The 72,089-nt window shown below is 42.2% G+C and overlaps 3 protein-coding genes across 4 annotated transcripts; 1 reads left to right on the forward strand and 2 right to left on the reverse strand.

The window, feature by feature from the left end:
- Positions 1–5,874: 5,874 nt before the first annotated feature.
- LOC123508835 lies at positions 5,875–12,571 on the reverse strand. Its single transcript, XM_045262771.1, has 3 exons — positions 12,415–12,571; positions 9,998–10,178; positions 5,875–8,968 (listed from the first exon to the last, which is right to left on the reverse strand). Exon 3 carries the CDS (start codon positions 8,955–8,957, stop codon positions 6,978–6,980), a length of 1,980 nt encoding a protein of 659 aa, XP_045118706.1. The 5' UTR covers positions 8,958–8,968; positions 9,998–10,178; positions 12,415–12,571; the 3' UTR covers positions 5,875–6,977.
- Positions 11,238–19,750, forward strand: LOC123508836. Of its 2 annotated transcripts, none has more exons than XM_045262773.1 (6): positions 11,238–11,375; positions 12,456–12,552; positions 15,112–15,407; positions 16,335–16,710; positions 17,294–17,519; positions 17,819–17,950. In XM_045262773.1, the coding sequence occupies exons 3-5, from the start codon at positions 15,196–15,198 to the stop codon at positions 17,504–17,506; spliced, it is 801 nt and encodes a 266-aa protein (XP_045118708.1). In that variant the 5' UTR covers positions 11,238–11,375; positions 12,456–12,552; positions 15,112–15,195; the 3' UTR covers positions 17,507–17,519; positions 17,819–17,950. The 2 variants fall into 2 exon arrangements, with proteins under 2 accessions (XP_045118708.1, XP_045118707.1); XM_045262772.1 differs by having other exon boundaries at positions 11,239–11,375; positions 17,294–17,481; positions 17,819–19,750.
- Positions 19,751–22,994: 3,244 nt separating this feature from the next.
- On the reverse strand, positions 22,995–55,756 carry LOC123508663. The gene is given in 16 exon segments (XM_045262509.1): positions 22,995–28,027; positions 30,641–30,846; positions 32,881–32,981; positions 34,564–34,683; positions 38,309–38,554; positions 38,776–38,972; positions 39,702–39,820; positions 43,169–43,360; positions 44,625–44,760; positions 44,763–44,796; positions 49,383–49,544; positions 51,429–51,535; positions 54,445–54,590; positions 54,810–55,233; positions 55,461–55,561; positions 55,704–55,756. Coding segments are annotated over 16 exon segments (3,579 nt in total). The 3' UTR covers positions 22,995–26,792.
- Between the last annotated feature and the right edge of the window lie 16,333 nt (positions 55,757–72,089).

Genomic DNA, 72,089 nt, shown 5'->3' on the forward strand with positions numbered 1-72,089 from the left:
CACAAAATAAGATAAATGTAATTAAACAAATAAAAAGTGAACTAAACAAGAGAAAGAGAATGTTACATTAATATAACAGCAAAGAAACTTCATTCATAAGACATGAGAGGAAACAGAAATATCAAAATAAAACTTAATAGGAGAACTTAAAAAAAACATTCACTTTTTATTACATATATTTTTCAATAAATTCATACAAGATCATGTTGAGTAACTTGGAGTGATTGTAAAGAGTAGGATCTTGCACAGGTGTGGGCTACACACACATGCCTCACTACCACCACTCAGAATGAACCTCTAGGATCATTCCATTCATTAATTTATTATAAACAAAACTATATAAATATAGATTTATCTAATTTAGAACATCTCAAACACAGCACAAATAAATATATGCAATTTTTAATAGGACTGTTTAACATGTGTTCCAATGATTGGCACTGGCAACAAAAGGCCACCATGAAGTGATTGCAACTTTTGGAAGGCACCACAAGCCTTATGGAAGAAAAGAAGGGCTCCCTTAAAAAAAATAATGACACATGGGTTCATCCTCACCAACAGGATGCAGAACAGTACTTGCCCAGCACACCATTTTTTGTGTTTATGCCTTACATTTAACGATAAAATAAGTTATAACAAGTAATGAGATTATCTTTACAGATAAAGTATGGTTAAAGGTTCACTGCTTAAACCCATGCAACATTATTTTTCTGAACTGGGGAAGAAAGTCTAGGAAGATGGGCCTTTGGAAGAACTGAATATTATGTTGTAGCATGTAATATAAAATTCATTGAAATCCTGTCCTTTTAACAGTGATATTTTGATAAGCATTTGTATTAGCATATTCACCTTGCTATCTAGCTTGAATGTACTCTTTCAAAACACAGTCACACAGACTACACTATATAAGTTTTAAGCTCTCACCAGGAGGGCATAACTGGATATCAAAGTCTAGCAGATGATCCTCAAGATTGGTGAATTATACACAATAACAAGTGGAGTTCCTCAATGACCAGTGCTGGCAACAGTGATATCCTCAGTTTACATGACTGTTGTAAAGAAGGAATGCATAAATATATAATTTTATATGTGGATGATGTTAAGTCAAAAGAGATAAAACAAAGAAGACTAAGGATCTGGCTAAGGTATGAGTATTATGATATCTTAATTTTAATACCAAGAGATGTGAACTGACAAAAATGGTTGAGAGCAGTCAGAGATCGTCGAATGTGAAATAAGTGGATTGATATAATTAAGAAATCAAAGAATGAGGTCATGATTGTGACTGACTCAAAAGTGGGATGTGAACAGGATCACTGGAGAAACATGGTCTTATCAACACTTAGAAATATTCATTGATCTGGATGAGACAATAAAAGCCAATTGTTTTGATATTAAGATAAAAGTTAGAATGTAGTACAATTGTTACACAGAAAAATTAACACAAAATAAGTTCTAAGTTCGAACTGGGAAAGTATAGCTGGTGAATTGAGTGAATATCACACACACACACACACACACACACACAGAGATGTGTGGAGGTGTGGAATAGTTTGAGTGAGGAGGTGGTGTCAGCGAGGAGTGTGCATAGTTTTAAAGGAAAGTTGGGTGTGTAGATATGGAGACGGGGCCACACGAGTATGATACCCAGGCCCTGTAAAATTACAACTAGGTGAATACACACACACACACACACGATTAACAGAATGGATCAAGTGGATAATGAGAAACTAATCCTGAGAGAAGAATATGACACAAGAAGCACATGATCGCATAGTAAGAAACTGAGGAAGGGAAGATGTCTGAGAGATGTTAAAAAATATAGTTTCCCGCAAAGATGTGTTGAGACTTGGAACAGTTTCAGTGAGGAAGTGGTGTCAGCAACGAGTGTGCATAATTTTAAAGAAAAATTGTATAAGTGTAGATATGGAGACAGGGCCACACGAGCATAAAGCCCAGGCCCTGTAAAACTACAACTAGGTAAATATACACACACATGAAACATAAAAAGGAAACAAAGTGAAGACCTGTTGGACATGAAACCCAACATTAAAAGAATACAAGAAACTTATAAAAAAAGTAAGAAAAGGATGTGTAGAAATATAACAAAAGAGAGCCACTGATCAGTAGAATGTATTGCCAAAAAATATGGTGTAAGTTATGGAAATAATGTTCACAAATTTGAAGATAATTATGAAAATTTGGCAGAAATTTTTTTTTTTTTTTATAAATTTGGCTCAATTCTAAAAAACACAAACACATATGACACCCACTATAATGCCCAAACTTGAGCAGAGACTGGTTGTTCAAGAAAGAGTAGTGCCAGCTAAAGCAAATTCAACCTGCACCATTCAACAAGCCAGACAACCATTCCCACTTACTCAGAACAATGAAATAAACTGAACAGTATCTCTTCATACTTGTGCTCCTTCACCAAATAAGTTATCAATAATATCAAGTAACTTATATACAGTATAAATACAAAGACACAATGTGACTACTTATATTCTTTCCTTTGGTTCAAAACAAATAATGAACAAAAAAAATAATGTAATTTTGAATACATGCAAGGAAATCATGTAGAAGAATAATCACTCACACCTTACATCACCAGACAATACACATGATGGCAGGCACAGCTTGTTTACATCATCACATTCTGGGGTCTAAGATCACTCCCTTATTTTCTGACAGCAAAACAATGTCATTCGGACCACCACAAAAAACTTGCTTCCTCTTGCATTACAAAGATCAATGTACAAATAACAAAAAATTCAAACAGGAAGTTGTATTTCTACTAGTTTGTCCCTCAATCTCAAGTTCATTGCCCAGTTGACTCTCTCCTATGTACAAATCCTGTGTAATGATAATGTGGTCTTTACAATAATCTACATGACCTTAACTAAATTTGTTATCAGTCATTTTAGTGATTTATCTTCCCTTGACTTGCTTCTTTTTTTTTTTCATGAGTTTCTAGGTCTTTACCTGCCTTTTGGTGGGATTTTGTAAGGAGATTGTCAACGGATATGAGAACTTACAACTGAGGAAAATACAATATACAGTGGAAGTCAATGTGGCATGTTAATTGCTTTGTGGCCATGGCTACACCTTCACCTACATACAATACATGCTGCTGCCTAGATTACTTGGCCAAAGGTCATAAAGTAATCCTACTAGTAACTGGTACTGACATCAAGTAGTGCCAAGAGTTTGGAATATGTATATCATGCTGCAGAATAAAATACAAACAAAATGTATAAAAAAAATCAAACTACCATAGTAAAAATCCTGAGAATCATATAAAACTTTTATATGTATCTAAATGTCTTTAATAAGAAATTAATAAACAGCAGGTAGTATAAAATAAAGGAAAACAAGGAGACATGAGGGAGATGGGAGAACAAAAGGAAAATAGTCAGTTGAGTTAACATTGCAGTCTTATCCATTGAAGGGTGTTACCGAGATAAATCTTGTGATAATTATCACAATAACAATATTGGGTTATTGGTTATGCTTAACTATTTTTCCCATACTATCAGTTTATCAGTATTGCCAAACTTCTGGTTTCAAACTAATAATAATCAATAATTTTTGTGTTTGGAACATGAGCTTGTTGAAGTTTAAAATTTTCGAAATCAAATGTATTTATTTCATTTAAAATAGTACTTTACTAGTAAAGAGACAGGATTTATAATGAATTTAAAGTTTTTTTTTTTAATTTCAAAAATTTCTAGGATCAAATCAAATATAAAGATTTGAAATAAGCAATTTTTAAAAATTCAAAACATTAACATCATTATCAAGTAATAACATTTTGGATTTAGCAATTTAGTGATCAGTTATTGGGCAATAAACTTATTGCCAGTTTTCAATTATCAGGCAGCAACAAACATGAACGAATACTCCAGCCAGTCACATACCATTTGCATCCTCATTGTGCAAATGAACAACACCGATACACAAGAGACCAGTGAGCTGTACCTAGTTGACCTGGCTGACTTTGAGAGCATCAGCTGGTCTGGTGTGGTGAAGAAGAGAGTGAGGGAAGCTGGAAATAATAACAAGTCCCTCTTGACTCTCGGCCTTGTCATACGCGGTCTGTTGAAAAAGGCCTCTCATATTTCCTACAGAGACTCCAAGCTCACATGCCTCCTTTGAGATACTCTAGGAGGCCACTCATACACTTCTATCATAGGAACAGTTTCACCAGTTACAGGTTACTGGTGGTGGTGGTAATAATAATAATAATAATAATAATAATAATAATAATAATAATAATAATAATAATAATAATAATAATAATAATAATAATAATAATAATAATAATAATAATAATAATAATTGTACATAGTGATTAAATGTACTGAGGGTTTAAGTATTTTTAGAGAGTAGATGCACTGTCAGTAAAAGAGAAGATTGAAGTGCTGTATGTTATGTTTAGTTATGAAACACTTGTGTATCTTCAATGTAAATTGGAGAATGAAACTACTGTACATGTACTGGAATAGCAAACCTGAGGTGTTTTCTTTAAGCAAGTGAGACAAGGGTTAAAACTCAGTTACCACTTGCCTCAAATGAGAATGAAAGCATAGCTTATATGAATGCTGACACAAGCCTATAAAGGCAACTTCCTCATTAATTTATAATTTTTTTGTCTGGGTTATTTGTACTAAAGAATCTATTTAAAAGTGAGGCAATATTCCAAAAAGGCAGCATAGAAACAGTAAAAGCCTGAGCTGCCATCTCCCTCCTCTCCAGCCATATTAGTAGTTTGGGAGTGACAACGGGAGAGCAGCTTATATTCTGCAGATCTTTTAACTTTTTCTCACTTGCCTAGTTTCTATAAAGAGCACCTCAACAATGTGGTAAATGGGGTGGCAGAATGGAAATGTGGCTAATAACAGAGACCAAAGCATCATGCAAGGAGGCATACACTTTGCTGGAAAAGGATGAGATAAAATAAATTCTAGGAATAGACTAGGCACTAGGAAAGTGTGTGTGTGTGTGTGTGTGTGTGTAATTCACCTCGGTCGCCTGCTGGTCACCCAGCCAGTCTTCCCCATTACGGAGCGAGCTCAGAGCTCATAGACCGATCTTTGGGAAGGACTGAGACCACAACACACTCCACACACCGGGAAAGTGAGGCCACAACCCCTCAAGTTACATCCCGTACCTATTTACTGCTAGGTGAACAGGGGCTACACATTAAGAGGCTTGCCCATTTGCCTCGCCGCACCGGGACTCGAACCCGGCCATCTCGATTGTGAGTCAAGCATGCTAACCACTACACTACGCGGTGTGTGTGTGTGTGTGTGTGTGTCACTGTTTGATCTGCTGCAGTCTCTGACGAGACAGCCAGACTTTACCCTACGGAACGAGCTCAGAGCTCATTATTTCCAATCTTCGGATAGGCCCGAGACCAGGCACTCACAACACACCGGGACAACAAGGTCACAACTTCTTGATTAACATCCCGCACCTACTCACTGCTAGGTGAACAAGGGCTACACGTGAAAGGAGACACACCCAAATATCTCCACCCAGCCGGGGAATCGAACCCTGGTCCTCTGGCTTGTGAAGCCAGCGCTCTAACCACTGAGCTACCAGGCACGTGTGTGTGTGTGTGTGTGTGTGTGTGTGTGTGTGTGTGTGTGTGTGTGTGTGTGTGCATGTGTGTGCATGCGTGCGTGCGTGCTTGCTGTAAAGTTGACATGCGATTGATTTTTTTTATCTTATATAAGACAACTAATCATGAACTTCCTCAGACTTCATTGAACTGCTTTTACTTTACTATCTGCATTGAACAATTACCCTTACAAGTTTCAGAGTAATTTTCAAGGACATGGTCATTCAAGGGAATACATAGTTCATTACTCTGGGGTTGTTTGTTCATTTTATTCAAACTGATAAAATTTTAAGTGTTGTAAATGGTTGTTTTAGCCTTAAAAACAAAATAATTTAACCTTAAAAAAGAGGTAGCAGGAAGATATATTATTTAGCTTATTGGACAAATTTTCATTCATGTAGTTTAGTAACTATGAGCCATATAACATGTTATGCCACATTTTCAGCATTTTGGAAGCAATGAGGAATTGGTCTGCTGGTGAAACGAATAAGCCAGAAGTTGCTGACAGTAACTGAAACCCTGGAAGGACATCCAAGGTAATGTAAGTTTGACATGTTACCATCAATGCCATAAATGATTGCCAAGGCCATAGGGTCAGTCAGTCTTGACTGAATATTAACTAAGTGCTACAAACAACATGTTACGTGATTAAATGTTATAAATATCAATAAGAATTAAAAGCATAGAAGTTTATATATCTTGGTTAAATTCTGTGCTAATATGGAAGCATAGAACAAGGCAAAGCAAAACCAACTTTCATATGATGAAAAGCAGAAGTAAAAATAAAACCAGAATACCATACAATAGCATGAGTAACACCACTGACCTGGGAATAAATATGAGCATGGAATGAAAGTTGAAGTTTATGATTATAGCAGAGGAATGATCTGTGAGTGGTGAACAAAATGAATAGTAATGAATGAAGGTGATGAGAATATACGTGAACCATTTAGCATGTCCAGGTGGTGAAGGGATGGAGAATGGCAAGAGAGGTGTAGTTTGTTTCACCTGGAGGCAATGGAAGACAATGACATGACTGACGAGTTAACCGAAGAACACAAATACTGATTTTTGTGGGGACGGCTTTCTATTTTGATACACAAAACCAGGAAAGAAGAGTGTGTGAGGTGTCCAGGGCTAATGTATTAAAGAAAAAAGTAAGTGGAGAGTCTTCATCCATACCTAACCCCCTTGTGAAATTCTAAAAGAAAAAGGTGCCATAATAAATATATAGAACGACACGATGTAAATAGATGTAGCTATAGATGGACAGATAGGCAGATATACAGAAACCCTAATGGATCAATGGTTAGATAGACAAATGTTCAAGAGATTTGTTTTGTCTATAATACTAACAAAGAGAATCAGAGATAGAGTCACTTGCAGTCAGATTTTCTCGAGATTCTGTAGTGGTTGTGGATTCGTCATCAAGTCTTTGATATTTATCACAGCAAACATTTGGGTGATCTTGTGCCACACCCTCAGCCAAGTCCTCACAGAAAGTTTCCACCACCACCCTCATGTTTTCAGACTCAGACTCGGAATCAGAACTAGAATCGTCTTGTTTATACTTTATTTTCTTAAGCTTAGAAGTGTCCTCCTTGCTCTTCTCTGTTTCTTTTGACTCATCCTCTACATCTACATCCTCCTCACTGCCTGAGAGATCTTCATCTGACAAGTCATCAACCTCCTCAGAGGATTCTTCACTGATGTCAGAAGAGAAGAAAAGGAGAGAGTCTGAATCAGCGTACACTGAAGAAAATTCATAACTGGAAGATTCATCATCATCATCATCATCATCAAACAAGGACTCCTCGTAACATGCCTGGTCACACTCCATGCTGCGATAACTCATTATTAGACCACAACACAAATATTTGACTGCCTCAATGTCAAAAAAAATTTGAAATGGCTGAGGAAGACCCAAAATTTTCACTAGTTCCTCCATCTTGGCTTTAGTTACTGCTCCCTCACAGTAATGGTTACAGAAAACACTGGGTGCTTCTTCTGGCCACAGTTTACTAGTTACCTGAGACACCATGAGGGAATGATCAAGAATAGTCCTCACACACAACTGACGCAAACCACATGACACTTGGCCAAACATCAAGGTTAACAGATCTGTGGGATTAACCTGCTTTGTCATTACATAGTTTGTATTTTCCAGCAGAGATGTTACTTCTGAAGCAACGATCTGATTACTGAAGCAACCATGATCTATTAAAGGAGAAACAGAGGCTGAAATAATTTTGTCTAGGAGATGTTTATGAGGATGGAATATGTCAGAATTGGAATCTTGTGTAGAAACATGGGAGTATCTGAGCTGGACTAGTGAGTCTGCCAGCAGAGGTGCCAGGAAGGGGGTGGTCATGGGAGACACTCTCTCCAACAGAAGGCCAGAATATATCAAGCTAGTACTATCTGGTGGTTTTTTGCAGGTTGACATGGGGACTTGAGACAGACACACAACAGTCTTCAGTTTGGCTCCATCCTGACACAGCCTGACTGCCATTTCAGTAGCACCAGCAAACACTGCCCTAAAAAGGGCTGTCTCCCCACAGCAGTCACAGGCATTTATATCTACAGTGTCAGCTGTGTCACACATTGCTTCATAAATGGCAAATGAATTTTCTGGAGTGTTTCTCAGAATGGTATCCATCAAGGGAGTACTACCATGCACATCACAAAGGTTGAGATTCACTCTGCAAGTGTCCAAGAAGCGTTTGGCGAGATCAATATCCTCATGTTCGATCACCCAGTGAAAGAGGGACTTGTGGGAAAATGTTGTAAGAACACTAGGATCACTTCCATAGCGAAGGAATATGTCAATCAACTCACTAGTCTGTTCAATCAGTTTCTTACAACTCTCAAGGTTGGGAAGACACTTCTCATTATCAAGATCAAGAGTGTTGGTTAAAAATTCCAACTTTAGCTCTTCAGTTTCAAAGTACATCTCCATCTCCTCAAACAGCACATCAGAAACACCAGCAACATATGACTTGAGCACTTCGTGATACACCACCAGTTCCTCAAACGGGCTTGGGCATGCCAAGTCTAAGTCCCTAAGGGGTATCCTGAGGTTGGGACTGGCACCCTTCTCGACCAACAGTCGAGCCAGCTTCAGGTTCCGGCAGTTCTTGGCATAGCAGTTGTTGGAAAGGACCATGTAGAGGGGAATGTTCTCACCGCGGCCATCATTGAGGTAGGTTGGGTCACTGGTAGACTCAATGATCTGCTCTGCAGCCTTGAATTCTCCACAGCTGATGACTGTGGTGAGTGGTGTCTCATTCATACCAATCTGTCCCTGGAAGGGTTGTCTCCGAAAGGCCATGGTGCTGAGATCTGCAGTGAATGTACATGCCATCAGTCCCTCATACTTTCTCACACCAACACTAAGCTTCAGCCACTAAAAAACCAGCAACATTAAGTGTCAATTTAATCCACCCATCCATAGTACAGTACACTCAACTTTTTAGAGAGAAATTCTTATTTCAAGTCTACTATACAGTAACTCAGCAACACCAAGTACAAGTATCAATTAATACTATACAGAGAAGCCTCAGGAAAACTATATACCTCCTAGGCTGTCAGCTTAGATCCGTCACAAAACAGGGAAATGTGAAAATAAGACGACTTCTGTGATATGCACTAAGTAGCAGGCAAGTTTTGATTTGTGAACTTAATTTTTTTTACTATAAGTACATGAATTTCTATTAAGAAAATCATAAATTGACAAAAAATATTATAAAATAAAACATTATATTTTTTTTTAAATGCAGAAAATACAAAAAAAAAGTTGCTTGAAATTTGTAAATACAAATTCAACATTCATGAATGAGGGTAATGTTAATAAACCTTTAAGATCTGCAAAATGAGCATACACACTATCAAGCTTCATCCATACAGCCATCCTAATTCTATATCATTCCATATATGCACAAACCACTAGTATCATGCTCTAGAAATTCCCTACTGCATGCACTGCACCAAGACAATCAAACGAAAGTAAGTAGTTATAATGAGACAATGGTACAAGGCAGTAGAAACACTGCTACTTGGAAGTGATCCTTCAAATGTTAGACACTTAGCCTTGACATCCAGGATTTTGCATTACATTACCATCAGTCAATCAATGACTGAGATGCCATACATCACAAACAGGATGTAACAGGGAAGTGGTTTACTGCCTCATAAGAGAAAAGCTGGGAAACAAATAGGAATGGTGGTATAAAGCAGACATAAGCAATTGTATTCTGAGAAGTAAACCAACTGCTTCATTTTTCCTTAATAAAATGGAAAAGGGTCTTAATCAGATAGGGACAGAAGTTTATACAGGCACACTGCAAAATTCACACAATACAACATTCTCACCTGTGACAGTTTCAACATATATGGAAGAGGATCATGCAGGCTGTTTTCTGTGCAGCAATGGTTTTCTTCATGTTGTTTTGAGGTTAAGAATTTACTCCTCTTCATTAGCTGTCAATCATCTGGTGACCATAATTTGATTTTGTGTTTCTGCTCACAATGCTCTGAATCCATCCATGCTAATCTGGAAGGAGGAAACTAATGTTAACAAATATCTTTACTTAATTTGACAAAGAATAAATGTAATTATAATTACTATCTGGTGTTTATTTGATGCACAACAAGGTGCAATATTGGCCACAGCAGAATTAGACTGCAGTGATTAAATGAGTTCACATTATTCAAACTGTACTTTTGATATAAGAACAGTACATAATTATTGTAGAGGCAGATATTAAAGATTAGATCTTTGGAAGCCAATGAATTGCCATACCATATAATATTTACACATGCCATCATCATAATCATCATCTTGTTTGATGTCCTTATATTTCCTTACTTATCAAACAAACATTCAAGCAAGCAAACCAGTTCACACAATAACACAACATACTCCATTTCATTATTTTATACGGAAAACCATATTCAAAGCCAATTCATCTTTTCGACACTTCTATTTTGATCATGTCATCACCAGGAGAAAGAACAGAAACTAATATGTAAATTTTGAAATGTTTATAAGACTGCAATGAATGAGTGAATGTGATCAATGCATTCACATCCTTGGAACTCTGTACATTGGGGAATTATGAACCAGTCATAAGAATAGAACAATATTCTGCTAACCAAAGATGAGGAAGAAAGGAAGAGTGAAATTACCTGGAGTTAACATATGACAATAATAAAATTCTTGTCATCTGCTAAGTCAACGTTAGAACATCCTACCTAACAGGAATAATAAGAATATATTATAAAATGCAACAAAGATCATAAATTTTTGGTTACCCTAAACTTCTAATTTTTTTTTTTTTTTTTCTTTTTAGATTATGATGTTTTGAACAAATTCATTATTTTCTAGGAATAAATCATGTCAATCAAAGGTCAATAGGATAACTTAAGTGACTACTCCTGTCACCTTATGAATGAAATAATAAAAATACACAACATGGCACAACTTATGCCAAGTTTTACATAACAAGCTACAAACATGGACACATTTTAAAAATGATCTGCCTTGCCTCCTGCCAAATTGTATACTGTGGCCAAAATAACACCATTGCCAGATTGCATTAAGGGTTGTTTGCCAAGTGAGGCTGGCAGTGGTACCAGAGGGTGTTGATGTTCTGGTGTTGTCCACTTCTGTGACCACTATGGAGGTAATTATGACCTTGAAAGTGGATGACAGGCACTTCATTCAAGGGCTATGGTGTAATCTCCTCAGGTATGTTGAATGCTCAATAATTCATTAAAAAATGCAATAAATAATTTAAAAAAAAGAGAAAGTGCTGCACCAGTGTTATAAAGTAATGGTGTCATGTCTGGCATGGCACACCAGTTAACGTGAAGACAGTTGTTAAGAATCATCGCTCAAAACCAAAATCATTTCATTTTCTATCTGGAAAGATCTTCATCTGAAATAGTTTTTGGAATAATTTATATATATATATATATATATATATATATATATATATATATATATATATATATATATATATATATATATAAAACACACAAAGGGATCCATGTTAGACAGCCCCTCCCAACTGACAGGTCATGCTAGAAGACTAACTTTCCAGAACAGCCATCTAACAGCTCTGAGGTCACGCTAAGAGGGTAATGGTTGGTGGTTGTGGGCTCACTTGGGATCAGGCGTTGGTGAAATTACTTGTATTTGGCAAGTTTGTGTGTACCCAGGATTACTGCAGTGACCAAGAGTAAAAGGGTGCCAAAATGATGTCAGAGCTTAATGATCTTTACAGTCCAAACATATGGTATAAAGCAATATCCTTGTGCTCTGGTAAGAGGTTCTATATCCCATCCCTCCCATAACCTCTCATGGCTAATGATTTACGTGGCCTTCAGAACAATCTCACAATTTCTAAGGAGTATCCAAAGGAGAACATGACATCATTACTGTATCCTACGAACATAATAATTGCATCACCTAAATGGCTGCAGCAATAACGGGAAAGCTTCTTAAGTCCAAGTATAACAATAATCCCTACTAATGACTGAAAGAAAAATATATCATAAACATTGATAAGGAACCAAAATTCATTCATCTTCTCAAATGAACCCAGGATCAGGTGACAATAACACAGGCAGTGTTGTTTGTGAGACACATCAATGCCACACGATGTTACTTTGCCTGATGCAATTCCGCAATACTTCGCTGGCCTTCATCTGGCAGCCTCTGACACGAGCAAAGTTACACACAAGCAAAAGCTGCCAAGCCTCAGTAAATAGGGACTGATATTTACCTAAGGTGGTCTCGCTATTATCTCATCCACATCCCATACAGGTGTGCCATGCTGTGGTGCTAACTGGTGCGAAGCAAGCAAATCAACACGTTACTCAAGAAATCTGGCATAGTTTACATCCGTCTTGGTCTACGTAAGGTATGGGTCCTCTGTGGGAGAGGGGTTGGGTCGGGGACGGGTTGCCTTTTATATCACAGGTCCCTTTATATAGCATGTCGTTCATATTATATTTCATCCAGAATAAATTACAAACAAACACAAACTTGACCAAAACAATAAAAGTGTCGTATTTCGTCTCTTTTTTTTATCTTAATTTGAGAGAGAGAGAGAGAGAGAGAGAGAGAGAGAGAGAGAGAGAGAGAGAAATTGAATTCATTTACTTTATAATATTTTTATGATTTACCTACTTAAGCATTTCATACGCAACTGCCATTGGGGGCTGAAATAATGGGATGGTAGTAGTAGTAGTAGTAGTAGTAGTAGTAGTAGTAGTAGTAGTAGTAGGGCAGTAGAAGTAAGTAAGTGTGAGTGAGTGAGTGGTAGTAGTAATAACAATGATAATAGTAGTGGTGATGGTAGTGACAGATTATAGTAATTTTACACGCACACACACCGTGTAGTGTATAGTGGTGGTTAGCACGCTCGGCTCACAATCGAGAGGGTCGGGGTTCGAGTCCCGTGAAGCGGCGAGGCAAATGGGCAAGCCTCTTAATGTGTAGCCCCTGTTCACCTAGCACTAATTAGGTACAGGATGTAACTCGAGGGATTGTGGCCTCTCGTTCCCGGTGTGTGGAGTGTGTTGTGGTCTCAGTCCTACCCGAAGATCGGTCTATGAGCTCTGGGCTCGCTCCGTGATGGAGAAGGCTGGCTGGGTGATCAGTAGACGACCGAGGTGAATTACACACGTCGTGCTACAAACACAGGTAATTAGAGAATTACTAGAATAGGTGGATGAAAGAAAGGCAATGGGTTCAGATGAAGTGTCAAGATTTTATTTTGTTTTTAAGCAGGAGGGAAACTAGCCACGAGCAACCAAAAAAAAAAAAAATAATAATAAATAAATAAATAAATAAATAAAAACTGAAATGCTGGTTCTCTTAAAGAATAGTAAAGAATTAGCCAAAATTCAGGACAAATGTCTTGAAACCTCCCTCTTAAAAGAAGTCAAGTCATAGGAAGACGGAAATACATTACCGGTAACGGTAACATACACATTAGGTATACTCTCTCTCTCTCTCTCTCTCTCTCTCTCTCTCTCTCTCTGTTACTATATATATATATATATATATATATATATATATATATATATATATATATATATATATATATAATATATGTATATACTATTCATTCAAACCTTATATCATTATTTATATATCTATATACTATTCATATTTATATCAAAGGGAGAAAGGTAAAATTGAACACGCTATCAAATACAATGCATACATTTATTTTAGCGATAAACACTTCGTATATCTTCTAGGAATGACACGAATAAATCATTGGAATTTTTTTCCCATCATCTTCCAACAAAAATTATCAAGATGTGACTGGAACAGCTGACTACTAACACCTCGCATTTTCTTGAGCATCATCGTTTTAGTATCCAACCACGATCGCTCAATTGCCTGAGTGTGTGCTAACTCCTGTCGCTGTGACTCACTCTTGAATGTTGATAACCCATAGCATTTATATTACTATAAGCAGGCCACTCATCTGAATGTATCACCGAACCATTTGCACATTCTCTTTCAAATAGTAGGGATTAGTGTTTCGATTACGCTGTTCCACCAAAAGGTACCAACAGTCTGAGCCTTGTTTGAGACCAAAAACTTGATTCATGTTAGACCTCACCTGACCTGATAACCACGTGTGAGGAGGGGCACGGTAGGCCACCGCGCTGCACTTGGGTAGAAGACATATTGAGGTAGAGCCGAGACTTCACGCTATAGTAGCAATCTCTCTCTCTCTCTCTCTCTCTCTCATGCAAAATAAAAACTATTACGTCACTTCTCTCAGAGTGTGAGTGTTAAAGTGTCCCTTGTCCCGCCTTAATTTTCCCTCCCATCCCCACTAAAAAAAGAGTAAAAAAAAAAAAAAAGATAGGCAGCCGCTATAGAGAGAGAGAGAGAGAGAGAGAGAGAGAGAGAGAGAGAGAGAGAGAGAGAGAGAAAACATTGGTAAGATGCTAAAGAAAAAAAAAATCCCCTATTGACTACCTGAGCAGGAACAGACCTGTGCTATACATTCAAAAGAAAGAATAATGGCAATTTAAGGCTATCCAGACATTTAAATACGGAAAAAAAAAATAAAATAAAAATCCCAAGTGATCTTCAAAGTTATTTATAACGAATTTGTTAACAAGGTTTAAATATGAAAATACAAATGTAGCAGTCTGTAAATCATTCGCAAATGCCTATATTCTTTGTATATAAACAGACCTTATAGAGCGTTACGTTTGCTAGCATTTAAAACCCCTTCCCTTGCACTTTATTGTGACCGACCGTTAAATGCCTCACATCTCAGGAATCCTGGAGATGCCAGTGTGCCTTTTACGCAAGCCCTTACTATGAATCTTGCATTACCCTATACTCTATAAAAATAAGATATGCATGGTAAAATTAAGTACAAAGATAACGAACGAGTATATTTATATACCAGAATGAGGTAGTAAGGCTATGGTATCAAAAATAGGTTAGCGCAGCAACAGGCATCCATTCAGCCCTCTCTCCCACGCCGAGCCCCGCGGTCACTTTAAATCCACCTCCACCTCACGCCATGGCTGCCGCACTCTCCCGAAGCTGGTCCTTCTTCAGCGGCAACCAAAAGGTCCCAAGTAAGGACTACCTCGGCCAGGACTACCAGCCGGGGACACCAAGCAGCCGCGTCAACCTGCAAGAGAGGTTCAGAGGCGGCAGCGGCGAGGGTAAAGGGTGGCGCACGGGCCCCCTCCCGCCTATCCCAGCGCCCACGCCTCCACACACCCACGGGTACGTCATGATGTCCTTATCCAAAACTTGTTACTGGTATCTGACGTCATTTAACGCTTACGGTGATGATGATGAGCTGTGGCGATGGGCGCAGCGAGTAGTAGTAGTAGTAGTAGTAGTAGTAGTGGTGGTGGTGGTGGTGGTGTGGCGGTATGTCACCCTTGTAATGGAAGGGAGGGTATCTAGGTTAAGGACAAATACCAAGTTCATATCTGGTATGTCTTACGTTATCAGTGAAGACGAGTGTGGGCTGAGTGGCGCCGACTAGTGATAGCACGGGGCAGGTAGCCGTGGGCTGCTTCGCCTTGGGGCCATGGGTGTCATAATTCAAATCTCAATTCGTCGCAAGAACGTTAAAAGTTAGTTTTCTGGATAAATGTTACTAACTGGTGCTTATCTAGCTCTGTAGCCATATCATATTTGCATCAACACCTCTGGCAGTTAATGAGATGCATCTTTCCAATTAGGTGGAGATTCAGTCATCCCCATGGGGGCTAGGCAGTGGGCATCTAGGAACAATAATAAACATATATGTAGATGTACTTCATTTCTCTGAAGATATGAGCATGGTACTTGATTTAGAAAAGGTGATCGAGTTTTAGATTGATGGGCAAATAGTTGTTCAGCAAGCCTTAGGAAGGTGTAGCTTAGCTATACTTAACTGTTTGCTGAGGAATTATTTGTCAAAGGATTAGATAACATTAACAAACAATAGTCACATAGAAATATGTTGGGTTAGTAATGAAATTCCTTTCCAAAATATCTGTTGCAAAACATCATAGATAGGTCTTCTTTCAACACTGTTATGAACTTGTAGTATTTGAGAGCTCAAGCTATACCATATCATGGCATCAGCTTTTTCATAGTTATTGTACCCTTAAACCAGTGTACCTGATCCACAAGACTAAAGACCTGTGTGCCTTGCAGGAGTGAGTCGGCACAGCACACAGAACCAACACATCCCACTGAGAACCACCAACCACCACAGCCTCCTCATGACCAAGATAGCTGTCCTGACCAGAAGGAGAACCAGGAGAATGCACAGCCTTCATACCCTCAATGCCAGTGGGATCATGTGGCCTCCTGTGGTGCCAAGCCAGGCGACCAACCTAACCCCTCAGGTGCACGCTATCCTACCAGGTCCCTCCGGAAGCTGCCCTCAGGTGTGGCACCACTGTGGAACAACCTGCAGGGCAATGTAAAGCAACTCAAGCCCCAGACCAGTAAGATTTTACATGAGGGTGGCAAGAAAATGAACAAGGCGCTACAGGGAGTCAGGACCTCACTCTCCTCTCTGTCACAGGTAAAGATTGTTAAAACAGTGATCCTTCTTGTGTTGTTGGGTAGAAAAGTTTGTGCATCATGATTTGCAGATGATCTACAGTTCCTAAATAACATGTATATCTGAATTGGTACCTATGCAAGATTTAAAATTATTTAATTAATGTTTCATATTCCAAGATAAATTTTTGTGGTTATTTATTTGTAAATGCAAATTGTAAACTAACTGTGAACAAAAGGAAAATTGGTTTCATTCATAACTTGAAAACAAACATTTATAATTTGTAGAAGTACACCTATACATAAAAAGGACTAATGGAAGAACAAGTGGAACCATGTGCACTTTGAGGGCCATGTGGTCTTCGAACACATGGGTTCAAATCCTGGTCATGGTCAGAGTGAAGGGCTTCCTCTCATAGTAATGGTTCCCAAACGGGCGGGCTTTCAGATAGGTCTCCTTTAGCCAATAAATTCCTGTAAATAGCTACTCTATTATGAAAAAACTGATTAAACTTCAATAGGATTATGGACTGGATTAAATTAATTTGGCAAAGCTCTTCAAAAACAACATTCAAAATTATGACTATGGTTACTTTGTATTGCAGATGTTCCGGAGTTCCACCCGCCGCAGATACAAGCTGGACGGAGGCACCCCAACACGCACCCCACGCAGGACTCCGCGCCGCACCCCTGGCAAGCTGTACTCACCCTTCAACATGAGCACCCCACCAACCCCCTTCAGCTACAAGACAGCCAAGAGACTCCAGAATGGACAAAATGTAGTTCCAAAAAGGTCTGACCTTCACCAGCACTGCTAGTCACTTGTACAGCGTAGGTTTTAAGGAATTTTTGTTATGAAAACACCCATTTGTAACTTGCTTTTGGTTGCTCTGACAAAAACATCAAATTGCTGTCATTTCTATCTGACCATCAATATATCCAGTGTCTTGCATCTTAAAAAGAAATGGCCACGGCAAAAATATCTCTTTAAAAAAAATCTTGTGACCTTATTGTTTGGCATATAGGTATTAATCAATTATTCACTTTGTCTCCCATATTAAAATATCTCCATCTCTGTTCTGGCATCCTTCATTGTATGGTCAAAGTCATGTCCATTTCATCTTTTCCAGAAACTTGCATGGGACTGAGAACCCTGGGCTGCTGCGCACACCCCAGCAACGCACACAGTGGGCTCAGTTCAGTTCCCCCTCCCGGTCCTTGCAGCGAGACACAGCGGCCATGAGCCACGGCCTGAGGGAGCTGGAGCAAATCACTAGTGGCATTCTTCAAAGTGGGAGGGGAAGGTGGACACAGTTCCGCTGAGTGTGTCTGCTCATGATGATTTAAGCCGTCTTGCTTTCCTGTCGTTGAGGTATCTTCATTTTCTGTCATTTTCATTATGTTTTTTAGTATTTAAGTTTGATGTTGAGCTCTTATTTGGATATTATGTTGCAGTATACATTCTCTAAGATAACAATCCAGCAGCATACTAGATGGAGGGATGAATCTGAATGCCTTTTTGCTTGTTGCTGTAAGCAAGTATGAAGGGAAAAATCTCAAATTGAGGATCTGTATAATGAAATTTTTATCTACCTAAGCATATGTCTTATTATTACTGAGGATACAGTTGGGATTTGAACACTGAAAAAATCTTAGCCCACCCAAGCATTCAAAAGCAATTGTTATATGATCAGTGTGTAGATCTGTTTTAATGATTTGTTGCCATCTCATTTGTCTATATAGGTACTTTTCCATCTGTCCTCTTCTGATGTGATTGTCACTATCATATATTGATTAAATGACATTATTACAGATATAGTGATGCTTAAGGTAAATTTTATTACATAATGTTTTGCACGTGTGTGTCAGAACTCCATTATTTTTGCATTATTTAATTGTGGTCATTGTGACTGTCTTCCTTGATCAGATCACGTGAGGAACAGTGTGGGAAGTTTGCTCAAGTGTACTAACCGACCCAGCGCCACATGACTTGTGGTGCTTTAGAAATCATTCATTCATTTGTTCACTAAGTGATTTAATTATTTTCGTCTCATTTCCTTATACATATCTTCACCTAAAGTCATTCACTGTCTAGTCTTTATGTCTTACTTTTGTAGAGATGACCATGACAAAATTGTTTCATTTTATGAAAGATTGTTCCTTATGTTACCATTTGCTAGTTCTTTTCTTTTTATTTACTTCATTGTACCTTTTACTTTTACTTTTGTTACCATTTATTTGTACCTTTATCTGACATTTAAGTACCTGTTCAGTCCAAAACAACAATCCTTCAGTAATTGAAAAATTCCAGGCACCTACTTAATTTGGGTAGAAATATGATAATGTTTAACTGCCACTGCCAAAGGTAAACTTAATAATGATTATAGATTAAGTACTGCAGACCCTTTGCCTAATACATGAGTTCTTGATCTTGTCATGCATGTTTTCAAGGCTGATGCCTTGGATGCCAAATAATGTTCTGATAAACCTGTCCTCTGTCAACACTATCACAAGTTGAACTATTACAACAAGAAGATTCATGCAATTCCAAATTGTGTCCCTCATTTTTGCAAATTTTCCCCATTTGTATAGTTATGGATTTCCTGATTTTGTAATTTTGTGTTTGGCAAGGGTTGACTGTTCAAGCTGCATCTCATTACAGATGGTGCTCCTTAAAAATTTATTTCCATAGATATTTTGATGGCATCTAACTTTCACCTCCCCCAAAATGAACATGTATGAATATCTTTTGTGTTGTATTGAAGGGTTGAAAATATGAAAAAAAAAGAAAAAAAAGTAACATTTGACACTTTTTTTTCATATATATTTTTTTAGTGATATTAAAAGAGATTGTGTGATGGCATCAGCCTGATGCACCACCTCGAGTGTATAATTCCTTATTCTTTCCTTATGATGGAGGCTGAGTTAGTGTAATGATAATTGAATTCCTGGGCAGCTTTAATATAATGTTCCTAGAATCAAATTATATGATGTGCCAAGTCCCTGACTGTAATGGATTATGACTAGTATGCACAAAATATATCTATAAACTACAAATCTCATGCTGACTTTTTATATCCAATTAATGTTATTTTTAGTGAATTGTTATAACTTCTCCAGCATACATGAGAATTAAATGCATGTATTAGTTTGTGTGTGTGTGTTACATTGTGTTTACTGTCCAGATTAGATGAGGGATGGGATGGGGGTTCGATGAAGGTGATACGGAGGCTGTAGCTACGATAAGTATAGATAGAATGATGGAGAAGCAGATATGGAGTGTAGTTGAGAAAGGATTAGCTTAACATGTCACGACCTCTGGCCAATGATATTTACCTATCAAAATCACTTCAGTTGACGTGTCGCGCTAGATAAGAGAGTAAGAAGGCTGGTTCAAGTAGGGAGGAGTCTGTACATAATACGATGTATTATCACAACATTGCCGCAAACAGCTTTCTGCTTCTCTAAATTTTCGTTGTCCGTACTTGAGGTAATTGATTATACTGACATTTTGTCAATCGTGCCTGTTAATCTAGTGAAGGAGAGGGGCTCCTCTGCCTTATAGCTTTATCTCGCACCGCACACCATCGCGGGATCGCTGGCCACACCTTCATTGGCCTTGTGTCCCACACCAATGAATCCTAAATTGACGTGGGACCGTGTTCTCAGATGTTTCAGCACCCTTTCAAATGAAACATTAGCGAGGTAGGTCCTACTTCCACCATGCATCGGTAAACAAACAATAATAAACAGGCTAAACAGATTATAAAACACAGATACTATCTACTGTATTTACCTTTCCTGAAGCACCATTTAACGATCTTGAATGTCACTCCCTCCGTCAAACCCAAGATGTTTTAGACTAAGTCTAATACATCTTGATCAAACCTATCTGTCCACAATTCAGGCAACCCTTTATCCGCCTCCTGTGTACTTCAGCTATATCTATTCATGAGCTTCAATATGCGGCTCCTTCTTCTTGGCCTGTCCACTTTTCTCAGCGAGTAGTCATTCCCTAACGGTCTGATCCAGGACAGCAGGTTTTTTCCGTATACATATATAACTACCATTCCTCTGGCTCTTCTCAGCACTTCATTAACTATGCGCTATGTGGGATGGCTCAATGGTAAATTTTTATATTTACACTTCACAGTACTTAGAATAACACTGTGATTTAAAGATAAGTTGATGTTGCGTAGCTTAAAAAAAATGCGGTTGTACTTCCACAAAAAAGTGAATGAACCACCTTCACCGCGGATAGCGAGAGGCCAATCGAGAACTGCATCACGGAGGAGAGTCAGCCTTCACTTACATAAAAATGCATTTGATTTGCGGATATATTTCAAATTTTTCATTGCTTGTGAGGAACTTACCGCGCAAGCGCACTTCTGGTCAAGGTTGCAGAAACACGCTAGAAGGAAACACTTTATCTAATACCCGAGATTCGAAACAATTCGAAATAACAATGCTGCCCAGGGATTTTAATAATCGTCCTTATAACACAAAGAAATGTCTCCAAATATACTGATCTGCGACGGTTATTCGAGAAATACACTGTCAAAATCCAGTAAGGTAAAGGGGGTATCACACTAGCTTATGATACGCGGAACACGGACTATGGTTCTTGATGCGAAACCAGCAGAACATTATTACACACAAGCTGCCAGCGTACTTGCTATGCTAAGCAAACGGCCCAGCAATCAAGACCAAGCCTAATCAAAACAAACCAGAACAAAACTATGCCTCTTATATCTCAACCTGTGCTTTGTGCTGGAATTGCACTTATACTTCCTGTTATTGAAGAAAAAGAAGGAAAGGAAACGAGAGTTCCGCGACGGCAACTTTTGGAGTTGGGGTGGTTGCCATGAGCTCAAACTATCGACACGATAATAGGCTACATATATTTAATCTTTCTAGATTGATGAAATATTATTTAATATTACAATATGAAAAGAAAATAGGTACTTTCTTTTTAGTTTGAATGATAGGGTTTTATTACATATCTTATGTTTATTTATCTAGTATTTATCTATTTATTTATTTTTTTCATTGGGATAGCATGCGGAGAACCGGAATGGATATGAAGCCATCCCAACTTTGTGCCGCTAATCTCGGAAAAGTTCCTGCTATCTGGAGCTGATGTTCCTCGTTTCGCGTATCATAGGCTTGTGTGATACCCCTTTAAGCAAAGATATTATTTCTAACCTTCTAAGACTATTATCACCCAAGGATCGGATCTAGAGAATTTTTTGGGAAAGTGTGCGTGTCCAGGAATGTTTATCTATTCACATATATACTCTATACTTATCAGTAAAACCCGATATCACATGCGTATCAGACCAAAATTTGTCTTGTCAACCATTCAATTCCTCGTTTTACTAGTAAATCTGCCTTTTCATCTCTGCCACCCGAAAACCCTGCATTCCCAAAAAAATTCCACATATGAGGGGGAAGAGCAAAATATTTAGGAAAAAAAAAAGTCTACTGCTAAGCATTTCTCCCGGAAACTCAAGAGAAATATTTCCTTAATAGTAAGGTATGCAAGAATCACATTCCCAATGTTGTAGAGTATGATAGTTTAATCTTAAGTTGATACCAACTTACTTGTAAATACAACAAAACCTGCCAGCGATTCAGAATTCCTCCAGAGAACAACTTTCGGCGTCTTTCTGCCACGGAGGATGGTGCACGCCTGGTAACGAGGTGGCTTCCAACAAGTGGCTTGCCTCGGATGCCTCCTCCACAGACAGTGACAAGCCGTCGTTCGTTGTTTCGAACACCTGTTGTACAAAACACCTTAACCAAGCACTCGAGACAACCACTAGCAGCTAATAATGACCTTTATAAAATTACTACTACTGCTACTACTACTACTACTACTACTACTACTACTACTACTACTACTACTACTACTACTACTACTACTACTACTACTACTACTACTACTACTACTACTACTACTACTGCTTCTGTTACTACTACTACTACTACTACTACTACTACTACTACTACTACTACTACTACTACTACCACTACTCCTACAATCCACTGGGTATTGGGCTGTCTCCCAAGGGGGCACTTGGGATTTTCCTTCATTGATGATAATATGAACAACCTTTCAGTCTACAGATGCATAATAAAGCTTAATGTTAAAACTTATAACAAAAATTCTCTCTCTCTCTCTCTCTCTCTCTCTCTCTCTCTCTCTCTCTCTCTCTCTCTCTCACACACACACACACACACACAAAGTAGCTATAATGATTTGTTCCGTTCTGAATAACAAAGGAGTTAGAAGTCAGACACTCATTCTCAAAAGTATCATTCTCTTTTATTGGTTCTTCCTTTGTTTTTTTTTTATCGTCTGTCATTTATCATTTACAGAGATTTACAGTGTGGGTTGCGAGAGCTGGGAGGGAGATGGAGGTAGAGCAACAGGACTGACTAGAAAGTAGATAATAATAAATCTTCGAAAATGTAACACTTAAATAAAACCAAACACCTTGTCAAAAATTCGAAAGCGTTTTACAGAAGTTAGAACAAACCTACAAACGCAGGAACGAACGAAATAAATAAGGGAATGTTTTTATTATTCCTAACCAACTTGATCGTGAAGAATTGGCGAGGAAGGAAGGATGGAGGGAGGGCGGGAGGCGAGGCAAGGATATCACTGAGTTTGGAGGGAGTGAAGAAGGAAAACATCAAAAGAGGATAGAGGAGAGACAGGAAGACGAGGTAGGATTGCGCTGACATCTTCAATGAGAGAAAATGGGGCGTTAATGATTCGTTACAAAGAGAAAGAGACAAAAAGAGTTAAAAAAAAAAATCACAAAAAACACCGAAAAGGTTAAATGACCTCCGTAAACGAACGGAGCGTAACAAGAATTAGATAAGTCAAGTCAAACAAACGTAACATCGTCAAATACTTCCGTATACGAACGGAGCTTAACGTATTTGAACAGTGGTGAGAGAAAGGGACGGGAGGAGGGCTGCGTCAGGCGGGTGTCGGGAAGGGCCACACACTGCACCGCTGCTGGGGTCACCAACTTATCCAAGGCGGCGAGTGCACAACAAAGGCGTCAACAAGGACTTCATGAATGTCTTATATATAAAAGAAATCAACAAAAGAGTACAGTAGAGTTATCTGCTTGAGCTTCAACCAACAAAGTACCTATTTTTATCCATTTTTTTTCTGCTTTTTTGATGTTATTATTGTTGTTGCTGTTGTTGTTGTTGTGATACATATTATTCACAACTGCGGGTGAGAGGTTGGTGCGTCCGACAGCACCTCCTTGTGGCATATAGACTGTCAGCTGCCGGGGTGAGTACGTTAAGGCGCCACGGGAGATGCTGGCGAGCGACAGAGAGGCGAAGAGTGTGCATGGAAATCGAGGGGGGAGGTCACACACACACAGACACAGAGACACACATACACACTCATACACGCACACACACACACACACACACACACACACACACACACACACACACACACACACACACACACACACACATGGGCAACCCCAACTATTCATACACTCCTAATATTCCGTCCTATTTTTGTCCCTGACTTCACAAAAATAAACATTTCCGCTTGCCATGAAGTATGAGGCCATAATATAATTCTCGCTCCTTGCTTCCTGGGTCTTAATTGTGCGTTATTCAAGCCTTCAGTTAAATATACAGCTTCGGTTCCTCCATGCGCACACTAACTTCCTTACAACACACACTGGAATCATTCGCTCGCAAGTTTATTTTTCAGTCGCACGAGAACGTCAGGCGTGTTTGTTTCTATCTCTCCGGCATCGTTATACGCATATCGTTTAGTTACGAATATTTCTCGGGTACTGCTCCTCTTTGTCTCCCTTCGTAGCTGAGTCTAACCGATACAGATAATTTGCTCAAAGGGGAAAAAAATAGTTATGGAGAGAGTTCTTTCGTATATCTTCCTTCGTTTCAGTGTCTAAACGATGCAGTTTATTTGCCCATGTTAAGATCCACGCCCCTGTGTCTAAGTGATTTTAAGTGATGCACATAATTTGCCTAAAGGAAAGATACAAACAACAGCGTCGATACATTCTCCCTCTGATTATAAGCATCCCTCACACTCTTGCTTCTCGCTCTTCCTTTTGGAGGACTTAGCCCCCAACATTATGTGGAATTATGCATGATTCTTCTCTTTTTATTACAAGAACGAAGTATAATACATTTAATCCTAAAAGTCGTAGGGTAAGGCGCTAGGTAGCTAGTGGGAGAGACCTACAAGTGGGTTGTCAATGGGAGAAAAACAAGCTTAGTTCTTTTCACTACGTACGGCTAATAATTATAAACCATTCCCCCAAAATGTTTGCCTTCTGCTCCTCTTCTTGGGTTAATGGGATGAATGCCTGACCGACCCAGCAAATCGACCATAATAACTTCCTAGTACGACAAATAGTATGAAAAAGAAAACTATAGTGTAACGTATTGGTCTAGTGTGGTGAGGGGCCAACGCAAGACGAGAGGGAGGCGAGGCGAGGCGGGGCGGGAGGTGTGCGTTCTGAAGGGCGAGTCTGCGGCGGCGACGGCGAAGGACAGGCGAAGGAAGACGACGAGAAGAAAACGGAAGGAAAAAAGATATTTAAAATTATTTGTGTTATAAGAGAGAGAGAGAGAGAGAGAGAGAGAGAGAGAGAGAGAGAGAGTGCACGCTTATCGGATGGATATAAGGAGAATTCAAAGTTACTATAGCAACAAAAGCAAAGTTATACAGATACAAAAGCTAAATCTGTGCGGTTGATTATCCATTATGACTTTTTGATTAGATTGCATCATGCGTGGGAGGTAACCTGACCGCTCCTGACCTGACCTGACCTACTGCGACGGTGTGGCGCCCTCGTGGTGGAAAGTTTTGATTTGTTTCAGCGCCTCGGGGCGGTTCTGGGGCGGGTTGTGGCGGGTTGTGGCGGGGACGGGGCGGAACCGGGACGGGGCGGGGCAAGGCGGGACAGGATGGGGTGAGCTTCGCTGGGGAGACTGTTGGCGTGATCCCAGCACTGGTCACCCTGTCCATCCCTTTCAATTGTATCCTGATGCATATTCAGTGCCGTGACTGGAATGGGTTTTCTTCCAATTGTACTGAGCGATGCCAACAAGTTCACCTTCTCTGTAGTGACCCTCCCCACCCCGTGTGTCTCCCGTACCCGCTCCTGGCCCCCCTTGTCCACTCCCTCCTGTCGGGGGGAAGGGGCGGGGCTGGCGTGGACGACACCCTGGGCTCTGGATGAGTCTGGATGGCGCGCCGCAAGCCTCGCGGTGCCTATCATCGTGAGCAGCTACAGAGGAAGCCGGGGCGGCCTGCCAGTGTGCGATGCCTGGCCGGGGACTGCTGAGTCCGGCAACAGGCTCCGCCACAACTGCAGGACCTCGTGTACAAAATACTACCTTAACACACACAGTATTATTACCCTCGCTGGCGGTCCTCACTGAGCCCGGTGGTGCCCGGAAATGTTGCCTTCAGGTCTTGAGCCGAGTGAACCTGAGGCGCGTCGGGCCCGGAGCCTTGAGAGCCTTAACATAATTATGCCTGCAGCATATACAAAGGTGCGCCGTCAGGAATAATCTTTAGTGACCGCTTGGATGAGCTTGGGCTGGGCGAGGGTGAGGCCGGAGCGGCGCTGGGGGCGGCGGCTGTGGTGGGGGCCGGTGAGCGTCATCAGGGCAGCCGCAAGATATCTTTGAACGCTGGAACGATGACGTCACGGCAATTAATTGATTGACTAACCGACTGAGTTACACCACATATTGTTTGGACACAGACTCAGCAGTGTTACAATGACCACCGAGCAGCACTGCCTCAGCACTCTATCTCGCCGCAACACTCAGCACTCAAAGATTCAGCACAAACTCTTTGGTAAAACCAGACGTGTCGTGTATTTCGTCAATATTTGTCGTTCGAATACGTTAACCATTACGTTGTCTTCCTTACCGCTTAACGGGAATCTCCACTTGTATCTATTCAGCACTTAATCAACTTGAAAATGAAAATTTTCTCGGATGCAGGCAACGACAAGCATGAAAATATGTGTAAAAAGACGACTCCTTTGAAACTAAGTCTAAAACAGACGATCATTTAGTCTTTTTGCGCCTCAATATTCTGGTCTCCTGCACGGCGGCCACCAGCGTCTTGACTGCCTCCTCGTGGCCTTCGAAGCTGTCTGCCTTCCTGAGGGTGCCGTGCCGGGAGCCCCCGTGACTCCCCCCGCCGTTACTCTTCTTGGCCTCTCTGCCCCGCCCGCCGTCCGAGGGAAGAGCATCCAGCGAGTTTTGTTTCTTGAAAACCGGCCGGTAGTGAGGATCATCGCGTAAGGAGCGAGCCCCGGCCAGCTCAGCCAGCATGGGAACGTTCTCGTAGATGTTCTCCTTTTTGGATGCCTTACGGGGAACCGTGGCCACGGCGTAGATAGAGTCCATGTCCTTACGTCCGGGAGACTTGCGGCTGGGTCCTCCCATCTGTTCAGCGTGCACGATGGCCTTCACCTCGCCCAGGTTGAATTCGCCTCCTCTGCCCTGCTCTCCTTGTGGCACCTGCGGCACTGGCACGGCCTTGGGGGTCCTGATGCCCGCCGCCTCCCGCTCCGCCGATCGGGCCCGTCCCTGCGAGCTCTCTCGGGAGCGCGAGGCAGCAGCCGCCACTCTCGCCTGGGCTTCTCGCATCTCCTCGAGCTGCCCGACGGTGGGCTCGTGGTCTCCGCTTAGAGCCCGTACCGACCCCATCCCGGAGTACAGCTTGGCGGCAACGCGCAGCAGCGTGTTATCACAGGCAGACTTGGGTCTTTCAGGAACTGCTGACGCATCGAACGCGGCGGTGGCGAGGTCGGGGTAGCGGTGAGGGTGGTGGTCAGACTGGATTTTGGTGCGGGGATGGCGGTGCACCACGCGACCGACGGCACCACGCTCCCGCGACGAGGCGCGACCCTCGTCCGCGTCGCTCTCGTAATCTTTATTCTTTTTCTCATCTCTCAAGCGAACCTTTTCTAGAAGCTGCATAAAAATGCCTTTTTGCACTTCTTCCACATCACTTCCCTCTGATCCTCGCCGTTGATAGGGTCGCAGGGAAGTTGTCGACGACATCATTTCACTCTCGCTCTCACAGCCTCGATGTCGGTCCCACACTAACGAATCGCCCTCACTGTTCTGGCGCCTCCGTCCGACGATACGTTCTGCACGCCGCACTTCGACGAAGGATCCACCGAGGACAGAGGAGCCCATGGAGGAGGCTGGTGACAGGGGCCCGCGGAACTTGTCCCCCTCCCTAGTGAGGCCCGGATCTGCCCGGCCTGAGCCCGGCCCTGGAGAGAAGCCTGAAACACAAGCCTGTCAATCGGGCGTCAGTGTGCCTCGCTCTAACTACAGGGAAGGTGGGGAGGGACGGGGAGGGAAAGAAAGGGAGCGCCACCACCTCCGTCACCACCAAGCTCTGGAAAGGTCGAGTGGTACGTGGCGACAGTCTCCATGCTTAGCACACACACACTGCTTCTGCTGCTGCCGCCACTGCTGCTACTGCTGTTGTTGGCCCTCACCACACACAGGGATAAGCAAATGGAAGACTGTCGCCTCAGCACCAGCAGTTCATAAGACAAAAAAGTGTTTGTAATGGAGCATCGATCACCTACTATCACCTGCACATGCAGCAAACAAGTGTGGGGCATCATGTCGCCTACATAACTACGAGTGTAATGTCTAAGCAAACCATGCTAATCTAAAATAAGCCATTTTGGAAGTGAACTAGGAATCAGTAAGACTTGATCTATTGCCTTAAAATTCATGTAATTCTCTTGCAGAAGCTGACAAACAACTTCCCTATAAAACCTTGAACGTTCACCTCTTCCGTCCAAACACGATAACTGACTAAACAAAATAGTTTTCACAGCTCACTCAGGGGATGCAAATACACGCACACTAAATACATCCCTTGCACTCAGTCAAAACAAGCTCTCGCACCACACGGTAAACAAATCTATGCACACCACACACTCTGCCTATCAAGTCAACAGGACTTAATTTTGATGCTCATACGTCTAGTCCGCCTCCGCCTCAGAAATCCTGCCTCTCACTTCCACAAGCTGCATGAGGTCGAGGCAGGAAAGAGGCGCGAAACAGGACCGGCTCACTAGCTTTCTTTCACGCCGCTCCTGTCTGCCTGTCACTCACCAGCCCACCACACCATGCATTGGGGAGGGAAAAGGAGCCACACAAAGAGAGGGTAGACAGTAAAAGACAAAAAAGAACAAGACGGAGGAAGGGAGAGAAAGCAGGGCACAAACAGCCAATAAAAAGGGAGGAATACCATCCGACATAAAACACCAAACAAGCGAAAGGAAAAAAACAGAAAAAGATTCATTCACACTCACTCACACATACGCACACACACGCATACCACGTGACCTCGAACACCGACAGTACAAGAGTCGGGTGAAGTGACAGAGGGGCATGCCAGAGAACTGTAGACAGGAGGACAGCTTAAGAATGAATGCCTGGGAACGCCCGTCACTACTTCCGGTGGTGCCAAAGCGCTTCTTGTTCATGTACTGAGCCACCTTATTGTTATCATTATTGGTATTATTATTATTATTATTATTACTATTATTATTATTATTATTATTATTATTATTATTATTATTATTATTATTATTATTATTATTATTATTACTATTACTATTGTTATAATTATCATCATTATTTACTTACGTTCACTCTTAAGATAATAAAGGAAAAAAATAAATGTCGAAATGAATATTTTTTTGTTCCTTTTGTACTACTACTATTACTTTTACTACTACTACTACTACTACTACTACTACTACTACTATTACTTTTACTACTACTACTACTAGTGCTACTACTATTTGTTACTACTGCTACTACTACTACTACTACTACTACTACTACTACTACTACTACACTACCACTACTACTACTACTACTACTACTACCACTACTACTACCACCACTACCACTGCTGCTGCTGCCACTGCTGCTGCTGCTACTGCACTGCACCACCACCACCACCACCACCACCACCACCACCATTACCATTCACTACTACCACCACACCACCACCACCACCACCACCACCACCACACTGCTGCTGCTGCTGCTGCTGCTGCTGCTGCTACTGCTACTGCTACTTCTTCTTTTTCTTCTTCTTCTTCTTCTATTTACTACTACTACCCCTACTATTATTACTGCTACTACTACTACTACAACTACTACTACTACTATAACTACTATTACTGTTGTTGATGGTAGTGCTGCTGCTCCAGCCGTCGTTGCTACCTTTCAATTATTGTTTATCTATTCTTCTTTCCCTTCTCTCTTCATCCTCTGCGTCCACGCCTTTCATTTATGTTTATGCTTTATCCTTTATCGTATTTCACTTATTTACATTTCTCCCCTTACCACATTGTCTCCCTCCCTCCATCTCTCTCTCTCTCTCTCTCTCTCTCTCTCTCTCTCTCTCTGTCTTTGTCTGTCTGTCTGTCTCTCTGTCTCTGTTTGCCTGTCTATCTCCCTCTCTGTCTGTCTTTCTTTCTTTCTTTCTTTCTTTCTTTCTTTCTTTCCTTCTGTCTGTCTGTCTGTCTGTCTGTCTGTCTGTCTCTCTCTCTCTCTCTCTCTCTCTCTCTCTGCTAATTGGTCAATGGGTCATACTATTTTTACTTGTCTTAACCTGTATTTTTTTTCCATCTCAACCTCTGTGTTTTTTTTTTGTTTTCGTCCAGTCTACTTGTCTGTTTGTCTATTTGCATCTTTATCAGCTGCTCGGTACATCAGTGTCTGTCTCTGTAACTTTACACCACCCAACCCACCTGACCCACCCATCCACCCACCCACCTACCCACCCTATCCCTCTCCTCATCGCTCCTCTCTTACCCTCCTCACTCACCCACTTCTCCTCTCCCTACTCGAGCACTCACCATGGGCATGATCGCTCTCCTCATCCTCCTCCTCCTGCTCTGGCGTCCGGCGGCTGTGAGGGGGATCTGGAGGCTTAGGGATGCCCGCTATAAGCATGGAAGACCCTCCTCCTGTACCCTGGAGGCCGCCGCCACCACCACCACCACCACCACCTGCCGAGTCATCCACGGGGCCAGACACGCGACTTGCCCCGTCCGCACACCCCCTGTGGTGAGCGAGGAGGGGGGAAGTGAGAGAGAGAGAGAGAGAGAGAGAGAGAGAGAGAGAGAGAGAGAGAGAGAGAGAGAGAGAGAGAGAGAGAGAGGTATGGGGGGAGAGGGGGTGGTGGGTATGAGGTGCGTGAATGTCCAAGGAAGTCCTGAAGATTCTTAGGGAAGACAACAACAGATAAAGGACGGAACACACAACACCCGAGGAACAGGTAACATGAACTTGCTTGCTTGCACGTTAATGTATACACCTGCGAATGTACGCACACACACACACACACACACACACACACACACACACACACACACACACACACACACACACACACATATACGGTCACTGTACACATTTCCAAAACCGGTGACAAAAAAAAAATTCTAATAAATGAACAAATATACGAATAAATAAATAGATGAAATAAATAAATAAAGTTTGTAACGTATAAAATGTTCAAAAGTGGAACCGTAGAAAATAAAAATGGGTTGGGTTATTTTTGGTCCGTTTCCCTTTTTTTTTTTTTTTTTTTTCTTTTTGACTGAGTGACGTTTGGCGTTTGACGAACACTTTTGAAAATACGTACACTTTTGTTCTGTGTCCTCCTTCTTTAATATTGCCAGCACGTGATGCCTAGACCTGGTATGCAAGTGTCTGGTAAAGGGACAGAGACGCAATGTTACCACACACACACACACACACACACACACACACACACACACACACACAGACACAAACACACACACACACCCTCATCGTCTCTTTTTGTATTCTATAGCGGCTTCTTGTCCGTCCCGTGTACTTATCCCTGCCGCGCCAGAGACAAGAGGCCGGAGCGCTATGGCAGAAGACACCGAAGCATATCCTAAAGGCTTGATTAATATTATGTCAAGGCTGAGTGGTGCGTGACATTAGTACCGAACCTTTCCACCTGCTACAGTGCTCTCAACCGCGTGAGGAGTCTTGCCATCCTGCAAATGTGAAGTACAAACACGCACACACGATCGGACACACGCATATACAAACAGGTACGTACATAGACACACACACACACACACACACACACACACACACACACACACACACACACACACACACACACACACACTAGTGATTGTCCCTTGCGTCCCAGTGAAACAGATGCAGCAAGAAGAGCAAGGCACGTGATGGGTTAGAGAGGCAGGGAGATGCCAGCACAGTCCCACACCACGCCACGCCACGCTTCATCGCACACCAAAGATAATACCATACGCAGCACACACACACACACACACACACACACACACACACACACACACACACACACACACACACACACACGAGTGCACCAGCCACACGCATTGCTCTAAGTGAGACACGTGTGAGGTGTTTTGTTACTGTAGTGAACACTCGGGTCAGTACAGCAAAGGGACGAAACCAACCGGCGAGGCCCGTATTTTGAAACGCCTTGGCCTTTAAATGAGAACGATTTTTTAAGGTTATTTACATGATTATTCAGGTTCTCATGGGTGCTTTCTTTTTAATAGAGTAAAAATCTTGTTTAACTATCACTAGAGTCACAAAAACACCCTTGAAAACTCCAGTAACATCTATTAATGTAAGCCTGTTGAAAAATAGTGGAGACAAGGCGCCGAAACGTTTAAGAATACGGCCCCAGATCTAGTACAGGTGAGGGGAAAACCTTGATCGTGAATAGCGCGTGTGAGTGAATGAAAGGCGCAACACAAACAATTTACCTAATGTGCCTCTTTCCCTTTCTCTCTCCTCTCCCAGCACACGGACAAAACACCTCATCCTCGTCCTAGGCTAGCTTGGTAGACTGAAAAGGAGACACAGTGAGAGCAAGCAACGGCCAGCCAAACCTTCCCTCTCACTCCTGTCCTGTCCCTAACCCAAATCCTGACCGTGGTACACCTCCTACACTATGATACTGATGCTGTAAAGAGGAAATTACACCAAACAATCTCTTTTACAATATTTTTTTTCTACAATTTCTATTTCTAAGTGTCGTGGAAAGGAAAAGAAGGAAACTCACCTCTGCTGTTGGTCTGGCTTACAGGCGCTGATCTGGTCCAGGATTTGCTGCATTATATTCTCGCTGGAGTCGACAGTTGAGGACGCGCCGCCCTGAGGAACCTGCAAGGAAAAGAGGACGATGACCTCAAGGAAAATGCATCATTCCCATCATTCTCATTCCTCAAAAGTGGCCATTTCGTTACCAGATCCAAACTAGTTATGGTGCTCGATCGCCCAATTCCAGGAGTGACATCTGACGGCTGGGTTGTATCAGGAAATGTGTCCTTGTGCCAACGCAGCGCCTCCAGTGAATAAGATGACTTTTGGATAGCCACGCTGCGTTTCCACCTGCACTAGACCTACGACATTTACTATGCACTTTTTACCACCACGCATTTGTATCCTCCCGAAATAAAATAAAGCACCTATAGACTTTTTCATAGATTAGGTCACTTTCCTTCTACGTTTTTCCTTCCATCTATATGTACTATAACAGAGTAATACAGGGAAATCATTATACAATCAAGCCTTTTATTTATTTATTTATTTCTATTCATACCATGTGCGCTTTCACGGAAATTTCTGGGCTAAAGGGGATACTTTTTCGGGTATCACCTATCTCAAAGCCCACCCGCTAGGAAACTTTTGCCCCGAGTGAGGAAGCCCAACCTACACTCGGACCGTCGACAGAATTCGAACCCGTGCGCTTGGAGACCCCTCGGACCCCAAAGCGCGCATGGTTCCACTGTACCACGGCGGCCCTTTACGAGTATATCCTCCTTTCACGAACAACAATAGTCACAAACTACACTTTTCTCCTGCTTCTGCTGTTGTTACCTTCTTATTTAGCACTAGAGATCGCTGGAGGTGGAGGAGAAAAGAGACACAGATACTTTGAGAAGAGTTTATTCCTGGTTAGTTTTGATGTTTATAGTCAGGAACAAACTCGCCCCATAACACCTGCGTCTCTTTTCACTTCCACCTCCAAGTTAACAAAGCGCTTCAACTATTGATTGTACGAGGGAGTGTAGTGAAATCAAACAACTTGGTAAGGACGTGAAATGTTTGCTGTTTGAAATCCATCTTGATTCTCTACTCTCTTTCACCCATCCATTCATAAATCATCCACGTCAGCACCCATCGACTCAGCCTTCAGTGTCCTAGTTTAGTTACAATGAGTGGCAAAATTAAAGAACACAAGAACACATACAGTATAGACCATGTGAAGATAATCCAAGGTAGAATTTTGAATCCTTCCTCAAGTGTATTCCTGATATTTTAAGACATTAGAATATCACGTCAGTAAAATCCTAAAATCCCATCAAAATAAAACAACAAATCAGCACACAAATAAAACAATAATAAAACCACTGTATAAAAAGCAAAAAGATAAGAAAAAGATAACAAATTAAAACAATGAATTACTAAAAAAAAAAAAAACATTAAACGAGAAGAATCCCAAAATAAGCAAAATAATAAAAAAACCTTAGAATCTAACAAAACAAAACAACGACCCAATAAGAATCAATAATAAAAAAAAACAACAGAAAACCAAACAAAATATAACAACATACTAGTCCAGTAAAACAAACTAATAAATAAACAAAACCTTAACCTCATAAAAAGCAACAACAATTAACCAAACCCACAATAACCTCAAGAAACCCCAAGAGGCTAAGGAGGTGGAAGGCACAACACTGACCTGGAGTTTGGGCGATATTCTTTCCATAAGGGCAGTGATAGAGCGGATGTAAGGTTCCAGCTGCTGTGCGATTATCATGAGCCTCTTGTTCTCGTCTCTCAAGCTGGACACGTCATTCACCTGCAACACAGCGCGCTGGTTACATCACAGTGAAGGAGGTGCGGTGATGTAACAAGCTAGGTATGTGTGTGTGGGGAATATGAAACGTTATGCTATGTGCAAGTATTTGTTAATCTATTTATAGCCAAGAAGAGCACAGCCACACCAGTCAACCAGTTCTAAGGTGGGTAAGTTTTGAGTTAGATTAGATTACGTTAAGCAAGTTTAGGCCAAGGTATTTTTTTTTTCATGGAAAGAGGGAAGCTGACCAAGGACAACAGAAGAATATAACAAAAAAGACCCACTTGATTGCCAGTTCCTTAAAAGGTTAGTAGAGTTAGGAGAAATTAAGTTAGATAAGATTATATTACGTTAAGCAAGTTTAGATCAAGTTATGTTAAGAGATATTAAGTTAGATAAGATTAGGATACGTTAATTAAGCAAGTTTAGATCAAGACATGTTAGGAGAGACTTGGTTAGATAGGATTAAATTACGTTAAGCAAATTCAAGTCAAGGTATGTTAGGGAAGATTAAGTTAGATAAATTAGATAATCTAACGCAAACCAAAATTTTCATGTTTCTTGAAATTTCCTGTATATCAGAGTTAATGGATCAAATCTCATGAAACCTAAATGTGATCATTATACATTTTTCTTTCTTCTTTTTAATGAAAATGATGTTGACGTTGCTGTTGTTGTTGTTGCCATTATCTTTATTCTATTTTTCGCCACATTTAAAGGAGTCTAGCTAAGAGTGCAAACAACAAGAGAAAAACAACTCTCAATAACACTTAAAAAATTAATTATAAACAAAAACACGAAAATGTCAGAGAACAGACCAACACAGCAGCAGACTCCTAACTTAACCCATCTCATCATTTGACCTCGTGTTGCTAAGTTCATTACTAAAATATCATGCTATAAGGTCACAGTTCACTATTTGCTCTGCTGTATTGGCAAAGGTCAGGCGTGTTTGTAGAGGCGTCACTCGGGGGGCAAAGTTCACGCGGTAGAATGATAGTTTGCGTGAGCGTGGGGCGCGGCGTAACTAGGGCGGGGCGGGAGGGAACGGGGACGGGAAGGGGACGGGAAGGGGACGGGAATGGGACGGAATGGGACGGGAAGGGGGCGGAAAGGGGGCGGGAAGGGGGCGGGGTTTTTCCAGCCTAAGCTCCCGGCCTCCCTCCGCCCCGCTGACGCCGCACAACACCGACAGATTTTTGTTGCAAGCTTTTAAGGCGGATTAGAGGCGCGAGCAGCGGACTGAATGGGGTTTTGGTGATCGAACCTAAACGGATGGTTGGCAGGCCGCAGCTCACCTGAACCCATACTGCATACTGTCGCTGTCTGTGTCTGTGTGTGTGTGTGTGTGTGTGTGTGTGTGTGTGTGTGTGTGTGTGAGAGAGAGAGAGAGAGAGAGAGAGAGAGAGAGAGAGAGAGAGAGAGAGAGAGAGAGAGAGAGAGAGAGAGAGAGAGAGAGAGAGAGAGAGAGAAACTTAAATCATAGTATAATTTTTTTAAATAAATCAATTAGCATAGCTTTCTTATCTGTCTGTTCGTCTGTCTGTCTGTGCTCAGAATCACGTGGTCTTCGTTTCAGCATCACGTCACTTGAGTAAGATGAATGTGAAAGACTCATGTCACACCTCACTTATTCCTCTCCCAAGTCACATAAAGGAAGCTGACGAAGGATGTAAAGAAGACTATAGATAAAGAGTCACCTAAATTGCCGATCCTCTCTCTTCTTTCCCCTACCAAAGAAAAAAATCAATCGGAAAAATGTTGTAATCGGACTGGCCAATTTATCTCCGTAGGGTGTTTTGATTCTCCTCTCCTGAAATAGTCCGGACAGAACAAGAAGAGAAAACAGAAGCGGGCGCAGAGTTCCCATTCGCCAGTGGAAGGAGAGAAAGAGTGAAGTTACAAGTTACCTATTAAATTGTGAAATGGATAGAATAAGAGTGAGAGTAAGCAGAAAACAGATCAAGCCACGGTGTTTAGTTCCCATTAGATGAAAGAGAGACACATATTTTTTTTATTCAAGAGGGACACTTAGGAAGGGCAACGAAATATATAAAAAAAAGGCCCACTTAAACTGTAAGCTCCCTATCTTAAACTGTAAGCTCCCTAAATAATGATGACAGAATAATAATGAGTACATGTAGTAAGTTATGTACATTGAGACTGCGAGAGAAGGGGAACATACAATTACAAAGTTCAGAGAGACAAAAAAACAACACGATAATAATAGTAGAAGAAAGAGATGCATCATTGTGGCGCTGAGTGATAATTTGCAGACGGTCATTTAGAGGAGCGAAGATGATGAGACGAAAGCGAAAACCTCTTGACTCGATTCTATTAAAGGTGTTTGAGTGTTACCCTTCTCCATCTACGTTGAGAGAAAAGTATGTATGAAGAGTCTTAGTGGGAGGTCAGTGGATGCAGATGTGATGTAGATTGCTGTACCGGTAGCTGCTCTGTGGTGCTGGGAATGAACTGCAGCAGGGTAAGGAAGGTGGGGAGCTGTGAAAGTCAAGGCAGGAAGATGCATAAGGAGGGAGAAGCGCTGACAAATGCTAACGAACTGAGTGTTTATTTGTTTTGTAGTGTCCCGTAGGGTAATGTAAGAAGTAGTAGTAGTAGTAGTAGTAGTAGTAGTAGTAGTAGTAGTAGTAGTAGTAGTAGTAGTAGTAGTAGTAGAAGTAGAGTAGTGATAGTAGTGGTAGTAGCATTATTATTATTATTATTATTATTATTATTATTATTATTATTATTATTATTATTATTATTATTAAAATTATCATTATCATCATTATTATTATTATTATCATTATTATTATTATTATTATTATTATTATTATTATTATTATTATTATTATTATTATTATTATTATTATTATTATTATTATTATTATTATTAGTAGTAGAATTGGTATTAGTAGTAGCAGTGGTGGCAGCAGTAGTAGTAGTAGCAGTAGCAGTGGTGGTGGTGGTGGTGGTGGTGGTGGTGGTGGTGGTGGTGGTGGTGGTGGTGGTGGTGGTGGCAGCAGTGGCAGCAGCAGTGGTGGTGGTGCAGCAGCAGCAGCAGTGGTGGTGGTGGTGGTGGTGGTGGTGGTGGTGGTGGTGGCAGCAGCAGCAGTGGTGGTGGTGGTGGTGGTGGCAGTGGTGGTGGTGGTGGTGGTGCAGTGGTGGTGGTGGTGGTGTAGGTGGCAGTAGCAGCAGCAGTGGTGGTGGTGGCAGCAGCAGCAGTGCAGTGGTGGTAGTAGCAGCAGCAGCAGCAGCAGCAGCAGTAGCAGCAGCAGTAGTAGTAGTAGTAGTAGTAGTAGTAGTAGCAGCAGTAGTATTATAGTAGTAGTAGTAGTAGTAGTAGTAGTAGTAGCAGTAAGACAATAGTCCCAAGTGTCATGAGTTCTTTTCCTCCTACGTGAAATTTTTGCTATCCAACATTCCAGTCACAAAACTCCCCCTTAGTAATTCCCCCGCGACAAACTGTGTTATGCCATGTTCTGTTAGGTCAGGCTAGGGGAAGGAGGGGAGAATTTATTATGGAGGGAAATTACTTTGGGGTGAAACTTTCATGGAGGAATCTTGGTGGGTGGAATTTACTCGCACTTGCTTGGAATTTGTATAGAGACCAAGTACTCACCTGAGACTGGAACACCTCCTGCTCCGCGTACACTCTCTGGATCTGCTCCTCCCACGCGGAATCAAACACCCCTCTCAGCTCCTCCATCTCGTCGGAATACGCTCGGAACTCGTCCTCCAGCGCCGCACACTCCCTCACGATCTCCTCCACCCGGCCTCGGCGCGTCAGGCAGCGGCGGTGGGTTACGTCCCGGTGTAGCTCATGCGCTTCCTCCTTTAGTCGAGTGAACTTGGCCGTCAGTTCTTGCTGCAGGGGGTGAGGACAGGAGCTTGCAGCCTCCAAACAGATCCGCTGGTGCTTGTGTGTGTGTGTGTGTGTGTGTGTGTGTGTGTGTGTGTATTGCCTATGGAATTACTTGTATATACACATTTGTACTAAATTACTTGGGTGAGAGAGAGAGAGAGAGAGAGAGAGAGAGAGAGAGAGAGAGAGAGAGAGAGAGAGAGAGAGAGAGACGTATCTCTTACTCGAAACTTATTCTCATGGGTCTTGCAGTGCTCGGCGAAGGGTCCCCCAGTCTCCATAATCTTCAGCTTGGCGGCGGAGAGGGAGCGGCGGGACCCGGGCATTCCGAAGGGAGGAGGCCCCATCACGGAGGCGGCGGAGGGCGGCCGGGACGCACAGCCACCCTCCGACGATTGCTTCTCGCTGCAGCCTGAAGACCCTGCCGGAAAGGTCACGTCAGGCATCCCTCAGCATCTGGTTTTTTATCGTATTATGGTTATATTTCCATGCAGAGATGCGATAGGCGAGGTAAAAGATTGAATGTAGTCTCCAGATCTCACCAAAGAAACCGCGCGGCTCTCCACTTAGTATTGAGCTGAACACTTTCACTCTCTTTTCATCGACTCTGGTTATATTTCCATACAGCGAGACCCAAGATGAAAAGTTAAAAGATTGGACGTAAACTGACATCACTTGTCTCTTCTTTCCCTACCATTAACTTGGCTGGTTGTACTGTTTCCTATATACCAAGTTGACATGCCGACGAAGGCGGCACAAATAAGTATACCCACCATGTGCCTCGCTCCTTAGCGCCACACAGATGAAATAGTGTAATGAACAAGTGAGGTGAAAAGAAGAGTACACAGAAATAGAGAGAAATAATGAGGAAGAGTGAAGGAAAATTAAAGAGAAGATAATATACTCTACAATGGGACATTATACTCAAACTCGTCTTAGATCAGTTCCTTTCAACAGGCTACAGTGAGAGTTATACGATGGTTTTCAAGAGTGTTTCCTTGGTTCTAGTGATAGATTGACTACAACTTTGCCTCATCACTTAGATAAACACCCATGAAGACACGATTAACTATCTCTATGGTCTTTGAAACCAACTTTTGCGAGAGTTCTAAACATTCTAAGATCATGGCTGGAAGGACGCGCGGCCTACCTGAGGGCAGTCCAGCGTGGGGGTCACCGCGGCCCTTTCCCATCACGGACAGCAGCGGCTCCAGACTGCGCGAGAACTCACTCTTGAAGTTACTGCGCACCTGGCTGCTCTGGCCGGGCCTGGGGAATGAGCTTGGGGTGAAAAAGTATGTTACTAAAGTGTGAATTAGCAGGCGAGGGGCAACAGAGCCGGGGGGAGGGGACAGCCAGGCGCCCCACCGTCACCAAGTGGTAGAAGCGTATACAGGTAAGAATACTCATGAGCACAGGTGTAAAAAATGTGCATGTGGAGCACTATTTTGCACGTGTACACATACATATATTCACATATTTGTACATTGAAGTTAAATCATAATATATAAACATTCCTTAAAACTAAATATATCAACAAGCCCGCTGGAAAGGGAAGGGCGAACGGAAGCTGTTTCGGGAAGGTAAAGGTGATGGATGGACGGATGGAAAGGCGGGAGGATGAGAGAGAGAGAGAGAGAGAGAGAGAGAGAGAGAGAGAGAGAGAGAGAGAGAGAGAGAGAGAGAGAGAGAGAGAGAGAGAGAGAGAGAGAGAGAGAGAGAGAGAGAGAGAGAGAGAGAGAGAGAGAGAGAGAGAGAGAGAGAGAGAGAGAGAGAGAGAGAGAGAGAGAGAGAGAGAGAGAGAGAGAGAGAGAGAGAGAGAGAGAGAGAGAGAGATTTAGGAAAAATAGAGGAGGAGAGGGAATTAAAAGAAAAAGCAGAGGAAACAAAGAACAGAAGATGATGATGAGGAGGAATCAAGATGGAGAAAAAGATGAAGAGAAAAAGGAATCGAGGAGAAGCAGGAGGAGGAGAAGAAGGAGGAGGAGGAGGAGGAGGAGGAGGAGCAGGAGGAAGAGTAGGAGGAAGAGCAGGAGGAGGAAAACGAGGAGAGGAGTGGAGGGGGAGAAGTAAAGGAGGAGAATTTGAGGAGTTGAGAAGAAGGGGTGAGGAGAACATGGAGGAGGAGGAGGAGGAGGAGGAGGAGGAATAGGAAAAGGAGGAACAGGAGGAGAAGTCGAGAAGTAGGAGGAGGAACTTTCGCGGAACGTGGAGGAGGAGGAGGAGGAGGAGGAGGAGGAGGAGGAGGAGGAGGAGGAGAGAGGACAGGAAAGGTATGAAGGAGAAGGAGGAGGAGGAGGAGGAGGAGGAGGAGGAGGAGGAGGAGGAGGAGGAGGAGGAGGAGGAGGAGGAGGAGGAGGAGGAGGAAGGATTATGCGATGAAGTAACTGGGCGTAAAGTTTGGGTTATCTCTAAATTATTAAAACTTTCCGGCAAGTGAGCACTTTTAGGCGGGACGATAAATAATTACTCATTGCTGCAGGTGGAGGTAGTAGTGGTGGTGGTGGTGGTGGTGGTGGAGGTGGTGGTGGTGGTGGTGGTGGTGAGGGTGGTGGTGGTTAAGGTGAGGGAATACAGGTCACACAGATACCAATTGATAGGAAACACCTGCACACGTAGCACAAATTAGGAAAAATCTTCACCAGAAAGGGATTGACACAAGATCAGTGAACAGAAGACAAATTTTGTGGGACGCAGGCCAGACCACAGTGAAGGAAGGGAAGAGGCAGGGTGAGGAAGGAAGGAAAGAGAAAGGGAAGGGAAGGGAAGAGGAAAGAAGGGACTGGAGGAAGAAATAACGGAGGAAAAGAAGAAAGTGTCCAAGAAAGGAAGGAATATGGAGAAGAATATGGAAGAGAAGGAGGAAGGAAGTAAGAAAGTAAGGAGGTAAAGCGAATCACAAAAGAAAAAAAAAAGAATGAAGGACGAAACGAAGGAAATAAGGAAGACATCAAGAACATTTACAAAAAAAATAAATAATAAAAAAGATCGACATGCAAAGAGGTCAGGTTACACTGGGTCAGGTGGATTGGGTCACTGGGTAGAGCTCTCCAAAGGTCAGGTCACGGGAGATCACGAGGCCTAGGTGTTCTGATGCGTGCGTGGGTGCGTGCGTGAGCGTGCGTGCGGGCAGGCGTGCAGGGGAACACACTACTTGGAGGCTCGTCCGTCGTTCATAACTAAAGGTAACTCGCAACTACGAACTGAAAGACGATCGTTCACAGGTAAGTATGATGGGCACACACACACACACACACACACACACACACACACACACACACACACACACACACACACACAGCCATGATATTTTCTGTTGTTGCAATACGTCCATCTACAAACTGCTTACTGAGTCGCTTCCCACACCTACACACACACACACACACACACACACACACACACACACACACACACACACACACACACACACACACACACACACACACACACACACACACACGGTCGCCTCCCACACCCCCACACACCGGCATCGTCCTCCCAGCTCGGGAAGAAGGCTCACCAGGAAGGCGGCGCCGAGCTATCGCCCTTTAACTTAGGCAGGTACACAGCTGCTCCCGTGGTGGGCCAGCCAGCCAGCCAGCCAGCCAGCCAGCCAGCAAGCCAGCCACCCAGCCAGTCAACCAGCCAACCAGCTAGCCGGCCATCCAGTCAGTCAGCCAGTCAGCCAGCCAGTCAGCTAGCCAGCCAGCCAGCCAGCCAGCCGACTAGCCAGCCAATCAGTCAGCCAGACAGATGAACAATAAATCAGTCAACCAAACGAATAACTAGCTAATCATGTGACTAGCACAGTTCCCCGCCATCCAATCAATCAGCCATGCTCGTAATCAACTCCTAGTCAGCCAGTCAGCCGAGCAGACAGGTGGGCAGGCAGCCAGGTAGACAAGCAAAAACCCGGTCATGGGGCCAGCCAGTCTTTCTGCAAGTGGGTGAGGTAGGTAGCCAGCCAGCCAGTCAGCCAGCCAGCAGCCTTGCCAAAGAGACGGACATTCATCTGACAAACCATCAAGCCAGACAGACAAATGGTCAATTAACTCGATAAATAGACAATCGGCACTGTAATTAATCGACTAGCCAATTAGTTAATCAGCTTGACGGAATTCAAACATGTAGTTGGTTAGCCAGTGAAGTGAGTGGCAGACTAACCAATATGAATGAACCAGTCAGGTGGCAGTTAACTTAACATGCCAGTCTTTCCAGCAAACAGGCAAGCAGACAGGCAAACCGGGAGGAAAACAGTAAAGAAGCCAGTCAGCCGGTCAGTGAGCCAGTGTGGCAATATATCAAGGACATAATCAAGGAAGCAACTAATTATTCCTTCAGTCACAAAGTCACCCACAACAGTTACCACACAGCCAAACACTCGGCCCTCATGCACCACCACCCCTGACTATCACACACCGTCTCTTTGCCCTACACTGTGCAAGGGGGCCACCAAACCCTCCCTCCATCCCAGGAGCACTATAAGCAGCCACTCAGACGGTAGCACAACCTAACGCATCACACCAGACGGAAGGAAAGAGACAAACGCACAGACAGACTGAGCCTCAGACATCAAGGTAGGCAGACTGGCAGACGGCGGGGTGAAGGGGAACTCACCTAAGCGGATGTGAAAGGTGAGCGATGGCAGCTAGCCTCTCCATCAACTGGAACACGAGGTCGAGGAACTCATACTTGGAAGCGGAAGAGGAGAAGGTGGTGCACATTAACAGATGCACCTGAATGATCGGCAGCAGCGCCCCGAGTGACGCCAGTTGACTGCGAAACAACTTGTCCTTCACCTCGTACTGCCTGTGAGGGACGCCACACCACACCGGTCATTACATTACAGCCACAAAGAGGGAATTGTGGGGCATTATAGGAGAACAATGACAAAAATATAAATGTGTTCTTGTAATATGACTGGAATTGTGTGTGTGTGTGTGTGTGTGTGTGTGTGTGTGTGTGTGTGTGTGTGCAGGGAGGTAAGAATGGACGAATGGACGTGTATTACAAAGGCAAGATGGGAAAACATTACACACACACACACACACACACACACACACACACACACACACACACACACACACACACACACACACACACACACACACGTAAAAATAAAAATAGATCTGTATTACAAGCGTATGACGAACACAAAGACATAAATTGACAAGTATTTTATGTTAAGGAAAGGAGAGGCGAAAGAGCAGTGAAATTCAGCGAAGAAGAAAAATAAAAATCGATAAATAAGTGAATGAACGAATAAATGAATGGATGAAGGAAGGAAGGAAGGAAAGAAGGACGGAATGATGTAAGAGTTAAAGAAAAGAAAGAAAATGGATAGAAGAAAAAAAGGGATAAAAGATAAAAACAGGAAAGAAAGAATAAAAGAATCAATAAAGTGGAAAGCAAAAGAAAAGAACAAAAGAAAGAGGAAAAAAAAAAACACACTACAGACACAAACATAGAGACAAAGATACGTACCAGACACATAACACTAAAATAAATTCATAGGAGAGAAAACATTCTGGCACGAGCCATGAAAAATATAACTTGTATTTCCTCCCTTTTGAACAGAGACGCAACTGAATGAATCACGAACTGACAATGCAGCAAGAAGCGCAACACACAATGAAGGCAGGCGAAACATCAGGTCTGAGAGAAAGAAACTGATGACACACACACACACACACACACACACACACACACACACACACACACACACACACACACACACACACACACAAGAAAAGAACGAACAAAATAGAGAGAGAGAGAGAGAGAGAGAGAGAGAGAGAGAGAGAGAGAAACTTTACAAATTTAAGGATTAGGATAAAGACAAGACTAACAATATAAAGAGAAGAAGAAGAAGAAGAAGAAGAAGAAGAAGAAGAAGAAGAAGAAGAAGAAGAAGAGATCGAATGCGACTATCAATAAGAGAAGAAAAAAAAAAACTTCTAAAAAAGAAAAGAAAACGAAAAAATCCTTCAAATCTTAATCCAAACAGAAAATGGAGAACGAGACACTGAATAACCGAAGGGGGAGACTAAAGAAAACGAATCAGGATCCTCACCCATCCACTTCCCGCATGAGGATATCGTGCGTTCGTCTGACGGTCTCTTGCAGGTTTTCCGAGAGGGTGTTGATGTTGTGCTTCTCCGTCTCCATGTTCTTCCGCAGTTCGTCGAGTAGCGCCTTGAACAAGATAACCCGTCTCGCACTGAATTCTGCAACTCCCGGATACTCTGCAAGGACACAAACGGGGAACCTTACCACGGGAACTTACTGTATTTCTACTCGTATATGTTTGTACCTTAACTTAACTCTTTGTCAATGCTTCTCCTGGGAACTCAATGAACTTCTATATGTGCCGTCTTTTGTCAGTGCTTCTTCTGGGAAACTCTGCTTTTCTATGTGTATCTTAACTTAAGTCGTTGTCAATGCTTCTCCTGGGAACTTAGTGTATTTCTATATGTACCTTTTCTTAACTCTTTGTCAATGCTTCTCCTGGGAACTCAGCGTACTTCTATATGTGCCCTCTTTGTCACTGCTTCTCCTGGGAACTCCGTACTTATATATGTACCTTTACTCTTTTTTTTTTTTGTCAATGCTTTTCCTATATGTACCTTATCTTAACTCTTTGTCAATACTTCTCCTTGGAACTCAGTGTACGTCTATATGTGCCCTCTTTGTCAATGCTTCTCCTGGGAACACTGCATTTCTATATGTATCTTAACTCTCTGCCAATGCTTCTCCTTACTTTTCTAAGCAAGTAGGGAAAAACCGAGCATAAGCAAACAAGTGAAGGTTTAAGACGCCATCAGGCCTACACGTGGAGGTCCCTATATAAAGCAAACCTAATTATCACCACCATGCTTATCTACAAATTTATCAAGTCTTTTAAAAGCTTCCTGTATCCTCGGAACTAACACCTTGCTCGTAACACGCAGAATAAGAAGCTGCAGGAAGCCACCAGCCCTGCACGTGGCGATCCCTGGATAAAACAAACCCAATTATAATCACACCTATCTATAAACTCACCTATCATACCTCCATAATAACCACAGACACACTCTACCGAAGACAACACAAGCAAAACAACATAAACACACGCGAAAACCTGTAGGAAATAACTCATTAGAACCCATTAGAACCCATTAGACATACTACACTTAACTTACTCAATTACTTATTCCCATCCATTAATCAACCTTCCTACTGCTCCCTATTAGCTCGACACGAACACGCATGCACACTTACCATGGCAGCGCGGTCAAGCTTCTGTCTGGCCTGCGTGTAGGCTGTGTCGATGGGAATAAGCGTCTCCCCGGGAAGCTTGTGATGCAAAGGGGGGAGAGGGAAGCGTTAGTGCAAAGGGTTAGTAAATGCATGTGTGTGTGTGTGTGTGAGAGAGAGAGAGAGAGAGTTAGAGAGAGAGAGAGAGAGAGAGAGAGAGAGAGAGAGAGAGAGAGAGAGAGAGAGAGAGAGAGAGAGAGAGAGAGAGAGAGAGAGAGAGAGAGAGAGAGAGAGAGAGAGAGAGAGAGAGAGAGAGAGAGAGAGAGATAAATAAAAAAAAAAGTAAGTAGCATATATTTTACAAGGCAACAATAAGATAAAAAGCCAAAACTAAAATCAAAAGTCCTCTTATTGCGACACTAAGAAAGAACCAAAAGACAAAAAACGACAGGGAACTCAAGGAAATTAACTACAAACATGCAGATTCTCCACGTCAATTGAGTGAAAGTACCTGGACTTTATTAATCTCGTGAATCATGAATGCAGGTGTGACGCAGATGGCTCACTTGATGAATGAACGGATTTGTGTGAATGGTAGTAGTAGTAGTAGTAGTAGTAGTAGTAGTAGTAGTAGTAGTAGTAGTAGTAGCAGGAGCAGTAGCAGTAGTAGTAGTAGCTGTTGCAGCAGTAGCAGCAGTGGGTGGTAGTGGTGGTGGTGTAGTAGTGGCAGCAGTGGTGGTGGTAGTAGTAGCAGTAGTAGTAGCAGTAGTAGTAGTAGTGGTAGTAGTAGTAGTAGTAGTAGTAGTAGTAGTAGTAGTGGTGGTGGTGGTAGTAGCAGTAATCGCAGTAGTAGTAGTAGTAGTAGTGGTAGTGGTAGTAGTAGTAGTAGTAGTAGTAGTAGTAGTTGTTGTTGTTTTGTTGCTTTAGCAGTAGTGGTAGTAGTAAGAGAAATCGGTTATGTAATATATTTTCTTAAGAAGTCCGTATTATGTGTAATTAAAAAGGAATGAAAAAGGAAAACAACAAAAAGATTGAAAAAGGTTGAAGGAGTGTCACAAAATCAACCTATAAAATGATTCGTGTGATTTTTGTGTATCTGAGAAACAAAAAAAAAAAAAAAAATGATATAGAGTAAAACAAAGTACTCGCTCATAAGCCCACGAAAAAGTTTATAAGCACAGGTGTAACTACATACTTGTACACCGAACCAGGTAATTACTTGTATACCTGTGAAGTTAATGAGCCTCGTGATTGAGTCCTTGTAGAGCAAAGCATCTTAGCTAATGGGCACCTGATTTTTTAATAAGTTTAGGCCTAACTAGATACCTGTACATTTAACCAGGTGTTGTTTGTGTTCCTGTGATCTTAATGAGGCACATAATTACTCTACGTTTTAATACAGGTAAGTGGGAGCGCCTGAGTTAATGGCTCATCTGATTTGTTTTGTTCAGGTTTGATTACATGCATGCACTTAGTCTCTCTCTCTCTCTCTCTCTCTCTCTCTCTCTCTCTCTCTCTCTCTCTCTCTCTCTCTCTCTCTCTCTCTCTCTCTCTCTCTCTCTCTCTGTGTGTGTGTGTGTGTGTGTGTGTGTGTGTGTGTGTGTGTGTGTGTGTGTGTGTGTGTGTGTGTGTGTGTGTGTGTGTGTGTGTGTGTGTGTGTGTGTGTGTGTGTGTGTGAGTGTGTGCGTGTGACAAGGTGTGTGCCTGTACGTAAACATCAGGGCGGGCGTCAAAAGAATAAGAGGAAGAAGGAAAAAAAAAAAAAAAACGTTTCGCTAATGTTGACGTTGCTGTGTACATAACAAAGTATACAGGTCAATGTAAGTATGCGCATTAAAAGAAGTCTGTGTGTGTGTGTGTGTGTGTGTGTGTGTGTGTGTGTGTGTGTGTGTGTGTGCGTGCGTGTGCGTGCGTGCGTGCGTGCGTGCGTGCGTGCGTGCGTGCGTGCGTGTGTGTGTGTGTGAGTGTGCGTGCGTGCGTGCGTGCGTGTGTGTGTGTGTGTGTGTGTGTGTGTGTGTTTAAATATTTGAGTGTGTATAACAAGTTGTCTGCGTGGACATTAAAAAGTGTGTGTGCGTGTGTAACAAGGTGTCTGTGCGGACGTTAATGAGGTGCGTGATTTTTACCTGTAGAAGTGTAACAATATGCTGTGTTAATTAACTACGTGACTAGTGAGTAACGGAGGAAGGAGGCGGTGCTTTTAGTAACGTGAACGAGTCTCGCACTGCTAGAGGTTAAGGTGAGTGACGTGCAGCATGACAGTTGGGTAGTTAATATGAATATAAGCAAATATCGTTGATAAAGTCAGGCCGTCTGTTCAAGGGCTTATAAAGAAATAAGTAAAAAATAAGTAAATGAAAAAGTAAGTAAGTAGAAAAATAAGGTAAAATGATGGAAATTTCCGTTTAGTACCTCGCTCTCAGAAAGGAAATGAAAGATGAAAAGTTAGCTATTTCAGTTCAGAAAATGTTTTGATATTCTACTTTTGAAACAATTTACACCGTGGAATGTATATCAAACAACAACAGAATTAACTAAACCGACTAACAAGGCGTAGAATGGAGCAGTAACACACATCACTATGTAACTAAGCGCAGGAGAACTCTAACAAACTACTAACTCCACCAATATGTCAGGACAAAGTGCAACAATAAGTCTGCGAGGTAAATGAAATCTGGCGTGTGGTAACGTAGACTTACTGCTCGACGGGCGCTGATGGCGAGGGTGCGGCGGAGGGTGAAAGCAGTGCGCGATATTGTTATTACTCCGCATTAGGGTATATTACGGTGCGAGGGAGCATGCAGAGAGAGTCTGGTCCGTATTAGAGCGTCACAGATTGCGAGATCAAAAGGCATCATGCATCGCGGAGTTTTTGCTTTCAGTACATCACGTTAAAAAAAAGAGGAAAAAAATGAGGAATGCAGCAAAGAAAGAGAGGAGGGAGAGGCAGGCGAGCGTTGCTCAGTCATGTACGAGTTTTTATGGTGTTTCAGGATAACGGAAAAAAAGAAAAGAGTATCAAGGGTAACGGAAAGCTGGGATGTGGTGTGTGAAAGAAGAGGAACAGAAAAATAAAACGAAATGAAGTAAATAAAACATAAATAGATTTCTCAGTCGTATTAAGAAACTGTTTTGTACTTTAAGGTAATGAAAAAAAGAAAATGATGGTATTAAAAAAGTCGAGAGCATAGATTCAGAAAAAAAAGGAAAAAATAAAAGAAAGGACAACATGCAAAGGTATATATATATATATATATATATATATATATATATATATATATATATATATATATATATATATATATATATATATATATATAACCAGGAAAAAGAAGGATGGATTTAGCATTGTAAGGGAAAAAAAGGTAAGATGGGAAGGAAACGGATAAAAGAGGGAGGGAACCACAAGTCATCCAGGAGAAAAAAAATAATTGATGAAATAAAGTGATGATAGTCAGTAGAAAAGAAAGAAAAAAAATGAGAGAAAGATTGCCAAGAAGAAAAAAAAAAGAAATAAAAGAGGAAAGGAGAGGCGAATGAGGCAGGTACAAATCACTCAAGGAGAAGGGGAGGACGAAGAAGGGAGTGCACTGACCATGACGGCGCGGTCGAGCTTCTTGCATCCTTGGGTATAGGCGGTGTCGAGGTCGATGCAGTGGAGGCGATCGTCGATGGAGGTTTCCCTGAAGCAAGTGATGCACAACATGGTGCGTTTGGTGGTCGAGAACATGATCTGCGGCTCCCCATGCATGGTGCACTGAGGGGGGAGAGAACCAGAGGACAGAAATTAGGTGGGGGAGAAAACTGGGGATAGAGGCGGCAGTGAGGGAATAGTAAGTGAGCAGAAGAGAGGAAGGGCCACTGGACAAAGAGATAACCAGAGGACACAGACATCAGATGGATAAAAAACACAGACATCAAGTGATAAAGAACTAATGGTAACAGGAAGAAAACCACATAACACAGACGAAAAGGATAAAGAACCAGAGACAGACGCATCAGGAAAAGAAAAAAAAAAAAAAGATGATAGAGGGGACATTATGAGGAAAAAAAGGCACAGATATCAGGTGACAGAGAATTAATGGGTACAGAGGAAGAGAACCACAGGACACAGACGTAAAGTACAGAGAACCAGTGACAGAGATCAAGAAAAAAAGAAAAGAAAAGAAACAGGTGATAATAAGGCCAGTAAGAGAGAAAACTAATGGACACAGACATCAAGGGCAGAGAACTAATGGTTACAGACATCAGAGGAATAAGAACCACAGGAAACAGACATAAAGGACGGAAAACCAAAGACACAGACATCACCACCAGGAGGGGAGATAGACGTCAAAACGGGATGTACGTCATGAGAAGGGGAGGCATCGTCATTAGGAAGGTAAGGAAATGTCGTCACCTAAAAATTCTTACGTCAGCGGCAGGAGAGAAACACAAATAGACGTCATGAAAAGGAGAAATGAACAAATATAAAACAGAGTGGACTTACATATCCACACACCCACGCATCAACACTTGCAAAACCAAATGATTAAACAGACTAACCGACAGAAACACAGACAGACAGACAGACAGACAGACGCGCAAACATGGAAATGAGTTTACGAAAGATTAAAAAAAGAAAGAGAAAACGCGCACACACAGTAAAGAGGAAGAAAAATTTAAAGCAAAAAAGAGAAAGACAGAGAGAGAGAGAGAGAGAGAGAGAAAAAAAAAAAAGTTGAAACAGACAGACAGGATACGAAATTAATGAGAAATGGACATAACAGATTTAGACATCAGTAAACATAAACAAAAACAAATACTCAAATGACTACGAATGACAGACAAAAAAAAAAAAAAAGAAAAAAAGATCAAGCTAAAAGAAACGAAGGAAGAACAAGCAAAGATGGATAAAGAAGAGATACGAAGAGAAGACTTAAACACTCACGAGGAAACAACTGTATATACAAAGCAATACAAAATAAAAGAGAAGAGAAAAACGAAAATAAAATAAAAAGACTAACTGAAGTAAACAAAAACAGGAAGCAAAACATTACCACATGCAAACAGAAGAGGATTCGACATAGCTAAATGTTGACACTGCGAAGAGGAAATAAAGTATAAAAGAATGAGAAATGTGAAATGGAGAGAGAGAGAGAGAGAGAGAGAGAGAGAGAGAGAGAGAGAGAGAGAGAGAGAGAGAGAGAGAGAGAGAGAGAGAGAGAGAGAGAGAGAGAGAGAGAGAGAGAGAGAGAGAGAGAGAGAGAGAGAGAGAGAGAGAGAGAGAGAGAGAGAGAGAGAGAGAGAGAGAGAGAGAGAGAGAGAGAGAGAGAGAGAGAGAGAGAAGCAAAAAAATCAAGTAAGGATGAATAAATAAAAACAGACAATGAGGCAAATGGATGAAAATACCAAAAAAAGAGTGAGAAGAAGGAAACTAATAGCAAGAAAGAAGGCGATAAAACAAGATAAAAAAAAAAAAAACTGGAATGAAAAAGAAAAAGAGGAAAAAAAGAAAAATTGGATACAACAAATTATCAATAAAAAAAAAGAAAGAAATCGGACTTTGAAAATGCAATCATGAATAGGAGAACAAGAGATCACCACCACAACCACCACCACCACCACAACCTCCACCACCGAAAGGAACCCCCCGACGCACCTTTCTGTTGGCTTCCTTCCCTCGCTTGGACATGTGGATGATATCGTGAAGTGAAAACATGCGAGCTCTGTGCGTCTCTTCCCGGCAGTGTCCGCAGAGCACCTGGCCTGAGGGAAGGGAAGAGAGGGCGTGGTTGAGGAAACGAGTACACGCCAAGATAAAGCAACAAGAGGGCGTTGTGATATCAATGGAAGCTTGGCACTACAATAACAATAACTAGGAACACGCTGCCACCATGAAGGAAAATGACAATAATAACAATTACTACGTACTTAAGTTTGGTTGCTACTGCTGCTGGTACTACTACTACTACTACTACTATTACTACTACTACAACTATTACTACTACTACTGTTACTGCATTGTTATAGTTAATCTATGTGAAAATATTTGGAACTTCTGGTTGTTTGAAATAGTGTCTGTAGTATTTGTGGAAAAATATAATGACTGGAAGTAAGTGTGAAGGAAGTGGCGCGCAGCTGCACGCCACTTCAATCATTATATATATATATATATATATATATATATATATATATATATATATATATATATATATATATATATATATATATGTGTGTGTGTGTGTGTGTGTGTGTGTGTGTGTGTGTGTGTGTGTGTGTGTGTGTGTGTGTGTGTGTGTGTGTGTGTGTGTGTGTGTGTGTGTGTCAACAACAAGAGAAGGCATGATGAGAAAGGTGAGCTTGTTGCATAAATTTTCTTGTGATTACGGCATGAAGGTAAATAGAGGTAAAACTAAGTTTTTTGCTATTAACAGTGATTCAGGTGATTTAGAGATGTTGTGTTTGGAAGGTCTAAATATTGAACATTGTAATACTTATGTTTATTTAGGGCCACCGTTCACTAGTGAATCTGTACCATGCTTTGAAATTCTTCTCTTTCGTAAGGAAAAATAACGATGTTCCATTCATTGTTAAGCTTGGTGTGTTTGAGGCTGCCCTGAGGTCACCTCTATTGTATGGGTTAGAGTCTTGGGTCGGTGCAGATGTAAAGTCTGTAATCAAACTGTACGACTGTGCAATGAAAGAAATGTTGGGAGTCAGGAAAACGACACCTCGTATGTTATGGTGAGCTTGGTTACCCATCGCTGACAGATTTACTTTAGTTCAAACACCAAAAATTCTTTCAACAGATGTGGACTGAAAGGAATGCTATGAATGACGATCCATTGGCATTTGCAATACGATCCGTTATTTCCTCAACACCAATGTCTGTAGAACTATTCAACGTATGAAACACGACAATATTTCAGACATGTCTGTTTTATTAAGAAATGTTCACGACGCCATTAACAATGCTAACACCTCAAGATGTAACACATACAAGGAAATTAATCCATACCTTGAGTTACAGGACATTTACAGAGAAAGACATGCGATAAATGACTTGTTGAGAATATCCTTCACAAATTTAAGATTATCAGGACACAACTTAGCTATTGAAACTGGTCGGTGGAACAAAAGAGGGCGCGGTCGCCTCCCGGTGGAAGAGTGTGTCTGTGTGTGTGGCCTTGTGCAGTTAGAAGGGCACGTGGTGATATGTCCACAAACCCGCCACATCAGGGACTTCTATGGCATTATCTCCTTACATGATCTATTTTGACAAACTTTCGAATGAACTTGCTTGTAAAGGCTGCTCATGACATTTTAGGGGTGTACAAGTAACTGCTTGCCGCATTATTTGCTTTGTAGCTTTTTTAATTTGATAAATGAGTTTTTTGCCTCTTTTAATAGGTTTGTTTTTGTTTGTAAGTTTTACTTTGGGATTTTGTGTGTAATTTTGTGTCAATGTTATGTTGCCTTTATGTCTTTATCCGTTTTGGTGTTATAATTTTATGTGTTTGTAGTGGTGGTACAGTTTTTATGTTTGTGTTTTCCATATTATAGTTTTCTTAAGTTTGTTTGAGTGTGTTTTACAATGTCTACATGGGGAACACAGCGTGTGTACATTGTACGTCATTGTGTTGTGTTGTAACTTTTCAGTGGTTGTGTCATGATTGGTGGTTAATGCTTTCGTCTTTTTTAATTGCTGTTTTGCAGTTTCTTTTTAGTTATTTAGTTATTTCTTTTATTTGTTTCAGTTAGTGTCTGATCTTATGTCTGATAGTGACAGTAGGACCACCTTATTATTAATTTGCAATGTGATACCATGGACCACATGTACTTTGCCAACGTAAAATTGCCTATGTGATGTGATTTAGTGGTCAATAAACATCTATCTATCTATTTGTGTGTGTGTGTGTGTGTGTGTGTGTGTGTGTGTGTGTGTGTGTGTGTAATTCAACTGGGTCGCCTGCTGGTCACCCAGCCAGTCTTCCCTGTTACGGAGCGAGCTCAGAGCTCATAGACCGATCTTCGGGTAGGACTGAGACCACATTAACACAACACACTCCACACACCGGGAAAGTGAGGCCACAACCCCTCGAGTTACATCCCGTACCTATTTACTGCTAGGTGAACAGGGGCCACACATTAAGAGGCTTGCCCATTTGCCTCGCCGCCTCCGGGACTCGAACCCGGACCCTCTCGAGTGTGAGCCGAGCGTGTTAACCACTACACTACGCGGTGTGTGTGTGTGTGTGTCTGTGTGAGAGTTATTCACCACGGTCGTCTGCTGGTCACCAAGCCAACCTTTCCCCCTATGGAAAGAGCTCATAGCTCATACTGACCGATCTTCGGGGAAGAATGAGACCACACCACACGCCACATACCGGGAAAGCGGGGCCACAACCCCTCGAGTTACATCCTGTACCTATTTACTGTTATATAAACAGGGGATATACATTAAGAGGCTTGCTTACCCGTTTTCCTCGTCGCGCCCCGGAGTCGAGTCCAGGCCTTCTTGGTTGTGAGTCGAGTGTACTAACCACTACACTATGTGGTGTGTGTGTGTGTGTGTGTGTGTGTGTGTGTGTGTGTGTGTGTGTGTTATCTATCTGTTTATCTTCCATTCATTCTTCCTTTCTCTCTCTCTCTCTCTCTCTCTCTCTTCGTCTTACCGCAGGTATTACAGAAGAACATGGCGGACTGGTTGGTCTTATCACAGTTGGCACACTGCGGCCGCTCCTCGCACGATGACTCCACCAGGAAGGCCATCAGGTTGTCCCGCGGGGGGAGTTGCCCCTCCTTCAGGGCCGTCACCTTCCTGCAGGGGACAGGGGTTACTACTGCCTGCTTCATACACCATGCCGCCACTGTGCGCCCCGTATTGCCTCAAGCGTGACAAGGGCACTTCCCCTTCCCCACCACCCTGAGGTCTGAGCCACGCAGGGCCTGGACTGGAAGGGCGAAGGGCGACTGGCAAGGGTAAACTTGAATTAGCATCAACAGGCAAAGGTCGCCCCGGAGGGAAGGTCAGACTCACCCACACAGCGGACATAGAATCTTGGCGTCGTGCAGTCTGGGCCTGAGGCAGCGGGAGCAGAAGGTGTGGTAGCAGGCCAGCAGGCACGGCTCTTCATACAGTTCCTCGCACAGCCAGCACAACAGCGGGTTACGGCTCCATTGTTCCAGTGTGTCCTCCAAGCTGCCTCCTCCGCCGCCCACGTACTGGCCGCCCTCCCCGCCCCCGGCACCCACTTGGGCTGCAGGGCCCGCGGGGCCTCTGCCCGGTCCGCCATGGCCGCTGGATGGGCCACCTCGCCGGGCCGTACCAGCAGCCGCTGAAGGCGGAGGTGGGCCGCTGGCTCCGGGGAGGCCGCCCCCGGGGGAGGGCCCGCCACCACCCGGGCCCCCGCTGCCCTCACGGCTCCCGTGACTCGCCGCCAGCCTGCTTACCCAGCCATCTTACCTGTCGGGGAGGCACCAGAGATACGAGGGGTTAGAGCGGAGTCTCGTGTCGGCGGCAGATATTGACCACACACGGGCCCTCCTCAGTCCCCACAGAGAGGAACAATATTCACCCGACACACTGCCAACACCTCCCTGCCACACACTAGACCACCACAACACCCTTGCAAAGCCTCACAACAAGACAACAAGACTCGCTGCCGGGCCGCATTCAGCACTTCCTTGCCTCCACACTCCCGCTCCGCCACCACTTGTGTTCTTTCCGCGCCGCGCCGCTGCTGCTTCTTCCCGGTGATGAGGTAACGCTCCCCTGGGAATCTTTTAGAGCTGGGAATAAAAAGTTTGGACCTAAATTAAAGAGCCGTTTCTACTGGCTGAACAAAACCGTCCCCCGCGGGACAGTGATCCAATGTAGTGCGTCATGTCCACCGCCGCGCCAGGCTCCGCATTAATGTCAGAAAACGTTTACCGAAAGCTGATCCAGCGACGTGTTCCCGAGGATGCATCGTCGCCCTTTAACATGATATACGACGTCCCGTCCCCCAACGACCATAAAAACCTGGGATTTAGAGGATGATACGGCCATTTGCTGTTCTTAGGGTCCCCTCACTATCTTGGGAAGGCCGCCCTTCTGTGCCGCGCCACTCTACTTACTGCTGGTGGAACTTGAAGCGTTTGTTTCGCTGCAGTGAATCACAAGGCGGGTGTTCAGCTGTGTCTTGTGGGATGAGTATTTCCGGTGTGCTGCGCCACTGAGCGTCGAGCCCACACTGACACACAGAGGCCGTGTGTGCACCAAGTGTATGTGTGTGTGTGTGTGTGTGTGTGTGTGTGTGTGTGTGTGTGTGTGTGTGTGTGTGTGTGTGTCTGCGCCTAGTGACCACGTGTTAGCATTAATGGCAAATACACGTGGTGGCCTCGACAGGAAGAGAATTCTCAAGGGGATCATGATGGAGGCGAGACATGACAACACCATAACATTGCAACATAGGGAGGAGGAAGAGGAGGAGGAGGAGGAGGAGGAGGAGGAGGAGGAGGAGGAGGAGGAGGAGGAGGAGGAGGGGATTAGGAAGAGTAGTAGTAGGAGGAGGAGGAGAAGAGGAGAGGAGGAGGAGGAGGAGGAGGAGGAGGAGGAGGAAGAGGAAGAGGAAGAGGAAGAGGAGGAGGAGGAGGAGGAGGGGAAACATATGGCTAAAGCAACACACCAGAACCGCAACACAGCACACAGTTCATGGCCAACCAAAACTGCAGCACCACAGCATAACACAGGAACAATAGAGAAGTCACACACACACACACACACACACACGCCCGGTAGCTCAGTGGTTAGAGCGCTGGCTTCACAAGCCAGAGGACCGGGGTTCGATTCCCCGGCCGGGTGGAGATATTTGGGTGTGTCTCCTTTCACGTGTAGCCCCTGTTCACCTAGCAGTGAGTAGGTACGAGATGTAAATCGAGGAGTTGTGACCTTGTTGTCCCGGTGTGTGGTGTGTGCCTGGTTTCAGGCCTATCCGAAGATCGGAAATAATGAGCTCTGAGCTCGTTCCGTAGGGTAACGTCTGGCTGTCTCGTCAGAGACTGCAGCAGATCAAACAGTGAACACACACACACACACACACACACACACACACACACATAGCCATTAATCTCAGGCCTGACAACCTCAAACGAGACATCAGGGCCCCGAGTGTATGAAGCAATCCGAACCAATGCTATCTTACCAGAGAGAAACAAATTTATCTATGCTTAGGACACATTGATTTCTTTTACATTATCACAAACACTTACTCCTTTTCGTTCTATTTCTTCACCTCCTCATTATTTTCCCTTTCTTAGCGGCTTTGAGGGAAGAAAGGGAAGAAAGGGTAAGTAAATAAAGATGAGAAAGAGAGACGAGGTATTTAACGGTGAAGAGAAAAAGAAAGAAAGGAAGAAAGACAAGCAGAAAGGTAAAGAAAAAGAGACAGAGATGGATAAAGAAACTTAGCAAAACGGCAAGGAAGAGATAGAACTGCTGAGAGACAGGGAGAGGAAGAGGAGAAAAAGAAAACAATGAGAAACCAGTTTTAGTCTCTCTCTCTCTCTCTCTCTCTCTCTCTCTCTCTCTCTCTCTCTCTCTCTCTCTCTCTCTCTCTCTCTCTCTCTCTCTCTCTCTCTCTCTCTCTCTCTCTCTCTCTCTCATGTTGTGACCTTCAGTTCCCTTTGAGCTGTGTCAGGAAATTATCCAAATGCACGAAATTGAACAAATATCTCTCTCTCTCTCTCTCTCTCTCTCTCTCTCTGACCCCTAATTAAGTCCCCTCTGCCCCCTCTCACTTTTCCCACCGCGTGTTCCATTACATCTCACACTCTCATCATTATCTAATAGTGGTTTTGTTCAGGTAATTAGATCACCTTTTTTCTTCCCACCTCAATTGTCGCACCTGCCTGACTCAATTCCGCTGCTACCTGTCCTCTCTCTCTCTCTCTCTCTCTCTCTCTCTCTCTCTCTCTCTCTCTCTCTCAGGATTTAATTTGTCATTTTCCTCTTACTGTATTTTTAGCTTCAGATCTTATACAAATTCTTCTACGAGCATTTTTTGATATTAATAGTTTGCTGAGAGAGAGAGAGAGAGAGAGAGAGAGAGAGAGAGAGAGAGAGAGAGAGAGAGAGAGAGAGAGAGAGAGAATGATCATACATACAGTGATGAATGGAAGGAAGGACAAAGAGAAAGAAGAGAAAAAAAGAAATGGAAGCAGAGACAGGAAGATAAAAAGGAGATAAATAAATAATGCGTTGATAAATTAATAGACAGAAGAGACAGGGAAACAGGGAAACAGGGAAACACACTAGAAATACATGGACAAATATCAAATAACAGGTAGGTGGACAGATTGACAGAAGATGAGATAGAAAGAGAAAAAAAAAATGAAGGAAATAAGAAGACAGAAAAGGCAGACGGACAAAGAGACGGAGAAGCAGAGTAGCAAACAGCAGAGTAACGAGAAAAAAAAAAAAAGTAAGCGAAGCATTTAGACACACAAACAAACAGACAGGTAGTTAAAGAGACAAAAAACAACAACTCACGAAACACACACACACACACACACACACACACACACACACACACACACACACACACACACACACTATTCTCTGCACCCAAACACACTCACATAAACTAACCCACATAAACACACACACGCACACACACACACACACACACACACACACACACACACACACACACACACACACACACAGTCATCTCCTCACAATAACACAAAAACACTCAAACACACACTTCAAACACCCACACACGTACAACAACACCACATAAATTCACTCCTCACAGCCACACATCACCGCATGGCCCAGAAAAGACACCAGATTTTGCAACACACACTCTAAAAACTCTCGTACACTATTAGCGCAATCTGGGCGAGTGAGGAAGGAGTTTGGGGGCGGGAATTCCCTGGCGCGCCCTCATAGAGTCCCGCTGGTCCTCTAGTCGGGCGAGACAATCACTTACTAGGCCACGAAGCTGGATACGATGAAGGCCTCTGAATTCGAGAGAGCGAGACAGCCTAAAGGGGGATGGAGCTTGAGAGAGAGAGAGAGAGAGAGAGAGAGAGAGAGAGAGAGAGAGAGAGAGAGAGAGAGAGAGAGAGAGAGAGAGAGAGAGAGAGAGAGAGAGAGAGAGAGAGAGAGAGAGAGAGAGAGAGAGAGAGAGAGAGAGAGAGAGAGAGAGAGAGAGAGAGAGAGAGAGAGAGAGAGAGAGAGAGAGAGAGAGAGAGAGAGAGAGAGAGAGAGAGAGAGAGATGACAGGCAATGATAGAGAGTAGGATGAAAGATGAAGGAATGGAGAAATGAAGGAGAAAGAGAGAGAGAAGAGAAAGAGAGAAAGAATGGGATGGAGAGATGGAGGAGAGGAGAAGAGAGGAAATAACTATTGTATGAAAGAAGATGGATAGGAGAGAGAGAGAGAGAGAGAGAGAGAGAGAGAGAGAGAGAGAGAGAGAGAGAGAGAGAGAGAGAGAGAGAGAGAGAGAGAGAGAGAGAGAGAGAGAACAATGAAAGAAAGAAAGGTGGAAGAGTGAAAGTAAAAAGATATGAAAGAAGAAACAGAGAGAAAAAAATAATAAAAGAACAAAAGAACAAAAATATGTAAAGAATAAAAGACATAAATAAGAAGACAAGAAAATGAATAAAAAAAAACGAATAACTTTGATAAAAAGAGAGTAAAAGAAAAAAAATATGAGAGAGAGACACAGAAGGGGAAGAGGGAGACAATGAAAGAGGGAGAGAGAGAGAGGGAGAGGAAGAGGGAGAGCAGTAATATGGGAGAGAGGGGGAAGAAGAATGAAAAAAAAAAAAAGAAAATAACTATCATATGAGGAGGGAAGTGGAGGGATTAAAAAGGGGAGAGGGGAAGAAGGGGAAGGAGGAGGAATGGAGGAAAATGGAGGAAAAGGAGGGGAAAGGAGGGGAAAGAGGAGGAAGTCTGTGATCGGTGAGGGTGAAGGAGGGTCAGAAGAATAGAAAGGGGAAAGAAAGGAGAAGGAAAGAGAGAGGAATGGAAAAGAGGAGAGAATTGAAGGAGGAGAAATGAAAAGACGAGGTAAGGCGAAGGAGGAGTGAAGAAAGTGAGGAAGCAAATAATGAAAGAAACAAAGAAAGAAGAAAAAAGTGAAGAAAGGAAAGAAAGCAGGAGGAAAAAAAAGAATAGAGGGAGGGAGAAAAGAAGAAGGCAATGAAGATGGAGAGCAAGTGAAAATAAAGAGAACAGGAAAGAAAATAGGAAAAGACGAAAATATAACAGAGAGAAACAAGAAAAAAAAAAAAGTAATACACAAAAAAGCAAATAAAAATAAGAAAAAGAAGCGGAGAGAGAAAAAAAAATATACATACAAATGAAATTGGGAGAATAAAAAGGAAGGAAATGAGAAAAAAACAATAACAAGGAGAAAGAGGAGAAGGAGGAGAAGAAGGAGGAGGAGGAGGAGAAGGAGGAGAGAAACAAACAAAAATAAGAAAAGAGGAGAAAAGAGAAAAAAAAAGAAACTATACACATGAAATAGGAAGAATAAAAAAAAACAAGGAAGTGAGAAGAAAAACAAGAACAAGAAGGAGAAAAGGAGAAGGAAGAGGAGGAAGAGGAGGAGGAGGAGGGGGAGGAGAAGGGAGGCAGGATAAGCGATAAGGGCACCATCTGGCGGCCGAGTGTTAAATTATCACCATAGACGTAAAGGAACCTCCAGGGATATTATCTGGGTCTTGTGGGAGTCCCAGGCGCTACTTGGCTCATCCTGCTGCGCCGTTTAGGGGGAACCAAGCCAATCTGGGATACGACGAGGAGAAGGATGGGAAATGAAAAAGAGAGAGAATAGGAGAGACGAAAAGGGATGCAAAGATGAGGAGAAGGATGGGAGATGAAAAAAAGATAGAGAATAGGAGAGACAGAAAGAGATACGAGGAGGAAAAGAAGAATGGGAAATAAAAAAGAAAGAATAGGAGAGACGATACAAGGAGGAGAAAAAGGATGGGAGATGAAAAAAAGAGAATAAGAGAGACAGAAAGAGATACGAGGAAGAGAAGAAGGATGGGAAATGAAAAAAAGAGAGAATAGGAGAAAGAGAAAGAGATAAAGTAAGAAATAAAAGAAGAATACATAAAAAAATACGTAAGAGGAAAAAGTAGAGAGAAATAAGAGACTATAAAAGATAAATGGAGAATTACGAACATACGAATAAGGAATAGCAGAAAGAGAGAGAGAAAAAAAAAGAATAAGAGAGACAGAAACAAATAGTAAAATAGAGGACAACAGAGGAATGCATAAGAAAATACATAAAAGAAGGAAAAAGTACATAGGAAGAGATAGAGAAATGCAAATATAAGAATAAGGAATACCAGGAAGAGAAATATGTAGGAATAAAAGGAAGAGAGAGAGAGAGAGAGAGAGAGAGAGAGAGAGAGAGAGAGAGAGAGAGAGAGAGAGAGAGAGAGAGAGAGATAAGAACAGATAAGAGAAAGACGAACACAATGAGATAGGACAAGAAGAGGAATAAATAGGAATCATTGAATAAAAGATACCAGAGGAGGAGAAATATAAAGAGACAAATAAGGAAAAGAAGGAAGAAAAAAGAAAAAGAGAGACACAAGACAACATATGAAGAGATAAGAGAAGACGAAAAAAGAAGATGAAACTAAAAGATGAATAAATAGGAATAGAAGAGAGCAAAAAATAGGAAATAGGAAAAAAAGGAAGAAAAAAGAGGACTTAGGAAGAACAAGGAAGAACGTGGAGAAAGAGAAGGAGAGAAACGAACAACAGGAATAGACAGAAATGGATATGAAGAACGGATTACATGGAGGGAGAAGAAGAAGGAGGAGGAGGAGGAGGAGGAGGAGGAGGAGGAGGACAAGAGAAAAAGAGCCGCCAACTTCTTTGATTAGAGAAGGAAGATAAAGAGGGGGAAAAGGCCATGAAGGAGGAGGAATAGATAGGAAGAACAGATAACAGGAGTGGAGAGAGAAAAAAAGAAGAAATAAGAGGAAGATGAGGAAAGTGGCAATAAAAGAAGAAAGAAAAGAAAAGAAGCAAATACTGAACATTAGGAATAGTAAGAAGAGTAGGAGGAGAAGGAGAAAGAAGAGGAGGAGGATAAACGGAAGGAGGAGGAGGGAGGAGAATAAGAAGATGGGAAAGAGAAGGAAAAGCAGGAGGAGGAATAGGAACAAGAAAAGGAAGAAAAAGAAGATGGTAAGAAGAAGTAGAAGGAGCAGAAGAAAGAAGGAAAGAAGAGGAGGAACAAGAAAAGAAAGAAAACGAGTAGGAGGAGCAAGACAAAAAAGTAGGAAGAAGAGAAGAAAGAAAACGGAAAAGACAGGAGAAAGAAAAAAAGGAGAAACATAAGAAAAGAAGAGAAAGAAAAACGGGAGAAGGAAGAAAAAAGAGGAGAAACGGAGAAAGAGAAGAGGAGAAAGAGAAGAGAGGAAATGAGAAACAGGAAAAGAAAGAAATAGGAGAAACAGAAGATGGAAAGGAAATGAGAGACAAGAATAAGAAAAGAGGAGAGACACAAGAAGAAAAGGGAATGAGGAACAAAAGGAAGAAAAAGACGAAAAAGAAGAAATGGATTGAGAAACAGGAGAAATAAAAAAAAGATAAACAGATAGAAAAGATGAGAAACAGAAAAAAAACAAAAAGAAAAGCTGAGAAAGAAACAGAAAAAAGAAAAAAAAGATTAACAGAAGAAAAAGAGAAAAAGAGGAGGAGGAAGAAAAGGAGGAAGATAAGGAGAAAAAAGGAGGAGGAAGATAAGGAGGAGAAAAAGAGGAGGAAAAGGAGGAGAAAAAGGAGTAGGAAGAAGAAAAGGAGGAGAAAAAGAAGGAAGAGGATGAGGAAAAGGAAAAGAAAAAGGAGAAGGAGGAGAAAAGGGGAGAAAAAGAAAGAGAAGGAGGAAAAGAGGAGAAAAGGAGGAGGAGGAGGAGGAGGACGAAAGGAGGAGAAAAGGAGGAAGAGGAGGAGGAGGAGGAGGAGGAGGAGGAGGAAAAGTAGGAGAAAAGGAGAAAAAGAAGGAGGAGGAGAAAAAGGAGAAGAAAGAGGAGGAAGAAGAGGAGAAGGAGAAGAAAAGGAAGACGAGGAGGAAGAAAAAGAGAAGAAAAAAGAGGAGGAAAAGGAAGAGAAAAAAGAAGAAAAGGAGGAGAAAAGGAAGAGGAAAAAGAAGAAAAGGAGAAGAAAAAAGGAAGAGGAAAAGGAGGAGGTTCTTAATTCCAACAACTAGCGCATCCTCAGCGTTGGAATGTGTAGCGAAGTGTGGTGGCTATTGTCCCAACTATTGACAGGCAGAGCAGTCCGCCTCGTCCCACTCGTCCCACACACACACACACACACACACACACACACACACACACACAGATAGACACGTATGCATCACAGGTCAGTATTCGCCAATTCTCGTCTCATCTTACACTTTTTCGTCCACTTATATGATACTACTCTCTCTCTCTCTCTCTCTCTCTCTCTCTCTCTCTCTCTCTCTCCGTCAGGAAGGTGTTGGCAGACGAGCAGGAAGCCACAGAGATCGTTAGTTGTAGCGAAAATATCAACGTTGGTTTCTCCCTCAAGGCTTCGAGACCAGAGAGAGAGAGAGAGAGAGAGAGAGAGAGAGAGAGAGAGAGAGAGAGAGAGAGAGAGAGAGAGAGAGAGAGAGAGAGAGAGAGAGATGGGGGGTAAAGGTGGCGGGTTGAGAGGGATGTGGAGGAGCAGCAGGAGGAGGAGGAGGAGGAGGAGGAAGAGGAGGAGGTGGAGAAGGAGGGGGGTAGGTTTTTTTTGTGGAGCGGTTCTTTAGACACCTCGGAGGAAGTGAAGAGAGATGAAGAGGAAGGAGGGAAAGGGTTTGATGAGGATGCGGAAGACTCGAAAGAGGATGATGAAGACGAGGAGGAGGAGGAGGAGGAGGAGGAGGAGGAGGATGAGAAGGAGGAGCAGAAAAAAAAATAACTGTGACTGAAAGGAGGAGGAAGAAGATGGAGATAAGAGAGAGAGAGAGAGAGAGAGAGAGAGAGAGAGAGAGAGAGAGAGAGAGAGAGAGAGAGAGAGAGAGAGAGAGAGAGAGAGAGAGAGAGAGAGAGAGAGAGAGAGAGAGAGAGAGAGAGAGAGAGAGAGAGAGAGAGAGAGAGAGAGAGAGAGAGAGAGAGAGAGAGAGAGAGAGAGCTGCAATTCCCTGATCAGGTTGAAATGTCATGATGGGCGGATGGCAGAGATAAGATTTGCCAAAAGTGAAAATATTGCTATCGAAGAGAAAATGGAGAGTGGGCGGGGGCGGGAGTGGGCGGCGAGTGGGCGGAGGGTGGGCGGAGAGTGGGTGTGGTGGGTGGAGAGGAGGGACAGAAGGGAGAGGAGGGAGAGGAGGTGAGTTGAAGCCAATAAGCCCCGAGGGTAAGGGTTCTTGAGAGCTCCTCTTGCTTATCTGTTTCTCCTTGTGTCTCTCCAAGCCTCTCTCTCTCTCTCTCTCTCTCTCTCTCTCTCTCTCTCTCTCTCTCATGTATTTATTTGCTATTATTATTTATGTTATACTGTATTCTATTTCTGGTATTCTAAAATGTTTAAGATTTTAAAATATCTTTCTGTCGCAAACTGTATTTAGATCTCAACTTTTTTTTTTCTCTTTTGAAATAACGTAAAGTGCATTGACTGAATTAATTATGAAGTCTATCCATTTATCAATCAGTCAGTCAGTTAGTCAGCTTATCTATCTCTTGAATCTGCACGGGAACTGGCAATTAAGTGGGCATTTTTGTTTACTCTTTTTGTTGTCCTTGGCCAGTTTTCTCCTTTTACATAAAAAATGTATATATGTTCCTCACTAATGTTCATTCTTTCCTCACTCACTCACTCACTCACTATCTCTCACTCATTGATTTCTTTCCCCAGCAGCATCCATTTCTCTGCCACTTGCTTCTGAAACCTTGCCGGTCCTTCCTTCCTCTTTACCTCATCTTCCCGCAGCCCTCTGATCCACACATTCCCAGCCTCCTCCTACTCCTTTCCCTCCCTCTCGTGCAATCTTCCGCTCGACCTCCTCCTCCTACTCCTCCTTCTCCTCCTACTTCACGTCACTCCCTCATTCTACCTCCTCTCTCTCTCTCTTCCTCGTACTCTCTCTTGGCCACCTCGCCCTTCACCACTCAAGTTATACGAACATAAAAAAAACGGGTATTTGTCGCTTTTCAATGAGTGTGGTGACATTAGCTTCATTTCCCTTGAGTCTCACACGGCAGCGCCTCTCAGAAGGCCTCTGTGTTGTGAAGAGTTTTGTGAGAGATAGCTTGTGAGAAACGGAAGAGAGAGAGAGAGAGAGAGAGAGAGAGAGAGAGAGAGAGAGAGAGAGAGAGAGAGAGAGAGAGAGAGAGAGAGAGAGAGAGAGAGAGAGAGAGAGAGAGAGAGAGAGAGAGAGAGAGAGAGAGAGAGAGAGAGAGAGAGAGAGAGAGAGAGAGAGAGAGAGAGAGAGAGAGAGAGATATATTCGATCAGTTATAAGCTTAAAAACTTTCCTTCCATGTGTGTGTGTGTGTGTGTGTGTGTTTGCTGGTACGTTTGATGGGTTGCATGTTCCCGAGATTCAGTGCTTCGTGTTAGTGTTTCGTTCATTCCTGTGTGACGCAACGAAGCGGTTCATTTGGTTCTTCAATGTTATTATCATTATTATTATTGTTATCATTATTATTATTATGATCATTGTTATTATTATCATTATTATTATTATTATTATTATTATTATTAATATCATTATTATCGTCATTATTACTATTGTCATTATTATCATTATGTTTATTTATTTTTCATACATTTGGCCAACTAGAAATTGCAGAGAAAAAGCGTAGTGGACAAGGTGGTGAGCGTGGGATCGGGCAGACCTCCACGGGTCAGTTCAAATCCCACCACATACTGCTTCGAAGCTGTGCCATTTGTCGAGTAGTTTAAAGTTACCTACATGTCACCATGATACCCAGGTTCTAGGTGGTTACACCAAATATGCGCTTGGGTGGTGATATGGGCCTAATATAGCTACCACTATAAATAAAATTGCCTGCACCACTGAGCAGAAGCTTAACAGCGCTTCCCATATATTTATACTCTTCAAGTATGCCTACAGGTCATAACATAAACACACACACACACACACACACACACACACACACACACACACACACACACCACGAGATCAAATTTACTCACAAAAATATCCAGAAATATAAGGAAATAATATCAGAAAAGAATAACAACAATAATGATATGAATGTAAGAGTGATGATAATGATGGTGACAGTGATGGTGATGGTAATGATGGTGACAGTGATGGTGATGGTAATGACTATGAAGTGTATGGAACAATTAAACACGTCAAAAGTATTTATTGCGTGTTAGAAAATAAAATAAAATTGGAAGAAATCGAGATAGGGAGAACAATAAAAAGAAAAACGAAACAAATTAAAACAAAAAGGGAATGGAAAATAACACCAAAAGATCATTCAATAAAAAAGATAAACAAATGAAATAAACAAATAGGTAATTAAATAGGTAAAATAAATGAAAAAAGAAGTAAATAGATATAAATGTGTAGATAACGAGAGAGAGAGAGAGAGAGAGAGAGAGAGAGAGAGAGAGAGAGAGAGAGAATAAAGAAAGAAAGCCAATCTTAAGACATGATATGCAAATAATTCCTAAAAGTGGAAAATGTGAAAAAGAAAAACACACTCTCTCTCTCTCTCTCTCTCTCTCTCTCTCTCTCTCTCTCTCTCTCAGCAGAAGAGCAGTGACTATAAATACGAAGTCCAGCTTTTGCCATGCTCTCCTCCTCCTCCTCCTCCTCCTACTACTCCTCCTCCTCTTCCTCCTCCTCCTCTTCCTCCTCTTCCTCCTCCTCCTCCTTCTCTTACCAGAACCGCAAGGAGGAGGAAAGGAAAAGGGGGTAAAAAGGGAGTAAGAAAGGAGAAACAAAGACAAGTGGAGTGATAAAAGAGAGAAAAGGAAAGGAGAATAAATAACAGAGACAAATAAAGAATAAAGAATAAGAATAAATAATAAAGGAATAAAGAATGAGGAATAAAGACAATTAAATGAAGAATAAAGAAGAAAAAGAAGAGATGATGAAAAAAGAATGAGAGTGAAAATGATGTTGACTTCTATGCAACAGTAATTACTTTGTTGGTGGTTGTCTTGGCTCTCTCTCACTCTCTCTCTCTCTCTCTCTCTCTCTCTCTCTCTCTCTCTCTCTCTCTCTCTCTCTCTCTCATACCAAATTGTAACTTCCCCATTCCTTCCTAAATGTCTAATCTTCCTCTCCCTTCCCTTCCTCCTCTCCCTTCCCTTCCCTTCCTCCTCTCCTCCTCTCCCTTTCTTCCTCCTCTCCTCCCTCCCCTTTCCTTCATTATTCTCCTGTGATCTTTTCCCTCATTTTCTCTCCTTTCTCCTTTTACCATTCCTCTCTTCTTTTCCATTCTGTCTTCTTCCCTTTCATTCACTTTTCTACAATTCCCTTCTTTATTCAATGTTTCTTGGTTTCCTTTATTTTCTTTCATTCTTTAATTTTTCTTGTTATTGTTTTATCTTTCCGTTTATTCCTATTCCTACTTTCCTCCTATTCCAGTTATCATGTGTCTTATTTCCATATGTCTTTCCATTTCTTATTTTTTGTTCTTTCTTATTTTTTTCCCTTTTTCTCATTTCCCTCATCTGTTTTCTTCACTGCCATCTCTTCTTGTTTTTCTTTTCTCTTTCCTCTATCTTAACTTTCCACAATTCTTCCTCTTCCTTCCTTTTTTCCTCCTGTTTTCTTTTTCTTTCCCTTCTCTCCGTCAATATTATTTCTCCTTTTCTCGTCTTCCCTTCTTATCTCTCCCTCAATTCCTTCTCTCTAGTTCTATTTATTCCCCTTCCTATCTATTACATCCCTATCCTCTTTCTCCTTCCCTTTCCCATCCTCTTCCTCTCCCTATTTCTCACTGTTCGTATTTCCTAGTTCCTTTGTTCACTTTAACTTTTTTCTCCTATCTCTTCCTCCCTCCTCATCTCTACATTCCCCTTACTCCTTCCTTTCCACTCTTTCCACTAAACATACCCCTCACTCTCTCATCCCATCATTCTCTCTCTCTCTCTCTCTCCACTTCATTCTCCTTCCCTCCTTCCATTCCCTCCCTGCAACACCTCCCCTTCCCCCCTCCCCAACCATAGAGGTCCTGTTTACCACCTCACTTGTTCAAATATTAACCCAGAGTTGCTCTTTCTGCAGACCAATAACAACACTAGCTCGGCCATCCGTAGCTTGACACGCGGACCAATCACCGAGCTGCATTTTAGAAGCTCTCGGCGGGGATTGGTTTGTTCTGACAGCCAATAGTGTTGGTGGATTTATTCGACCTCACACCAGGCTCGTTATTTTCAGGGGGATTTCTTTTTTCTTTTTTTCTTTTTTGCCCATTTTTTTTTTTTTCTTTTTCGTGGTGGGGGTTGAAAAATGATTGTGCTGATTCGCTGGTGGTCCACGGACGCTTAAATATTGTGTATGTACATGTCCGTGTCCAATGAATGTGTACACAGGTTTGGGAACAAGGGATGGGGTACACACACACACACACACACACACACACACACACACACACACACACACACACACGGGAAAAATCATACACATAGATAGATTGATTAGTAAACACGTATATAGATAGATAAAGAGAGATAGATAGAGAGATAAAAAGAGATAGAGAGATAGAGATAGAGGGATAGAGAGATAGATAGATAGATAGATAGATAGATAGAGATAGAAAGACAGAGATAGATAGATAGATAGATAGGTATATATATATATATATATATATATATATATATATATATATATATATATATATATATATATATATATATATATATATATATATATATATATATATAGAGAGAGAGAGAGAGAGAGAGAGAGAGAGAGAGAGAGAGAGAGAGAGAGAGAGAGAGAGAGAGAGAGAGAGAGAGAGAGAGAGAGAGAGAGAGAGAGAGAGAGAGAGAGAAGGAAGTGAAGGAAGGAAAGGAAGTGGGAAAGATAATCTCTCTCTCTCTCTCTCTCTCTCTCTCTCTCAGGCTACATCCGTTCTCGTATTTCTTTAATTTTTATTGCTTAATTTATTCCTCCCCTTCCACGTTGCCTTATCCCTCCTTCCCTTCCTTCCTCCTCCTCCTCCTCCTCCTCCTCCTCCTCCTCCACACGTTCTCATTAGTGAGGTTGAGGCAGGCGACCCAGGCGGCCTTAGGAGGGAAGGGTGAAGGAGGAAGTGAGGAAGGAGGGAGGAAGGGAGAGGGAGGGAAGGAGGAGCTGAGACTCCCTATTGATTTCTTATGATCCAGCCCCTTTCCCTGCCTCTCCCACCTACCCCACAATCCCCTGCCTCCCCCTGCGCCTCCCCTACCCTCCTATCCACCCCCTCCCCTGCTCAGCTGATCCTTCGTCGCTCACAAAGTGCTTCTAACACCTAATTACTTTCCTTCGATACCTGGAACCTCGAACTGCCCTCCCCCCCTTCCTAAATGTCCAGGGAAACACCCCCATCTCCCATTTCCCCTCCTTCCCTTCCTCCTCCTCCTTATCCACCCCTCCCCTCTCTCCCAGTACGCTTTTCCTGTCTACTCACTATTATTCTATTTTATTTTTATTTTTTTTCCCTTTCTAACGAGTTGTCATGTTCAATGTTTTTTTTGGCGTGTTATTGTTTTTTTCTTCTTTGTTTTGTGATGATTCGATATGTTGTTTATTTATTTATTTTCATCTATTTTTTTTCTGCCATTTCGTTGTTCATTTTTTCTGTTTGCATTACTAGCAAGTTGTCATATTCATTTCTTTTCTTTTCTTTTTCTTTTCCTTTCTTCTTTTTCTTTTCCTTTCTTCTTTTTCTTTTTCTTTTTTTTTTACTGACGTTTTGTTGGTTTTATGATTTTGTGACGATTCATTATATAACATTTTTCTGGCCATTTCACAATTTTTTCTCCATTTTGTAACGAGTTATCGTGTTTATTTTTCCTTTATTTGTCTTTTATTGTATTGTTTGTTTTTAATTTGGCGATGATTCATTATATTTCATTTTCCTTCCTGGCAACTCATTTTTCTTTAATGTTTTTTTCCTTTTTTTCTTTCGTGCGTCGTCATCTTTCCAAATTGTCCTCCAAAATAAATCCTGTTTTATTTTCTCTTTTCTTAACAGGTCATTATCTTTCATATTTTTCTCATCAATTTTCGTTTTTTCCCTTTTTCAATGTACCGTTACAAAAAAAACAAAACAAAACCAACCTGTTCATTTTGTTTTCATTTTAGGAAGTCATCATCTGCCATTTATTTCTCTTGTCAGCATTTTTTTTGCCCTACTCACTACTATTATTTTCTTTTTTATTGTAGTTAGTCAGAATTTTTTTTTAAACCAGACAAATGATCAACACTCTTATCATTATTTTTACTATTATACATATTTTTCTGTTAATGATTAGTTAACTTCAGTTCTGTTCAATTCTTTCCTCTTTATCTTTTATCTATCTAATTGTTCCATTTTTCTTTATTTAGACTTCTCAACAAATCACCTTCCACATTTCCTTAACAGTTTTTCCTTTCATCATCTTTTCTATCAAGTCGTAATATTCCATCTCCCAGCGCCTCATAAAACTTGTTATTGTTTTTTTTTTTCCTGTCTAATCACCACATCTTTTCTTAACGAGTCATTTTCTCTCATTTCTCCTGCCTTATCACATACTATTACTGTTATATCTACTCTCACTGCCACCATTCCCTTCCATCCTTCAACACCTCGCCAGATCCACTCCACTGACTTCACCTGTATCATAAATTCTTAAAACTTTTGTAAACGAGTCATTATCCATAATTTTCAAGTCCATTTATCTATTTATTCTTTCATTCAGCGTCTTTCAACCCCCCTGAGCCTCACTATTTCAGTCAAGTGATTAAACCATATTTTTTTTCTATTTTTTTGTTAACGGCTTCATTATTTTCCATCCCTCAGAGGCTCATTTCCACGGCCAATCATTTGTTTATTCTTTTATTCACCGTCTTTCTGCACCTCATGAAACTCACTATTTTAGTCTTGTCTAATCATTAAACCATTTTTTTCCCAATTTTTCGTTAACAGCTCCATTATGTTCCATCCCTCAGCGGCTCATGATGGCAAAGGTCAGCTAATAACGGCGGGAATGGCGCTCAGATGGGCCTGGGAATCGCTTTTAACTCCCCACCGCGGCGTCGTAATGCAGCGTGATCCTCCTCCGTTATGGCCGCCACCTGGGACCCGTGACCCGCGCAAGGTATCCGACGAGCAACCAAGTAATGACGCCCGCTGCCTCATAAATATTCGTGCCGTGACTCTATCCTCTATTTTTTCTACCCATCTCTTCTTTGTCCGGTGCTGTTGTCGTGTATAAATAGACGAGTATTCTTGTCCGGCTAAAAATATCAAGTATCATGCGCTTGGCTCGCCCTCACAAAGCCTAATATCCTGTTATGTTTGCGTTTCCTCTCTTTTTCTCCCTTCAGTTCAATGTCTTTCTCTCTCTCTCTCTCTCTCTCTCTCTCTCTCTCTCTCTCTCTCTCTCTACCCCCCAGTCCCCCGTCACACCTGCTCGCGTACTGCCGTCACTCACAAACACCTGCTGCATATTTATTCACCTGCTGCTGTTGCCTATTAGTTTATTGCCACGTGTAGACGAGTTATATCCCACGCACGTTTACATCAGGTGGGATTTAAAGGGTGTTCGAATGCATATCAGCTGACCGATCCTTCTTTTTTTTAATGGGTTTTACGTCTTTTCAGGATATGTTGGTATGATTTACACCTGCAATACTTCGTGACGCCTGCCAGGTAACGCGATACACGCCTCGTTACATGCATCACCTGGTGTGGTGGACTGTTTTGTGGCTGGTGACGACACATGGGAGGGAATGATTGGTGATGGAGTGAAAGGTTAGCCGTTGGTGTTGTTTTTGAGATTTGGTGGGGGAAAGGCGTGTTAAGTTTGCTTTAAGATTGGTCAGGTTCGGTTACGTTAGACTGGATTCTGTAAACTCACTATATCCTGAGCTGACCTAACTTAACTTATTGTAATCTAACCTTAATGGACCTAATCTTACCAAACTAACCTTAACCTTCCCTGACCTAACTAAACCTGCCACTGACATAAGCTGCCTTCACCTGATTTATCGTAACCTACATTAGCTTAACATAATGAAACCGAACTTAAACTAACGAAACCTAAACCAACATAATACAACGTGACACAACCTAACCTAACCTAACCTAACCACACTTAGCCTGACCAAATCCAAGC

This window comes from Portunus trituberculatus, chromosome 25 (assembly GCF_017591435.1).
Source record: "Portunus trituberculatus isolate SZX2019 chromosome 25, ASM1759143v1, whole genome shotgun sequence".
Classification (NCBI taxonomy): Eukaryota; Metazoa; Arthropoda; class Malacostraca; order Decapoda; family Portunidae; genus Portunus; species Portunus trituberculatus.

What these genes read in the sequence shown, in the direction of transcription:
- LOC123508836 (XM_045262772.1), top strand. Translation starts at nt 15,196, where the DNA reads ATGGCTGCCGCACTCTCCCGAAGCTGGTCCTTCTTCAGCGGCAACCAA. An exon ending in ACGCCTCCACACACCCACGG is followed by an intron (nt 15,408 to 16,334) that starts GTACGTCATGAT and finishes TGTGCCTTGCAG; the next exon opens with GAGTGAGTCGGCACAGCACA. An exon ending in CAAAATGTAGTTCCAAAAAG is followed by an intron (nt 17,482 to 17,818) that starts GTCTGACCTTCA and finishes CATCTTTTCCAG; the next exon opens with AAACTTGCATGGGACTGAGA.
- LOC123508835 (XM_045262771.1), bottom strand. Translation starts at nt 8,957, where the DNA reads ATGGCCTTTCGGAGACAACCCTTCCAGGGACAGATTGGTATGAATGAG.